General features: G+C 48.0%; 2 protein-coding genes across 7 annotated transcripts in view; both read left to right on the forward strand.

The window, feature by feature from the left end:
- The first annotated feature begins 17,536 nt into the window (after window positions 1–17,536).
- TRAF3IP1 (TRAF3 interacting protein 1) lies at window positions 17,537–58,461 on the forward strand. Of its 5 annotated transcripts, none has more exons than XM_070422519.1 (17): window positions 17,537–17,699; window positions 20,740–20,808; window positions 21,235–21,396; window positions 23,147–23,287; window positions 23,390–23,824; window positions 26,099–26,170; window positions 26,253–26,417; window positions 27,146–27,221; window positions 36,892–36,993; window positions 39,708–39,728; window positions 41,089–41,173; window positions 41,615–41,698; window positions 42,881–42,986; window positions 43,202–43,238; window positions 44,755–44,831; window positions 53,859–54,082; window positions 54,973–58,461. In XM_070422519.1, exons 1-17 carry the CDS (start codon window positions 17,577–17,579, stop codon window positions 55,136–55,138), a joined length of 2,145 nt encoding a protein of 714 aa, XP_070278620.1. In that variant the 5' UTR covers window positions 17,537–17,576; the 3' UTR covers window positions 55,139–58,461. The 5 variants fall into 5 exon arrangements, with proteins under 5 accessions (XP_070278620.1, XP_070278619.1, XP_070278621.1 ...); XM_070422518.1 differs by having other exon boundaries at window positions 17,538–17,699; window positions 42,881–43,004; window positions 54,973–58,455; XM_070422520.1 differs by lacking the exon at window positions 36,892–36,993 and having other exon boundaries at window positions 17,538–17,699; window positions 42,881–43,004; window positions 54,973–58,460.
- Window positions 58,462–69,053: 10,592 nt separating this feature from the next.
- Window positions 69,054–70,503, forward strand: part of ASB1 (ankyrin repeat and SOCS box containing 1) — a 17,034-nt gene continuing 15,584 nt past the window's right edge. Inside the window, exon 1 of one of the 2 annotated variants that reach the window (XM_070422523.1) lies at window positions 69,054–69,179. In XM_070422523.1, the coding sequence (XP_070278624.1) occupies window positions 69,131–69,179 (49 nt within the window). In that variant the 5' untranslated portion in view covers window positions 69,054–69,130. Of the gene's footprint in view, window positions 69,180–69,205; window positions 70,009–70,503 lie in introns of those variants that run through there. The other variant, XM_070422524.1, reaches the window with a different exon arrangement.

The following is a 70,503-nucleotide window of genomic DNA, read 5'->3' on the forward strand; positions in this document are numbered from 1 at the left end:
TCGGGAGATGAAGCTGGAGAGCTAGCTCACCAGATCCTGACAATACTGGGTGGGTTCCCGAAGGGAACTCTTGTGGCCCCGGGGTCCACCCTGCAGGACTAGTCCTCTCCACCCTGTTTGAATCCTTCACCAACAGAATGAGGCCCTGTCCCCACTGTTCCCTCCTGGGGATCACCGGTGGTGTGCTCCAGTCCATGTGTGCTGGGAATGAGGGATCCCAGACAGTCCCAGGCTTGCTGGACTTCAGAGCCCAAGTGTCTGTCACTCATAAATGCTGTTGGGTTCTCCCCATACCCCTCCGTGGGCACGGAGCAGGCCTTATACTTAACCAGTGGGAGGCAGGAGAGAGCCAGCCAACCAACTCCTCGCCTTTTGCCCTCTACTGGGCAGAAGTCCAAGGCCTGGTTTTTCATGCAGCCAGTCCAGAGAGGTCCTAGGGGGCTGGGCATCTGGTTGGTTACATGGTTCATCTCATGGGGCTCATCAGGAGACAGTGGCCAGCACGGAGAGCCTCATCTTGTGTTTTTTTTTTCTTCTTTTTAAAAAATATATTTTATTGATTTTTTACAGAGAGAAAGGGAGAGAGATAGAGAGTTAGAAACATCGATCAGCTGCCTCCTGCACATCTCCTACTGGGGATGTGCCCACAACCCAGGTACATGCCCTTGACCGGAATCGAACCTGGGACCTTTCAGTTCGCAGGCCGACACTCTATCCACTGAGCCAAACCGGTTTCGGCTCATCTTGTGTTTTCTCCCCTTTTCCCTCCCTCTCGCTGCCTGGGATTGCACCTCCTGAGAAAGCGTTAATGCTCATGCCTGTCTCAGGCTGATTTCTAGGGCACCCAGACTAGGACTCAGATGCTGAAATTGGCTCTGGACAGCGGGCCCTCAGGGATTCATTTTGGAATTGAACTGCCCACTTGTCTCAAGGTCATAGGGGGCCCATTGCTAGTGGCAAGTGGGATTGTAGTAACCGGGGTCCAGCCATGGTTTATGTTTGTGCAGCCCTTGAGCTAAGAATGGTTTTTACATTTTTAAAGGGAAAGAGAAGTGAAAAAAGCCAAAGACTATGCTACGGAGTTCACACAAGACCACAAAGCCTAAGTTATTTACTATCTGGCACGTTACAGAAAGAGCTTGCTGACCCCTGGTTGACCCCCTATCATGCGGTGATATAGTTATTATTGAAGTCATCACCGGTGCTCGGTTACGATGGGCCACAGGCAGAGGGCAAGCAGGTGTGGGGCCCCATCGCTGGGGAACAATGGTCATGATCTTATTAATGGAGAAGTGGTGGAGACCTTGAGAAAGGAAAATGAGAGGCTCAGGACAGTTCACTGTCAGCTTCAGGCATTTCCTGCAGGCCTGGGGGCCTCATGGCAGCTCAGAGCATTCACTCTCCGACAGCCCCCGGCAGACTCTCTGAAATCAGGCCTACACTCTGATTTCAGGGCTACAAAGGAGACCAAAGTCACAGCCTTGGCAGGTCCTTTATGTCAAGGTCAGGAGTCACAAGGTCAGGAGGCCATGGATGTGGGCAACCAAGTAGAGGAGCTGAGTATTTCAAAGCCCCGAGCTCTCAGGAGGCTCCTAGGTGGCAGAAGCAATCGCCTCCCCGTTGCCAGAGAACAGATTGTCCTTGCTGAATGCCTCACCTGGGCAGCCAGATGATGCTTGTCCTCTCAAGACCCCCATCCCCCACCCTCAGCACCTCTCTTTAATTCCAGGCCTGTGATGAGGTCAGGTCTCAGCACAAGAGGAGCAGAGAATGTAAGCCCTGCTCAGGCAAGAACCAGCCTGCACACCTAAGGAATTGCAAGCCTGGCCTAATGGGTGCCAGCAGGGCCTGAGGGACGCACCTGATGGGGATCTTTGAAGTGTTGCAGGGAGCAGCTGTAAGGCTAGATTGGGGGCTATGAGAGAATTCATGGTCAAGGGACCCTCAGCTGTGATTTAGGACTCAATGTCTTGGCAAGGACAGCAGGAATTGGTTCTGGTCATTTCTCGAGATGACTCTAGTGGTGTGTTTAGTTAAAGTTTAACAAGCGACCTCTCTGAAGGGGGAAACAATGTGTAGCCCTTACCATTTCTGTGGTGCAAACACTCCCACCGTGAACGATTCATCATTCAGGGCACTTCTGCTCTTGGTGGCTGTAAGGTCTACTGACAGCACAAAGGAGGCTGCTCAAGTTCCTGTCCCCTGAGTGAGGGCCCTGGTAGGACAGCATTGCTCACCCAAGTATTGGTGAAGGTCAATTAGGATTTCAGTGAAGGAGAGGTGGCTCCACGCGTCGCTGTTTCTTTTTTTAAAAATATGTTTTTCTTATTTATTTATTTATTTATTTGAGAGAGAGAGAGAGAGAGAGAGAGAGGAAGAGAGAGAGAGAGAGATTGATGAGACAGAAACATCAATGTCTTTCACTGCCTCCTGTATGCTCCCTTCTGAGGATCAAGCCTACAACTCGGGCATGTGCCCAGACCGGGAATGGATCCGTGACCTCTTGATGCGTGGGTCCACACTCAACCACTGAGCCACACTGGCAGGGCCTTCCCTGTTTCTTCCTCTGGGAATGACCGGTGCCTCCTGGCCCCGCCTCTCACCGTCAGAGCCTGCGGAGCTGGAGTCTGGGCTGACCTTGGCGTTCCTGCCCTGAACCAATTCCAGCCCTCAGGGTCAAAGGCCAGGAGGAGGTAGCAAATGTCCCTGACAGATTGCTCGCAGTGGTGGGGAGGGTGAGCATGGCCAGCAGTGGACGAGCTGGACCCGAACCGTTCTGCCTTTGATATCAAATATTTGCCAGAGAGACCCAGGCTTGCAATTTATGAAAAGAAACTGGACTTACCTTATAGACGAGGGGCATAAATTAATAGTCTATGTTTTTAGGGAAGTGTGTGTGTGTGTGTGTGTGTGTGTGTGTGTGTGACTGTACAAAGAACAACTAAAAAGAATGTCAAAACTTGTAAGAGACAGCAGGAAGGCTGGGGAGGGTTTGGGAGACGGGGGGAAGAGATCAACTGAAGGACTTACTTGTATGCATGCATATAAGCATAACCAATGGACACAAGACACGTGGCGGGGTAGGGGAGGCCAGGAGAAGGTCAAGGGGGGAAAAAAAGGAGACATATGTAATATTCTTTGTAATACTTTAAGCAATAAAACAAAATTTAAAAAAACTTGTAAGATTTTTCTCTGGGTTGTGGAATATGGATGACATTAATATTCTTTATATGTTCTACAGTATTTATTATGTTACATATTTTGTATTTATAAATTATAAATTCTATATAATCTGAACTTACATATTACAATAAATATAAGTATAAAAACATAGTTTTAAATGTTATAATCTAATAAACATAAAATAAAAAATTATTTTTGAATATGATGTTTGGTATCAGTTTAAAATCACTTGCTTTGTGATCTGGGTTACATGAACAGGGGTGGGGAATCAGGACCAGAGCAGTAAAAATCAAAAACACTGAATTCTTCATATTCTTCAAAAATTCTTCTGTATTTTTATTTGATTCCTATTCACGCTCCAGTGTTTGTCTTAATCATTAGATAAATAGGAGTTTCACGCCATTGGAGATTTACTGGGCTTATATTTATGGTCCAAACCTTTACAGAAATTTTAAACAAATAGTTGACAGAACAAAAATCAGATAAAAAACTACAAAAAAGGATGCGACAGACATGGCCAGATGTGACCATGAGGGCAGTACACAAGTGGCTGGAGTAGGAGCTGAGACATCAGATGGGCGAGCACAATGGGTATTGGGGGTAAGGGTCATGCCAGGACACAAATGCCACAGGAAGGCCAAACATAACAATGAGGATGGATATACCTGTGAAGGCAAAAGAGGCAGATCTGGCCACGGGGTGAAGACAAGCAGAGTCTGCCCCTTGGGGCTGTATCTTCTGCGCACAGCCACACAGCACATCTGCGCCGGTGGACGACCCGGGGAGGGGTCACAGAGGGACACACTCCTGTCAGCAGATGGAGTGACTGTTTTCCTCACTTGTCCTCCCCACTCTGTGCGTGGACTTATCTCTCTCTCCTTCTCTCTTCCTCTCTGAAATCAATAAAAATATATATTTTTAAAAACGAAAACCTTCTAAGGAGGTTTGCTTGCAGGCCATCAGCTTTCCCGAGTGGGTTTCAGGCATCGGACACAGAGAACTAGGGTGAGGCCTTTCTTCACCAGCCAGAGCAGAGTAGGTGGGTGAGCCCAGTGAGCCCTGGGCTGGCGGGTGGGCTCATCCCTGCTTCTACTCCACCTCCTGCTCACAGCTCTGGACCCTCACCGCCCAGCCTAGCCCAGCGAGGCTTCAGCAAGCCTCTGGATCACTTTGCAGCCCCTCATCTTCCTCCTCTGACACCCGTGGGCACTGGGTTTGGACGTGAGGCTGCCCTGCTCACACTCTTCATCACCTGTGTTATCAGGGTGAGGACTTGGAGCCCAGAAATAACACGTCAGTCACACTGGGTGGGGCTGATTAGTGAGTGTCCTGGCAATCGCCTGATTTGAAAAGTCTCCACCTGCCCCCAGCTCTCCGTTTCTGCCTGAGCTCGAGACAGGGCACTGTGTCCCCATGCCCCCGACTCTGGTCCCCAGCTCCCATTCTTGCCCGCCTCTCTGTCCTCACCTCAGGACTCCAGAATTCTTCCCAGTCTCAGAACACAGCATTCAACTGCCCCTTGTAGTCATCTTTGGGTGGCATCTAAGCCTGGGACAATGAAGGGAGGCATTTAAAAAAATATTTTATTGATTTTTTACAGAGAGGAATAGAGATTTAGAAACATCAATGAGAGAGAAACATCGATCAACTGCCTCTTGCACACCCCCTACTGGGAATGTGCCCACAACCAAGGTACATGCCCTTGACCAGAATCAAACCTGGGACCCTTCAGTCCACAGGCCAACACTCTATCCACTGAGCCAAACCGGTTAGGGCGAGGGAGGCATTTTTATTTTTAGGGGCTATGTTCTTGTCACCTTAGGCTCTAGGTTTAGGAGCGCTCTCCAAATCCTTTTGGAACTTACTCAAAATAAGAATTATTTCCTCCCTTTTTTCAAGGATGAGCTTCACCTCATTCTGTTGAAGGATATTTGTGTCCCCCCCCCCCCCCGCCCCCGCATCTTTTAAAAAATACATATTTTTTTATTGATTTCAGAGAGGAAGGGAGAGAGATAGAAACATCAAGTGATGAGAGAAAATCATTGATCGGCTGCATCCTGCACGTCCCCAACTGGGGATCGAGCTCACAACGCAGGCATGTGCCTTGACTGGGAATCTAGCCGTGACCTCCTGGTTCATAGGTCTACGCTCAACCACTGAGCCACACCGGCCAGGTTTTCCCTCATATTTTATCTCCACTTCTCCTTCCTCCCCCTCAATATTCAGGTCACCAAGATTTCAGGCCACGTTTCTGTTACTGCAGAGATGAGCTACCCTCTGTGACACTCTTCACCAGCCAAGAAAGGAACTTACTGTAGGCTGCAGGTAGAGCTTCTAAAACTCGTAATCATCCCTCCAAAGACCTGGCCAAGATCGGGAAGAATCATGCCTGTCCCTGTGCTCTGGGCCTCCAGCTGCACGGCTGTGTGTGTGTGTGTGTGTGTGTGTGTGTGTGTATGGTGCCTATCACCGGGGACCCATATTTTCCACTGGTATCAAAAGACTGACCCATTTTCAGTAACCACTTTCTTGCAGTGGGTGAGGCCTTTGTTGGGTTTGTATGGAGGCCTGAACTATGTCTGCAGCTGAGCCCGGCTGTGTCTGAGAGCAGTGGTGGGTGCTTAGCAGGTGGGAAGGAAGCACGGCCATGACTCTCATCTCCTTTCTTTCAGGAGAATTTCCAAGACTCTGGTTACCTCTTACTCAGTCATAATTTACACCTCTGTTTAGACACAAAGTCCACAGCGGACAATGGGAGTATCTTAGGAGCATAACCTGGCTGGTAACTGGGACTCGGAGCCGGCAGTGAAAGCCTGCGTCCAGGTGGTGGTGGGGCCATGGGGGCCCCAGGGTGAGCTCCTGCACATGGCTGAGCCCCTCCCTCTCAGGAGAGCTTCAAGCCAAGCCAGGTGCACTCAGCATGTGTCGAGAGTCTTCTAAGTCCCAGCAAGTTGAACTGTGTTTGGTTTGTTTGTAAAATCTCATTGCACTTACAATAAAAATGATTGCTTAACCTCTGAAAATCCTCTGGTTCTCCTGCACGTGGACCCCAGAGTCCCGGGGCTGGGCCCGGCCTCCTTCAGGGGCTGCATTCACCGGTGCAGCAGGCTTTCTTCTAGATGCTGGCATCGAGCCTACTATTACCTGCCTTAAATTTATAACAATTGTTGGCATAATATGAAATCCAGCTATTTCTATTGAACAAAGAGAATGGACAAGACTAATGTCTAAATTGTTAGCCAGATATTGCCTTTCTTAAGAAACACCTCAGGCCAGGCTTCTGTCTCAGTAAGGGTCTGGAAATGAGTGTGTTCTCCCTCTTTTGGGGCAGTCTAAGGGAAGTGTTCCCGTCAGTCGAGGGCAGGACAGTGCGGTGTGGTTGCTGAGAGCAAGCCTGAGGAGCGACCCCAATCCCAGCTCTGTCATCGCCTAGCCCCAGGACCTGGAACAGTGCTTGAGCCTCCGTGTTCTCCTCTGTAACATCAGGTTATCAGAGGCACCGCCCCAGGGTGTTTTATTATTATTATTTTTAACAAAAAAGTTTAAATTGTGATAAAACACATGACATAAAATTTACCATCTTAACCTTTTTCAAGTGTACAGTTCAGTAGTGTTAAGTACATTCACACTGTTGTGCATCAACTTCTAGAACTCTTTTTATCTGGTGAAAGCGAAAACTTGTGCCCATTGAACGATCCCTCTCCCCTCCCCGCCAGCCTCTGTCTCTATGAATCTGACTACGTTAGGAACGTTATAGAAGTAGAATCATACAGCGTTTGTCCTGTTGTGTTTGGCTTAGTTCACTCAGCACAGTGTCCTCCATGTTCATCCATGTTGTAGTCGATGTGAGAATTCCCTCCCTTTTCAAGGCTGAATAATATTTCATTGCATGGATGAACTACATATTGTTTATCCATTCATCTGCCCATGGATTGCTTGTACCTTTAGGCTGTTGTAAATAATGCTGCTGTGAACATAAGCATACAAACATCTCTTTGATACCCTGCTTTCAATTCTTTTGGGTATATGCCCGAAGTGGAATTGCTTGATCATATAGTAACTCTATTTTCAATTTGTGAGGAACCACCATACTGTTTGCCACAGCAGCGGCACCATTTTACATGCCCACCAGCAGCAATACACAAAAGTTTGAATTTCTCCACATCTTCGCCAACACTTATTTTCCTTTGTTGTTGGTGTTTTTTTTCTTTTTTAGTTTTTTTTTTTTTAAATAGTAGCCACCCTAATGAGTATGATTGTGGCTTTGCATTGCCCTTCCCTAATGATTAATAAATTGAGCATCTTTCCTTGTGCTTGTTGATCATTTCGTTTTCTTCTTTGGAGAAATGTCTGTTCAAGTCCTTTCCCATTTTTGCTTTGCCCATTTGTGTGTTTTTGTTGTTGTTGTCGAGTTGTTTGGGGGTTGTTTGGAGGATGTAACGGCGTCTGGAACACAGGCAGCTAGTGCCCCACGCATGTCAGTTCTTACACTCAGTGACACACGATACAGTCACACCTCAAACACAGCCTAACGAACAAGGGGGGAAAGTGATTTCCAGCAGCCTCTCCTTCTCCACACTCCCCAACAGTCTCCAGGCCTCGAATCTTTCCCTCCACCTCACGGGCATCCCCCAGCCTCACACTTGTACCGTCATAGCCGTAACCCCACACAAGACCCTGCACCTGCTGCAGGCCCCCCGGCTAGGCCCCCTCTGGGCTCTCCTGTCACACAGCTGCACTCGATATCTGGGCCCCAGTGGAACAGCTGACCTCCCCGAACAAAAACAAATGGGAATTTAGCAAATGTGACTAAACTTTAAAAATAACCTTTTAAATAAACTGTGAAGTTGGCTACCTGAATTATGAAATCCAAGCCACTGTTCTACACAGTATACACAGCATACATTTTTTTATAAGATAAAAAATAAAAACAAATCAAAGGATGACCAAGGGTTGGCATCTGCGCAGAGACCTTCAACTCCCGTCTGGCCTGCACTGTTCCTTGCCAGCTACCCCCACTCCGTTCCCTTTCCCTATCAGGTTGATTCCGCCCCCTACCCCCCGAAAAAACAACAACCCTGTTTACTGCCTTCTGAACAAGATGTGGTATTGCCTTCCCTCTGATGCACACACTTTCAAATCAAATCAACATAGTACAAATGAAAATAACACGAGCCAAACAGGAAAATAACATTTATGCTGACTCTCAGTGTTCATCTAAGGCAGTGTTTCTCAACCTTCTGGCCCTTTAAATACAGTTCCTCATGTTGTGACCCAACCATAAAATTATTTTCGTTGCTACTTCATAACTGTGATGTTGCTACTGTTATGAATCGTAATGTAAATATCTGATATGCAGGATGGTCTTAGGCGACCCCTGTGAAAGGGTCGTTCCACTGCCAAAGGGGTCGCGACCCACAGGTTGAGAACCGCTGATCTAAGGCAAAGAAAAGGCTGCTGCTGAAAAAGAAACAGCAAACATTGCTGAGCACTGCTTGACCAGCTGCCCAGTGGGTGTGCTCTGTCCCCACCTTCGGGGTACAGAGAGGGGAGGTGGCCGCTGGCCTGATCAGTGCGGGTCCTTCCGCTCGCCCATCCCCCAGTGACATTGTCTGCCTCCTGCTGCCTGCCTGTATTTTTCTTGCGCTTTCTTATCCTTACTGTTGATTGGTTGCTTTTTGTTTTTGTATTATGTTATCACAAAATCCTAGATCATATCACTTCAAGTTGCTTTCTCATTTGCACTATTTTGCCGGGCAGTCTCTGGGGGTGGCCTCAGGTCAGGCTGCCTGGGCACGGACTGGGAAGTGGAGGTTGTGTGTGGGTGGAGTGGAGTGCTCTGGAAGCAGGCAGGATGGGGCGCCAGGTACCGCTGAGGACTCCAAGGAGCCCTCAGCCCCGGGGCTCTGGGCTGGGCATGGCCCTGCAGGGACCCCCTGAGTCCTGGTGAGGGGCTGGGCCCTTACTTCCTTGGAGCAGTCATTGGAGGCCCACAGCCCTGTGGTGGGATTGGCGGGAGCGCCCCCTGCAGGACTCCCCTCCAACCTCACCGCTGGGGAAGTTTTCATGGTTGTATCATCACAGCACCTGGGGTTCAGTTCTCCCTTTTACACCAATCGTGGGGACTCGGGTCAGCTGGCTAGTGGGTGATTCAGCTCCCCAAATCTCAGGCTAGGTGCTGCTTCCTCAGGCCACTTCTGAGAGCAACTCTCTCCGGTGGGGGTCCCTGAGAGACTGGGTTTGTACCCCCAACTCAATCAGCCCTTCCATGTGGGCTGCTCCAAGAGCAGGGCAGGTAGGCGCCTTTGGATGAGTTGCCCCAGAGAGGAGCTTAGCAGTGACTGACAAGGACCAACACTCCTTGTGAAGTGGGCCTTGGTCCTGAGGGGCACCTGGGTGGTCGGCCACAGCGTCCACTGCAGTGATTAAGACTTCCTCCTTTGGGCCCATTCAGCTGGGGTTCATCGAGTGCTCTGGGGAGACAGCCACGCGGCCTGGCCTTCCTGGAGCTCGAGTTCCAGTGGGAAGAGAGACATTACACAACCAATTACATGACTGCCATTTAAGCGTGCCCGGAGGAAGCCTGACGGGGAGCCGGGGGCATCTGATAGAGGTGTGGGGGTGGCAGGTGGGATAGTTTAGGCGGGAAAACTCAGGTTTAAAATTTTTAAAAATTCTCAGTTATAGCTGCCATACAGCATTATATTAGTTTCACAAGTGCAACACAGTGGTTAGATATTTGTATACCTTATGAAGTGATCACCTGATAAGTCTAGTACCCATCTGGCACCATACATAGCTATTAAATCTTATTAGTACTTTACATCCATGTGACTATTTTGTAACTACCAATTTGTACCTCTTAATCCCTTCACCTTTTTTTAAAAAAATATATATATATATTTTATTTATTTCAGAGAGGAAGGGAGTGGGAGAGAGAGATAGAAACATCAATGAGAGAGAATCACTGATCGGCTACCTCCTGCATACCCCCCACTGGGGATCTAGCTCCCAACCTGGGCATGTGCCCTGCCCGGGAATTGAACTCGTGACCTCCTGGTTCCTGGGTTGATGCTCAACCGGTGAGCCATACTGGCCAGGCAATTCCTTCACCTTTTTCCCTCATCCCTTCAACCCTCCTCCCCTTCTGGCAGAACTCGGTTTTTATATAATTGGAAAGGAAGCTGTGCCTTCAGCTCCTCTCTGAGGAGGATTGGTGTGCTGCAAGCTGGTAAGTGGTGCACACAGAGGGGCTGGGCACAGGGAGCAAGGTGGACTGCTCCCAGGTGAGCTGAAATTCACAGGACTTGGCACCTGTCCACTCTCACCTGCCCGACAGCCCGCCCGCCAACATCTACTCTGGCAGAAAGTCCAAGCCCACAGGTGTGTCCTGTCAGCATTTACTTCTGGGAAGGGCAAACCGCGACTGCCTGTGGACACGGGGGAGCCAGGCGGGAAGGCTTGCTTGGGACGCCAACAGCAGCTGATTGGCATCCTGTATTTGAGAAGCAGCTGCTGTGTCAATAGGATGAAAGCAGGAAGCACCCTCACCCAATTATTCTGTAGCATTTCAGGATGCAGGGCCCTCCGTCAGATCTGGGTGACCCTGGTTTAAGGACACGCTGGCAGAATTGGGCTTTGCCCCAGGTCTTCTGCGGGGAGTTGCTCTGAGCATTTGCCATTCAGAATGGTTCTCAGAAGAGAAGTCCGAGCTATTTAGTGCAAATGCTTCACTTTCCTTGTGAAATAGTTGAGCGTTGAAAAGGCCAGAATTGACCAATGTCACATGCTGGTCACAGGTACCAATAAAGGTCACACTCAATGCCAGCTGCCAGCTGCTAACTCGGGGAGCTGGCCGCAGCACCAGTGAACTTCGTCTTGTCAATGATCCGACAGAGGCAGTCATATATAAGTGCTGTAAATGGGCACCCGGGACATGGTCCCCAGCAGGGCATTACTACCCTGGTTTTTGCAAAGTGGGGGTCTCTTCTGACAACTTAACTTTTAACTTTTGTTTTTGATTTAAAAGTTTTTATTGAGAAATAAATCTAAGAGACAGTGAGGTATAAAAAAGCGGAAGAAATGTCCCATAATCCTAACTCCCAGATACTCTCTGAAATCTTGACACTGTTGGATTTGTTCACACACACAGACACTAACACTCACACACACACACACACACACACACAGACTCACACTCCTACACTCATATGCACTCACATTCACTCATTCAGACACACACACATTCACACACACACACACTCTCTCTCTCACACACACACACACACACACACACACTCACATACACAGACTCACCCCCCCCACATTTACTCATTCAAACATTCACACATACACTCCTGCGCGTGCGCACGCACACACACACGTGCGCACACACTCACTCATATACATATGCAGATATTTAACATCACGGAGATCATTTTGTCTATATCAGTGGTTCTCAACCTTCTGGCCCTTTAAATACAGTTCCTCATGTTGTGACCCAACCATAAAATTATTTTCATTGCTACTTCATAACTGTAATGTTGCTACTGTTATGAATCATAATGTAAATATCAGATATGCAGGATGGTCTTAGGCGACCCCTGTGAAAGGGTCGTTTGACCGCCAAAGCGGTCGCTACCCACAGGTTGAGAACCACTGGTCTATATAATGTTACAGTTTGATTTTTAAAAATTTAAAATTGTGACATAGCAAATCATATGAAGTGCCCTTTGGAAAGAGCAGGGTTGTTTTTTTAAAAATATATACTAGTATCTTTATTGATTTCAGAGAGGAAGGGAAAGGGAGAGAGAGATAGAAACATCAATGATGAGAGAAAATCATTGATTGGCTGCCTCCTGCATGCCCCTCTACTGGGGATTGAGCCCACAACCCGGGCATGTGCCCTTGACTGGAGTCAAACCTGGGACCTTTCAGTCCACAGGCTGACACTTTACCACTGAGCCAAACCAGCTAAGATTAGGAAGAGCACTTTTTACATGAGCATAATCTATTCAACATTCGGCCAGTAGTTATCATGTGCCTATAAGTGTGTGATAACATGGAAGGTAGAGGGGGTTCAGGGGTGAGCAAACCAACCAGGCCTCTGCACTCAGGGAGAGCGGGAGGAGACAGAAAACAGAAGGCAGATGTGAATAAAAATTACCTTAGAGAGGACTTTGGAGGAAAAAAGATATTGGGCTGGAGAGTTCAGACGCGATGTGTCTGATATCCTGAGATATCACATGTGAGCTGAGACCTAACTAATGTCAAGGACCCAGCAAATGAAGATCTGGGGGATGAGTGTTCTTATTCAGCTAAAGGGACCAGCAAGTGCAAAGGTCCTGAGGCAGAATCGATCTTAGCACGTGTAGGGACAGATAGAAGACGCTGACTGCTTTTTCTCTAGGCTCACGTGGAGAGGAGGGGACAAGACCCCCAGGTTTCACAGAAGGGTGTCAGTCACCTCCCCGCTTAGATGATGCCACATACAGGAAGGCACTTGACTGGCCCCACCGACTGATGTTTGCCCTTCTGAGCCTGTCAGGGAGTTCAGCCTTGGATCCAGGGTTGGTCAGGCTGTCTCCAGACTCTGGGCCCCCTTTCCTTACTGGCACCTGCTACCCCAGCCCTTCCCACAGGCTGACCCACATTCTGGGCTCTTCACAGAAGTGGAGCTCTGAGTTGGGTCTCCCCAGGCCTTTGTCTCCAGGAGTGTTTGCCTCCCAGGCAAGGGCAGGTAAGGCCCGGAGGTCTCCTGACTTTGTGGAGCTCTCTCTCCTGGGATGAGTCATGGTCATAGTCCGTAGGTCATCTTCATTCATTCAGAAACTGCTTATTTCAAAAGCACCTCCTGCCAGCCTTTTATGTTTCAAACAAGTTTCTTTGCTGTAATTTTCTACAGTTATTTAACCAATTATCTTTTTTTATGGATGACTCTTTTTTATGTTTTTTTCCCCCCTTTTCCTTTAATCTTTTCATGACTCTGAGGAGCTCAGGAGTAATTCAGGCTACAGTGGCCACCCTCCTCCCCACCAGCTCCCAGAACTAGATGCTCTGGGCTGGCCCCTGGGCGCCCCACCTTCCTGTGGTCCTGCTTCCAGGTCTCTTTGTTGGAGTGGAAAGTCCTTACCTGGATTTCATCAGCCCCGCTTTCTAAGGCACCAGAATGCCCCCCCTACTCCCCACAGTGGAGAGTATGGATTGGCTTAGGGCAGGGGTGGGCAAACTTTTTGACTCGAGGGCCACAATGGGTTCTTAAACTGGACTGGAGGGCCGGAACAAAAGCATGGATGGGGTGTTTGTGTGAACTAATATAAATTCAAAGTAAACATCATTACATAAAAGGGTACGGTCTTTTTTTTTTTTAGTTTTATTCATTTCAAACGGGCCGGTAGTTTGCCCACGGCTGGCTTAGGGCCATGGTCGGCAAACTGCGGCTCGAGAGCCACATGCGGCTCTCTGGCCCCTTGAATGTGGCTCTTCCTAAGCCTTAGGAGTACCCTAATTAAGTTAATAACAATGTACCTATCTATATAGTTTAAGTTTAAAAAATGTGGCTCTCAGAAGAAATTTCAATCGTTGTACTGTTGGTATTTGGCTGTGTTGACTAATGAGTTTGCCGACCACTAGGGGCAGCGTTAAGGTTGTGACCTCCAGGGATGAGTATCCACTCCACAGCTGCCTCCCCCCAGACAGGCCCTCAGTGGAGCCAGGCAGTTCTGCTCCCTTGTCACAGACCCTCTCAGATCCTCTTTCATGGCCTCGAGGTCCCACAGAGAGCAGCAAGACCTGAGCCTCGGGCTTCTGCAGGCCTATAGGGCCCCCTGCTCTCTACAGGCTGTGGGAGAACTGGGATCAGGCTTCCCCTTGTGGGGCCCTGGCTGGGGTCCTTAGTGGAGCCTCAGGGCCAGAGAGCTCTTAATGGCCACATAGACCTCCCCACTGCTCGAGAACAAGCCGGTTGCTGGCCTCAGCTGTTCCTGCAGCCCTGGGCTGTGAACTGTCTGAGAAGGGGCTGGGGTGGCCGTTGAGAAGGCAGGGCACTTGGGGTCAGAGGCCAGGGTCAGGGACCTCCCTGAGTGCGCTGTTCACCCCCTGATCAGGCCACCCCACAGCCAGTGTTCAGAGCTCAGAGGTGGGTGCTCCTCACAGCAGCCTCTGGGCCACAGTGAGCAGATCAGGGAAGATGTCGGGGCCAACACTCCAGCCCTCAGACACATGGCATTCTCTGAGGGGCTCCACACAGCCATCCTGTGAGAATGACACCCACTCCCTCTCCCCCTAACACCTCGTCGTTGTCTCAGAGCTCAAGCACTCCCGAGCTTTGGGCCAGCCTTCCTGACCTAGGGCCCCAACCATGAAGTTGACTGTGCCACTGTGGCCTCACTTTTAAAAGGGAGGTGGGGTTGGGTGATGGGCAGGCCAGGGGAAGGACAGGCACGTATACCCTTCTCCCTGTGAATGGGAAGGGTTTGTTTCAGTGTGGGTGGTAATGTGCAGAAATGACTAGGCAGTTGGGAAACTATTTTCTTTTTCTTTTTGATGAACTGTCTGAGAATCAATGTTTGTTCTTGGGAAATGGGACACATGTGATAAAGATAAGTGTGTGGACAACCAGGGAATAACAGGGATCTAGGAGACCTGGAAGGAGCCTCATTCACCATGTCCATCATCACCCCGGACTGTTCCAAGGGACGAATGCCAAATGTCACAGCTGACTGTCCTGCGGAGGCCTTGTGGTGTGAGTCTGGAGAATTCAGACTGGGAACTGTCTGGCAGGGCTCAGGAATGGAGGTGCTCTGGCCAGCGGTTGGGGAGCAGGGTTACTGAGGGCCATGAATGAGGGAATCTCCCTGAGGGTCAGTTCACGAGTTCTATTTCCCACAGTGAGTGTTGTCAGATTCTTCTCATGGAGTGTCATTCTCTTAGGCTTCTCCCAACCTCTCAGTAAAGTCTCATACAGTCAGCCCACCTGCATGGTGAAATGTGGAAAGAATGAAGTTGTCACTACTGAGGGGAGACATGGCCTGCCTGTTCACCTGGCCTGTCTATGTGACCAAAGCTCACACAGTCCTGGATGCAGTTCGCAGCAGGGAGAGTGATGCTCCCAGGAGCAGTGGACAGCAGTGGACAGTGAAAAGTTGCTTACTAGAGGGTATACAGTTCTTTATGAAACCCCCAGCACCTAGGCAGTGATTCAATAAATGCCTGCATGACACTTATGGGCTATCTTCACCAAATATCTACACTAATAAAAGAGAAACATGCAAATTGGTGTCACTTGGCTACACCCACCAGCCAATCAGAGTGACTATGCAAATCAACCCAACAAAGATGTCAGTTAATTTGCATACGCAGGCACGAAGTGAAGACTGAAGACTGAAGACTGAAGACTGAGGAGGCTTGGCTTCTCCTCTGTGGCCGGACCAAAGGTATGGGTCCCGGATGCCAGAGGAAAATCGGTGCCGGCAGCCAGGGGAAGGAAGGCCTATTGCGCGAATCTTCGTGCAACGGGCTTCTAGTATATATATAAATGTCCAATAAATACATGAAAGATGCTCACAATTGTTAACCCTAGAGACATGCAAATTAAAACCAGAATAAGATACCATTACACACTCACTAGAATGACTAAAGTTAAAAGACTGATATAGCAGGTGTCCGGGGACATGGAGCCACCTGAGATCCCAGATATTGCCTGAGGGGATGAAAAATGGTGCAGCCACTAAGAAAACAGTATGGTAGTAACTTGTAAAACTAAACATATCCTTAGCATACAATCCAGCAACCCATTCCTAGTTATTTAGGCAAGAGAAATGAACACTTATGTTCACACACAGACTTGTATGTAAATGGTCTTAGTAGTGTTATTCATAAATAACAAAAAAAAACCAACCTGAAAGTAACTCAAATGTCCATCAACTAGTGAATGAATAAATAAATTGTACAACAGAATACTACTCAGCCATAAAAAGGAATGACATATTAATATATGTAGCAATGTTGGTGAATCTCAAAAACATTATAAAAAAAGAATTAAACACAAAAAGTTATGTACTGTATGATTCCACTAATATGGAACTCTAGATGAATCAAAATTATGATGAACAGAAACCAGATCAGTGGTTGCCTGTGGCTGGGTTGGGGGAGGAGATGGAGATGAGCAGGTGAGATGTGTAAGTGCAAGAATGTTCTGCATCTTGATTGTGGTGGTGGTAACAATTGTATAGAAGCCTGCACACTTAAAATGGGTGAATTTTATTGTATGTCAATAATAATCAAATTTAAATTTTAAGTAAAAAAACCCCTCCATAAACCTATGGGCAAACTTAAAAAGAATGTCTTGAAGGTGGACAGACACACAATAGAACAAAGATAGGAATGATAGAAGACATCTTTACTCTGTAATCTAGAAATCAGTAGAGTAAAATCTTTAAAGTACTGAAAGAAAAAAAAAAACCACGACCCAGAATTCTAAGGTCAGTGGAACTACCTTTCAAACATGAAGGCGCAATAAAGACTTTCAGACAAACAAAAGGTGAGAGAATTCATTGCCAGGTGATCTGTGGAAATAGTAAAGGAAGGTGTTCAGACAGGAGGAGCATGACACCAGATGGAAATGTTGGTCTTTACAAGGAACAAAGAAGATTAAAAATGGTAAAAAAGGAATGTAAACAAAGGTATCCATTAGAAGAACTACAACCAGACCGCCAAGCTCCCAGGTAGCTAAAAGGGTCTGTCTCTGCACCGAGCTTGTGCATGGTGGATGGAGACCGGTGGCAGAACCACAGACACTTGGCACAACTCCGGGCGTGACTTCGCACTGGTTACTGGGTGTCAATCCTCGCCTAGGAGTGAGGGAGGCTGGCACATACTGTCCCTGCTTTATAGGAACAGAAACGGAGTCTCAGAGAAAACGAGTGACTGTCCTGGCGCAGGAAGCCATGTAACAGACAGGACTGGGCATTTTCTATCCCGTGCGAGCTTAGTCCAGTCTCCTGGGAGTCTGTGAAACAGCCACACAGATCTTGGAGGCTGTGTCGCCGTTCAGCATTCCTCGGCGGTCACCTCTAACCCGGGGCGAGCACCCACTTCCCGGGACCGTTGGGAGGGTCCAGGGAGAGGGCACCGTCGCTGCAGACAGGGGCGAGCCGGCTTCCGCGCGCAGCGGGGCAGGGGCCGTCGCCCGGTGGCGTCCGTTGCTAAGGCCGCGCTGCCCTGGCGACCGAGTGCCGCGGCTCCGCGCACGCGCAGTGGCGGACTCCGGTGCACTGTGGGATGGAAACCAGAGCGGCGCGTCCGGGCTGGAGCGGGCGGTGGCGGCGGGGCCGGGGCAGCGGGGCGGCGGGGCTGAGGCTCGGCTGGCCGGCGGGGGTGCGGGCGGCGCCGCCATGAACGCGGCGGTGGTGAAGCGGACGCAGGAGGCTCTGGGGAGGGTGATCCGGAGGCCGCCGCTGACGGAGAAGCTGCTGAGCAAGCCCCCGTTCCGCTACCTGCACGACATCATCACTGAGGTGGGCGCCAGGCCGGGGTCCAGGCCCTGGCGGGATCGGGGTGGGGGTGGGGGCCTGGGTGTGGGCCGGAGTCTGGGCCCAGGTGCGGGTCCGAGTCCAGGTGCAGGTCCGGGAGGAGGGTCCGCCCGAGTGTGGGCCAGGCTGTGGGCCAGGGTCGAGGTGGGGGATCGTCGGCTGGGGCGGGAATGAGGGCTGGCGTCGGGGTCGGGCCTCGCGTGGCCGTGCGCAGCCCCTGACCGCGGAGCCCCCCTTTGACCTGGCCTTGGGCCGGAGCGGCGACCGCGGGCCCAGTTCAGTGGTGCCTGTGCGCCGGGTGCCTCTCCACTCCTGCGCCGCCCTTGTCACCCATCCCCTTGGGCCACCTCTTCCGGGAGTCCCTGGCCATTTCTTTCCAGCCTGCCCTCTTATATTAGAGCACATCTTACATTCTACCTGCCAGAGCGGTTTCTGTGATTTTTTCTTCAGTGCCAAGCACGTGTAAGGCGCTGAGAAATCCCGGGAGAGGGAAATGACCCTTTTTTATGGTCCCCTCTACCGCCTAGTTTTCCTCCACAGGGCCCTGCACAGGTTCTCTGCATATTGTATGTTTGATAAATACCCATGGGTGAATTTTTTGAAGGTGGTTGTAGGGGAGAAGCTATAAAAGAGCACTTTAGTATTTGCTGATCAGTGGCACAGCCTGCCTCGGTTGAGAGTGGTGGTAACTTTTCCCTAGTGGAAGGAAGGTGAATTCCTGAGCCATGGAGACGGTAACTTGTTGACATGTTCCTGGTGAGCTGCCCCGGGTGCAGTACACAGAAGGTGCACACAAGCATTCAGTTACCTAGACTGTCAAGACTCCTGGTAACTCCTGTGAAGACATCCATCTCCATGGAGCACCTGGGACGGGCGTTGAACTCCGTCCCGAGTGCTCTGTGCAGTTAGGACACAGCGTGAACTTGCAGACTTCTAGAAGCCCCTCATCTCCCCCCTTGCTGGTTCTCAAATGTCATTTATCACTCTTTCCAGCAGGTTGGGCGTCTTACTCTTCCACAAACGTTGCTTTACTCATTTCTGCTGTCTTATAATATGTTTATAGTATGTGTCTCTGTGTTAAAAAGCCCTAATTGTGCTTAAAACTCTCTGGAATCCAACCCACATTCAAAGGGCTGTCTGGCCTCTTCCTCCTCCTGCAGCCCTGGACGATGTGTGGGGAAGGGACACAGCCATGTGTTTCATCTCCTCCAACTTGTGAAGCAGGCAGGTAGCGTCTTCTAACCCAGGAATTGTACAAGTCAGTCCCCAGGATGGGAGCCTGGCCGACTGTAGCCTCACACTTTATCTTCGGTGTTAGTCCTGTCTGCCCACTGAAACGGAGAGTCAGGAAGGGAGGTGGGGGACATGCGTCCTCCCCTGGGTCTTGGCGTGTCGTTGGGCAGACGCATTGGAAAGCATTTTCAGATAACAGGTGCAGAGCCTTGTATGAAAATTCTTTACTGCCCCTGAGTATTCTAGTTAAGTCATCCTCTTAGTATCTTAGCTACAGCTAAACTAACTTTGCCTCTTTCATAAATCGAATAATTGATCCTGTGATGTTAATGTCTCTTGTCACTTAAAATTATTGCTCACAATTTTAACTGCCAGCTAACTGGGAAAACCTCAAAAGAGACAAAAGTTTCCAGGAATACGAAGTACAGGGTACTCTTTTTTTCTTTTTTTAATATATTTTTATTGATTTCAGAGAAGAAGGGAGAGGGACAGAGAAAGAGAGAAACATCAATGATGAGAAAGAATCATTGATCATTGATCAGCTGCCTCCTGCACACCCCCTACTGGGGATAGAGCCTGCACCTGGGCATATGCTCTTGACCAGAATCAAACCCTGAACCCTTTAGTCCGCAGGCCGACACTCTATCCACTGATCCAAACTGGCTAGGGCCAGGATACTCTTAATGTTCTACCTGTTTTCTCAGGAAAAATAATGGCACAGCTCTTACATAGTTTGATGAGGAATAAACGCTTAATCAGAAGCTGGCTGTAGCTGGGTCTCAGAGAAGCAGTTGATTTTAGCATGGGACTGTTCTGTTTTATTTTGTTTTGTTTTTAAACATGTCTTCCAGTAATAAATATGCTTTATATCCACCTGAAATGCACACAGATAGATATATTTATACTTACTATATAAAAACATAGTCTGATTTTTTTTTTGTTTCATTAAAATAATGCTATTGCTATCCATTGTGTTGATTTTATAGTAACTGACCACATTTTGAGAAAAGCTGGTCTTGGAGAACCCAGGGTCCTGGCTGTGTGTGGGGATGAGGAGGACCAGAAAAGCTCGTGTTCGGGGTCATGGGGAGGTGCCGGTTGACTGAGGGAGAGGACAGAGGTGATGCGGCACGGAGCACCCTCTGTCCCAGGAAGTGAGGGACACAGTGAAGGAGAAAGACCTTCCACCTCGTTTCAGAAACCCAGGCTGAGAAGTTCCTCTTCTTTCTGGAATCCATTCTTTCCACTGGGTCTGAGTGGCCCTTGTAAGATGTTGTCTCCTGCTTTTGAACCTCCCAGGGCCTCCTTGTGGTCCTTAGGCTAAGTCCCTATTCCTGAATGGCTTCAGAGGCCGTCGGGGTCAGGCCCCTGCCTGACTCTGGCCCCAGGCTGCGATTTTCTTGGTCTGGACCTTTCCAGGGCTGTTCACTTAGACTGGCACGTGCTTCCTCAACACCCCCTCCCCCAACTCTTCTCCTGTGTGCCTCTGGTCTCAGTTTAGATCTGACTGACGTCTTCTGGGAGGTATTCCCTGACACCCTCACCCCTCCGGAGTTGGGATGGGTACTGTTCCCCTCTTCCCTTACCACCCCATAAGACTCTCTGCTGTTTACCTGTTCCCACAGCTAGGCTGGTTTTGCCTGGTCAAGGCCTCACACATGATAGACATGTGTTTGTGGGGTGAGTACGTGAATTAGATCTTGGGTGCAGACAGATTCGGGGTTCAGTGAATGAGGCTGATGAAGAGGCTGCCCTGTGGGGTGCTGATCATGCTTTACTTTATCTTTTGAAGGTGATTCGGATGACTGGCTTCATGAAGGGCCTGTACACGGAGGCCGAGATGAAGTCAGATAATGTGAAGGTAGGTTTGAGGGGGGGCCTTAATGAATGGTTTTTTTTTTCCCCTCGCCTTAATGAATGGTTTTTTTTTTTTTTTATAAGCTGTGTACCTTGGTATGTGTCATTTATATGCTGATTATGGTTGGATAATCTATGAATTGCTGTGTACTCTTTTTCATTTCATTTTATCATTTTTGGCAACTGTATTCATGCTAATTTTATTCACTGAGAGATGGGATTAGTGTTGCAAAGGTTAGTGCTAGCACATCAACTAATATTAAAAGCTTTATTGAATTTTTTTGTTTTGTTATAGAGGGTCAGTATTTTTAAATTGACATCTAAAAATAGCTTTTTATGCAAACAGGAACTGTGCCTACCGAACATACTAAAGGTAACACAAACCATTTGAAGTATTTTATTATTTGTATTTTAAATGAAAATCTTTCAGGATAAAGATGCAAAAATTAGCTTCCTTCAGAAGGCCATAGACGTGGTTGCGATGGTCTCGGGAGAGCCATTGTCGGCGAAGCCAGCCCGGATCGTGGCAGGGCACGAGCCCGAGAGAACAAACGAGCTGCTCCAGAGAATTGGGAAGTGCTGCCTCAGCAAGGTAATGCTGCAGCCGGGCCCTTAAAACTCACCAGCACGAGAGCAGCGGTTACAGAAGGAGTTTTGGGTGATGTGTGTTGGACGCTGCACTTTGAATCTGATCCCACCTAATCTGGAACCTCGGAGTTACATGGGAGTAACTTAAAACTGTGTAATGAAGCAGAGACCCAAGTTCCACAGGCTTTCAGTGTAAAATTGGGACTCACAGGCACTCGGCTCCTGGGGCTGGTGGCCTGAGGCTGTGTACCCAGGCTTCCCGGCCTTGTCCTCCTCCTTTTGGGGCCCCTTTCAGGGCAGGTGACTGTTTCCAACTGGGGCCCAGATAGATGGAGGAACTCCTTTTCTTACTTGGGGCTCATGGAACGACCCAGTTCTCTGCTTGCCTTCCCAGCCTCTGGTGTCGCTTCCTTCCCTCCTTTCTTCCCTATTTCCCCTCCCCTCTCCTGGTTGTTGTTTGCAGAGCTGTGCTGTCTTCAGAGAAACCCTGTTTCAGTTGTGCAGGGACTGGAATTGTTACTTCCTGAGGTCCTTACTATGGCCTGGAAGCGTGGCCTCTGGTTAGGTGCAACCTGGTCCTGTTTGCTGAGAAGATGGAGAAGGTCATCCCTTCTTTGTGGGAGCTGGGTAGCCCCCCAGGGGAGTGGGGTCGGACCTTTATGAAGGGCTAGCTAATAAAGCCCTTTGTGTACCTGGTGGGTTATGGGTTGGGGGCCAACCTTCATTGTTGCTGATAGCAGCAGTGGTGGCTCCTAGGAGGCCTCAGGAGAGCCTCTCTGGTCTGTGTCCAACTCACAGGCTTGGAGATGCAGAAGCTGAATTTGCCAGTGCGGGTGGTGGGGAGAGAGAATGTTTCTGTCCCCAATCCCCACCCCACATCCTTCATGTTGCTCCTCTTTCTAGAAAGCAAATCTGACTCCTGTCTTCCCTGCTGAATCCTTTGAGGCTTCCTGTTGCCTGGGTGTGTGTGCGTGTGCGCATAGACAGCTCTGTGCTGTGGCTCATAAGGCCCAGAGAGACCTGCTGCTATTCCCCGTCCTCCAGTTCTCTCTTGTCTACTGCACCTGTGCCTGCCCTGAGGTCTCCTGCCCTGGTTGTTCTCCTGCCTCCCAGTTTCATCTGGCAGCAAAGTGGGACCCCTAGCCTTTCCTCCTCCCAGGCTGGCTTGTGTTCCCATAGCACACACATAAGCACAGCCGTTTAACCATTGCATTTAGCCATGTCTCCCAGAACATCCCCTAGTATGCAGTATATCCTCCCGTACAGCGGTGGCCAACCTTTCCGACCTCACGGACCAGCGGTTGGCAACAGCTGCTCCAGTATATCCTCGGCCCCGGGTCTAGTGCCTCCCTGTGGAGAGAGTGCGGGAGTGTGAGGTGTGCCCAGGCTCTGGCTGGTGGGTGGGGTGCTGCAGAGGGATTCTCTCATTTCCTTCCTTCAGGCCTTTAATGCTGAGTGTCTGTGACCCTGTAGGGACTGGGAGGCGTTCATGGAGTTGTCCTTGAACAGTGTGTCCACACTTCAAGCTCGATTCATTGAGCTCGGGTGGGTTCTGCTGTCCACACTGCAGTGCTGCTAGTGTACTGCCAGCAGGTGGCGTACTTTGTGGCGACAGCACTTCCTCTTCATGTCTTATCCTTTGAATCTCACTGATAGACGAGGAATCTGTAAGGAGCTGCCTTTGAATTCATGTTTGTTACGTGTGCTAATCCCAATTTCATCCACATTTCATTTCCTCCCGTTGGGACAACAAGCTGTCCAGCGATGATGCGGTGAAGAGAGTGCTAGCTGGAGAGAAGGACGTGAAGGGAAGGGCCTCACTGACGTCGAAACCTCAAGAACCGGACAACAGGAATGTGAGGGAAGAGGAGCCCAGGGTTCCTAAAGATGAAGAGGTGATTCCGAGATGACATATTGGAGCATGAGACAGTGAGTCTTTTTGTAGGTCAGGCAATGACATCTGTAAATGAGCTTGTTATTTGACTTATTTTCTTCAGGGCAGAAGAAATTCTGAAATAAATGAGAGAAGTACAAGCAGAGATCGCAAACAAAAAGAAGAATTGAGAGAAGAAAGCAAACAGAGGGAAAAAGAAAGGGACAAGGAGAAGACCAAGGAGAATGACCGTGATCGACATAAAGACTCTGAGAGAGACAAGGGCCGCGAAGGGGAGAGAGAGAGGACCAGGACCAGGGCCAGGCCTGACAGGGACAGAGACAGAGGCAACAGGGACCGGGACAAGGATGTGGACCGTGCGCGAGAGAGGAAAAACGAGGGAGGGAAAGAAAAGGAGCGGTGGAAAGACAGGGAGAAGGAGCGCGAGCGAGACAAGGGCAGGGACAGGGATAGGGACAGGCGGAGGGTGAAAAACGGGGAGCATGCCCGGGACCCCGTCAAGGAGAAGAGCCGAGAGCATGATAAACCGGAGAAGAAGGTAAAGTCCTCTTTGAAAATGTGAGCCTCTAACTTAGAGTTTGCGGTGTTCTCTAAAATGACCTTTATCTTCATTAGAATGTGACTAGGAAACTGATTTTTCATCACCAATTTAAAATTAAGAGAGTCTTGGATTCTCAGTAGAAACTGGGAGAGATGCCAGTTTTTTGCCAGGTGATTTCAGATTTGCTCTGTGCTGTGAGTGGTGTTTGGGTGTTTTTCTGAAGTCTGTGGAGCCTCCGGTACCCAGCGTTGTGATTAGTGTCCACAGGCTGGCTCAGTGGTGTGTGGGCCCAGGAGCCTGGTTGTGGCTGCATTCATTAAGGATTATGGCTACTTCCTGAGTCTTGTAGGTATTAGTGGGTAAGTGCAGTAAGTCCTTGGTTTCTGTATTTCTTGTTTAGTTAAATGTTCAGATAAATTTAGGATTGACCAGAAAATTAGTTTGGTTTCAGTGTTTTCTGAATGTATAAGTTGCTTTGGGTTCCCTATGGATGGTATGGGTGTCCCGTCAGGCTAGTGTTCCAGCTGTCTGTTTCCTGGGGGCATCATGTGGTTCTAGAGTGTTCTGGGAAGAAGGTCGTGGGGGTCTTCTGGCCTCCAGCTGCTAGAAAGGAGGGACCCAAGGTCTAGAAAGGTTCAAGGTCAGTTCAAGGTGGTGAGGGGCGAGGCCTGAGCTGTGCTGCCTCCAGGGACAGCCTTCTGGTTTTGTAGCATGGTGCCTCAGGGTGCTGCACACGGGGCCCAGGGGTAGATGGGCCTGGCTCTGCGGGAGGCCTGGGCACTGCACATAGGTTTGGTTAGTAATTGAGTTGTGATCTACTGGGAGCCTTGGGGTCCCCACGGGCCCTGGAGTAATATAACCTATGGCAGGTGTCAAATGAAAACCAGGGTCACCGCAAGAGTCTGAGAAATGCGAAGACATTCCCCATGTTCTCTCACGCATCGATGTTCTTTCTCTCTCTCTCTCTCTCTCTCTCTCTCTCTCTCTCTCTCTCTCTCTCCTCCTCCCTCCCTCCCTTCCATTCCCTCCCCCTCCCTCCCTCTCTCCCTGCCTGTCTCTGAGATCAATTAAAAAAGAGAATGTTTAAAAAAAAAAGACATCCCCCATGTCTTGCTCTTTCCAGAGGTCTCAGAAGTTTGTCCCCAACCTGCTTTTTCTGAGGCGCTGGCACAGTCTGTGAGCCAGGCAGCGAAGTGAATGGCCAGTGTTCCCTCCTGTTCTGTTCACTACACCTGCTGGTGCTGTGACGAGGTTTTGATGGAGAGACAATTCTAAAGAGCGGTTTTGCGGGTGGATATGTGGCACCTATTGGAGCCAAGTAAGAGCAGTGGTTTTGTGTAAATGTATGTGAGACCGGGGAGAAGGCGCTGTTCCTGCTTGGAGCTGGGCCGCCAGAGAGAGACAGACAGACACCAGTCCTGACTTCTGTATGTAACCGGTGGCTTGGGAGGTGGGAGTTGCCTCCCTTGGACTTCTGTCCAGCTTAGATGGCGTTCTCAGCCTCCCTCCGGGGTTTGTGAGGAAAAGGTGAAATGGTGGGTGCGAAGTGCTCTGAGAAGTCACAGTGACATGTGTGGGGGTGAAGGACCCAGGCCATCTGTGGGCGTGACACCCTGTCACCTCTGAGGAGACAGCTGGGTGCACCTGGGCTGGGGGTGCCCCGAGCAGGGTCATTATGGCCAGTGCCGTCTGTCCCATCAGGACTAAGTGATGAGGACATTTAGTCGTCGAAATGTTGACCAGGCATAATGCCCTCTGTCTTCACAGAGGAACCCCAGTGATTGTATCTCCTCTCCCAGTATGAGATGTGTCTTCCAGGGAATTTGATTCAAGGTGCGAGGTGGTTTTCACAGTTTTCCTGCAATTTATCTAAAGAGGGCTTTCCTGGCGCACAATCTGGAGCCTCCCTTTGAGAGTGTCTGGCTCTCAGAGCCGGGGAGGGAGCGAGCCACTCTCCCCACTGCCGGGCCCTGTGTCTCACTAGGATGTGCCCGAGAGGTTTGGCCTGGCGCCAGGAGACACTGTCCTGCAGTTTCCCCGAGAGGCACTGCCTCTGAGCGTGCTTCCCCTGTTCTGCCCGTGTGGGAGTGGTCTGGATGGTCTTTTGGGATCCAAGCAGCTAACAGCCACAGCGGTCCGATCTGCAGTGGGACACGGGGAATGGTTATCTCACTGTTGTCAGCAAGAAGCATCTTGCATTTGGATGTCATTTTAGATGTAGTGAATTTGAATAATTCTAGAATTTGAAGAAAAACACTTTTTTTTTTATAGTCATCAAGCTCCGGGGAGATGTCTAAAAAGTTGTCCGATGGATCTTTTAAAGACTCCAAAGCTGAAACAGAGGTAAGCTTTTAAAAATAACTTTAAGAGACGCAAAGCTGTGGCTGTGTGGAAATAGTAACTGCTGTGCCGGGGCCTCTCCTAGCCACAAGACGGGAGGAGCGCGCAGCGCGGGCTGCAGGCCGGAGGGCCCTGTTCAGCTTGTCGTAGGAGCGATGATTTGAGTGGCTTACTGCCTGGACACACAGCTGGGGAGTGCAATCCTCCGGTCTCCTGTGTGGACCCCTGGGCTTCCTTAAAGCTTCATTTGGCAAGTGCTATGTATGGTGTACAAAGGGACAAGGTAGTCATTCGGGAGAGGGGAGGTGGCACTTTGGATGAGTCTGGGAGAGGACTAGTCACCAGGCAGACAGGGAGACAGAGGCCAGGCTCTGCGGGGCTGTGTGGGACCCGCAGCGTCTCCAGTGGCAGGGGGTGGTTGAGGCTGGGCCCTTTCCTCTCCATGTGGGCCATCCTAGAGGTTAGACTTCCCAGCTCTCACAATCTAACTTGCTTTCAGAGAGGGCCCCCAGGCAGCTGCAGGAAAGAGGGACGAGGGGTGGGACTGAGGTTGGGAGGCCAGTTAGGAGGTCAGTTAGGAGGCCGACGTGGCTGGTTGAGGGAGGTGGCAAGGCAGGAACTGCCAGTGGTGGGAGGGATGGGATGAGCTGTTTTCTCTGATCTGGGCTCACAGTTGTCTACGGATGCGTGATCAAGTGTGTAGCCGTAGCGGTTGAATAAGGTATGGTTGGCAAGTTGCTGGCCTGCTCAGGGCTGTAGAGAAGACAGGATTCTAAATCTAGAGCGAGAGCGGGTTCAGCCCCCCTCTGACTCCTCAGGCCTGGCGTGCTTTAAATGCACCTAGTTGGTGTCAGTCCCTCTAAAGAGTATGGATGGCCTTGTTCTGCGTCCTGTTCTTCCTCGAGCGGAGCTGGGATCATAAATCTGCTCGTGGATCTCTGGGTGATGCATCAATTAATTTTTTTCATTCTCTTTAAGACGGAGGTTTCCAGTAGAGCACCCAGGTCAATGGCAACAAAGACTTCAAAACGGCGATCTAAAACCTCATTGGAAGGTACAGCAAACTGTATCATATGAGTGCCTAAGCATGTGGAGAGTCATTTCTTTGCCTTAATCACAGTATCTATGGGAAAACACTCCTGTGGCTTGAAAGCAGATCTGCCATTGGGGGGATGAACAAAGACTGGGAAAGTGATGAAGATATATATGTGGCTCTTACACACATACATGAGCTCATGACACCGGGGCAGAGAGCACCTCCTTACTGGAGATCACACCTAGAAGATGTGATCCAATTTTAATTCTCTGGAAATATGTACCAGTCATCCATGTTTCAGCGACTCTTATCTTTGTGTGATTGGCTGCATTTAATCCTGATGCAGGAGGGGCAGCAATAGCCTCCTGTTCTCAGGCAGATGGTCCCTATGCATTTAAAACAGCAGAAGTTATCACTGGGAAGCTGCAGGGAACAGGCCTGGCCTGGGTTTGCCGAAGGATAGACTCATATGACAGAAATAACTAAGTGGGGAGAGAGCGAGCCAGTGCAGGGAAGTGCTGTTGAAGGTTTTCAGTTCAGTATAAAGTTACTTTTCCTAAATTGTGGAAGTTAAAGAAGTGAAGCAAGGATGTCATCTTTGAAATTTTTCACTTAGAAATTAAGCTTGAGTGTTTTGTTTTGAGTTTTTTGGACATGGAATCGTCCATCCCCTCTTTAACCATAACATGTAATACTTTAATGAACATCTGTGTGGGATGGGTTCCCAGAAGTGTAAGCGCTGGCACGAAGGTTTTAGCTACGGGTACCTGCTGTACCCTCTGCCCCACTCCTGCTCCAGGGCTTCAAAGGCTCGCTGGCTCCCTGGACTTCCTAGTGAAACTGTATACGCTGTGGGTCAGTGATTCTCATCGACTTCTTCATTTGTCTGTTCTTCCCTTTTCCTGATTCCTTATTACTCTCCTTAGAGCCTCGGTCTTAATTTGCATAACTTCCCTGTACATGAGGGACATCTGCCAATTTTTTTAAAAGTGTTTGTTTTTTTACATTTTAAAAAGTTTATTTCTAGCCAAAACCGGTTTGGCTCAGTGGATGGAGCGTCGGCCTGCGGACTGAAGGGTCCTGGGTTCGATTCCGGTCAAGGGCATGTACCTTGGTTGCGGGCATATCCCCAGTGGGAGATGTGCAGGAGACAGCTGATCGATGTTTCTCTCTCATCGATGTTTCTGACTCTCTATCTCTCTCCCTTCTTCTCTGTAAAAAATAAATAAAATATATTAAAAAAAAAGTTTATTTCTATTAATTATGTTTGATTTCTGACTTGCCCAAGTGTTTAATTTGTTTGCATTGGAAGCTGCCAGTCTTTTTTTTTTTTTTTGTCCAGAGATTTGAGAGATGAAGACTTTGTATTTTGTCATACATTATTATCATTAATTGTTTTAGCTATTTCTTACTTTAATTCATGGTGGAAGGTGAGGCTTCAGAGTCTTTTTTTTTTTTTTTTTTCTTTCAGAATAACTCAGCAGTGTTCCAGGATCACTTACTAGTGATTTTCCTTCCCTCGTGCTCTCTGGTCTCCCTACACGCCTTTTTAAACTTCCACTGTTTTCTGTTTTACTACTGGTTTCCTATCATTGTTCTTTAAAACAGCTTTCAGCCCTTTTGTCTACTCTTCCAGATGTATTTTTAAATCACTTGATGAGTCAAAGAATCCCACGACCCAGAAACAAAACTACCTTAACTTCCCTGGATTTAGTTGGATTTGTGTTAAACTCAGGGTTCATTATGTGGGGAAGACTGGATACCTCTAATTTGGAGTTATGTAGGTGTCTCCTTCCTCCCAAGATGTGTGTGCATGTGTGTCTGTGAGTCAAGGTTTATTTGATCGTTAGTTTTGTTTTTAGTTTTTTGGAAGTGGAATCTCCCTTCCCCTCATCATTTTTAGTGATTATTGTTAGAATGTAGATGCTTTATTGATTGTTGCAGTTGTATCCTAAATCAAGCCTTGTCATAGTTCTTCTGTTGACTTGTTGGGTTTCTGAGCTGACAGTCATATTGAGTGCTTTTCTTTTCTGCGTCTGAGTTCATGGGCGAGCTTACACTGTAGAGTTCCTTTAGCAGCGGTTCTCAACCTGTGGGTCACGACCCCTTTGGGGGTCGAACAACCCTTTCACAGGGGTTGCCTAAGACCATTGGAAAACACATATTGTTTTTGTGATTAATCACTATGCTTTAATTATGTTCAATTTGTAACAATGAAAATACATCCTGCATATCAGATATTTACGATTCATAACAGTACCAAAATTACAGTTATGAAGTAGCAACGAAAATAATTTTATGGTTCGGGGTCATCACAACATGAGGAACTGTATTAAAGGGTTGGGCATTAGGAAGGTTGAGAACCACTGCTTTAGAGGTTCTTTAACACATTCAGCTGTCAGAGGTTTGCAGCTTTGTGGAATTACTGAGCTGTCAACAAATTGGTGGACTCTCTTCTTTCTTGCCTGCTAGCCGGGGCACTGACCTCATGTGGATCCTCACGCAGCAAAGCGGGCACTCCCCCCTGACACTGACTTGTTGGCATGGGAGCATCGGGAAAAGGGCATGAGGCCCAGGAACTCTGTTCAGCTCGAAGGATAAGCCTGTATGTACTGGGGTGTGAGGTGTTATGCTGTTGGACACATAGAATCGTAAAGCCATTCTAGAACCCATATAGAATCCAGAAAACATTCTGCATGAGAAGATAACTTTTACCTGTTCTTAAATAGTACATTATAGCACAACTAGTCACTTGGAGTTGGTGAGTGCATTTAAATTTCATTTGATAACTGCAGCATTACAAATTCAGTTTCGTACATATTTTCATTGTGTAATTTCATGTTAGGAAGAAGGGGCTTAGAACAAGTGAACCTAGTCTTTCCTCTGAGAAAGAACGTACCCTCTTGCAGGAAAGCTAAGAAGGAGCATGGGAAACCTGGGCTGCCCCGCCCGACGGAGGCCATGCAGGATGTTCGAGAGCCGGCCCCTTAGCCACCTGTCCTCTGCTTCCTATTATTATTGACCAGGTAGAGCTCGGTGGGTGGTCAGCAAAGGTTCCACCTGGGGCCTGGGCTCTAGACACCGCCTGTGGAGCAGGGCAGGACACATGTGCCCCTCGCCAGAGCTGCAGGGCTGCGAGGATTTCCTGCCATGAGTCCGTCCCAGGCTGAGTGTGTGCATTGGAGCCTTTGTTTCTTCATTCTGCAAATGTCTGTGGACCGTGATCGAGAGGGAGAAGACAGGGAGCCGGGAGAACACAGCATGCATACATTCATGTTAGTTAGCCAGGAGCCTTGGAGGGAAGTGAAGCTCGGAGGAGTGGGTAAGGTTGGGCGGTGTGCAGGCAGGGAGGGCCTCTGGGGAGGGGACATCTGGACAGAGCTGGCTGGGGTGAAGGAGGACGTGTAGGTGTCCAGGAACGGGCAGAAGCTCTGAGCTGGGCACAGGCTTGCCTGTTTGAGTGACAGGAAGCAGGTCCTGAGGCTGGAGCCGAGAGAGGATGTGATGGGAGGAGGGGCTCACTAGTGGGCGGCCTGAGTTGCGGGGCCACATTGCAGAGTTCCTAGGGATGAGGAGGATAGGGACATGATTTGACTTCTGTTTTAGAAGCACCTCCTTTTAAAACTGTAGAGGATTGACCACGGAGGCAGGGGAGCAGTCAGGTGGCAGCAGCATCCAGGTGAGGGACCTTGCTGTGGGACCCAAGTGTCACTGGTGAGAACAGACTGGGGGTGGGGTGCAGGTGCATGTGCCGAGGGGTTGGATGGCGTTCGTTAGAAAGGAGAGGAATCAGAGGTAAGGTCCATTTGGGGAGGGTCTGGGCATTACGGAAGTGGGAAGGCTTTGGAAGAAGTTGGGTGGGGAACGGTGGCATGGCAGGCATTTTGTTTCAGAGACGCCTGTGACACAACCAGATCGGGGTGTTGAGACAGTAGTCAGGTGTATAGGGACAGAGTTGGAGAACCTGAAGGTGAAAACGAAGAGTTGGGAATTTGTAGCAGGCAGTTTGTCTTTCTCACTCGGGCCATCTTGTGATCGTCAATCTGGGAGGGTCTGGAGGTAAAGTGCTCTGGGCCACCCAGCTGCACAGGCCCTGAGAGCAGGAGGCAGCTCTGGCAGGGGACACGGAAGTTGGAGGAAAGTTTGGAGAGTGGGTGCCCTGAAAGCCAAGGGGAGGCACTTCAGGAGAGGGTGTCTTGTTGAATGCTTTTTAGAGGGGCGTCCCGTGGAGGCCGAGACTGTTAGTGACCGTGGCATTGGCCCCTATGAGTGCCGGCCGAAGCAATCAACTCAAAGGCCTTGGCAACACCATGCTCTCTCATTAACTACTTTATGTCAGGAGGGAGGAGGGTCATGTTTCAGCTGACATTTTAGGCCCCATAGTGTCTGGATTAAATAATGAACCAGATCAGGAAACTACAGATTCAGAAATAGATAAGAAAAATAAACTCTTTAGTTTAAATTTCTAACCACTTTGGTATGAAATAGTTATATCTTAATGTAGGTATAAATTATTTTTATTCTAACCACTTTGATGTTCATTGTAATGTCCTGAAGGTCAGAAATGAGTTGATATTCTGTTTACTTTAACTTGCTATGTTAGATGATAAAGATGGAAACAGTTTTTCCATGCCCTTTTTTGTACAACTTATTTTTTTATGGTTGTTAATCCTCACCTGAGGATATTTTTCCCATTGATTTTTTTAAAAAATTTTTTTATTGATTTCCAAGAGGAAGGGAAAAGGAGGGAGAAATAGAAACATCAGTGATGAGAGGGAATCATTGATTGGCTGCTTCCTGCATGCCCCCTACTAGGGATCGAGCCTACAACTTGGGCCCTGACCGGGAATTGAACCGTGATCTCCTGGTTCATAGGTAGAAGCTGAACCACTGAGCCATGCCAGCAGGGCTTTCATTGATTTTTTAGAGTGGAAGAGAGGGAAGGAAGGGGAGAAAGAGAGAAAGAGAGAGAAAGGAACATTGATGCAAGAGACACATCAATTGGTTGTCTCCCACATGTGCCCCGAACAAGGCCTGGGATTGAACCTGCAACCCAGGTACGTGCCCTTGACCAAGAATTGAACCTGAGACCCTTTGGTGCACAGGCCGATACTCTAACCACTGAGAAACACTGGCCAGGGCAGTACAACTTATTTTTGCATCTAAACCAGTGATTTACAATGTGGGGCACATGCCTCACGGGGGCAGTTTGATTTTTTAAGGGGGGGGGGGGCAATTCTAGACTAAGATATTAACAGTGAATTTTTTGCATTTCTTATGGTTCTAGGGGCCTCATATACAGTATATAAATATATAATGTGACATATTTATGCATTTTAGTTCTCTATTGTATGTTTTGAATATTTGCTATTTTTTCATATCACTTCATATTATTATTATTATTTTTAACAATTTCTTAGTGATTTCTTCCTCAGTACTTCAACTGTCCTTTCCTTTTATTTTTCTCTTTCATGGATGCCATGTTCTTTGGAAGCTTGTTTGGACCAAGTTAATGGCCTTTAGGCTTCCCCCATGTGAATAGGAGTTCACTTTTTGAATAATAAGAATTATATGTCATAGGTAGGGCGGGTAATCTGGATTTTAAAGATGCTTAGATGGGGCAGAGCAAAAAAAACGTTGGGAACCACTGATCTAAACCAAAATGCTGTCTTCGTCTTGCAGTTGGGATTTTACAAAATGCTGTGGGTGTTAGAGAAATCATCTTCCAGTTTTCCATCCTTCTCCACTCTGTTCTAGGAAATGCCCACAGGGAAGGCTGGGAAGTGCTTGCTGTGGGCACGTGGGGAGCTGTTCTGTGGCTTGCCTTTCTTTTTCTGTTTGAGGTCGGCAGTGTGACATGGGCACGCAGCCTCGCCTGCTGATAAGGAGCAATTAGATGTATGAATTTGAAATTCAAATGGGATGATCTTAATTAAATGCCAGTAATTGTAGCCTTCTGTGATGTTAAACTAAATTCTTCAGAAAATACTAGAATTCTTTAGTGTCATCGAAGGGAAAAAAGAGTGTAAATCTGACTGTAGGGAAAAATAAAAATTTTTAGGCTGAACTTACCTTATATCTCTGATTTTTAAAATGTTGTACCTGTGGCTAGAAGAATGATAGGCATGTCTTTCCTACCATGTGTTCCCCCCTAAGATAGGAACCACATTTCTGAAAGTCGTGTGTCTGCAGCCCTGCTCCAGCGGGGTCCCCAGGCCCTGCGTGAGGTGGCCTTGCTGTCTGTTCCAAGTGGGTCAGCTCTGTGTTTTATCTGGGTCTCCAGCACTGCGGGACGACTGAGTAAAGGGCACTGACTGAGCTGGAGCAGGATGACTCCTTACAATGAAACGCTCTCACAAAGGGCCCACGTGCTGCAGTGCAGTCGCTTCTTGGGGTGGTGCATTTATGTCATCTTTGCGGGAGCTTCTCTCAGCTGTAGGCAGGGTCCAGGCGGGAGCTCCCAGGCAGTCCCGGGGCCAAAGGAGAGGGGTGGGGCATGGAGTGGCCGGTGTAGTCCCAGGCCTTGGGAAGAATTCCACCCCCCAACCCCTGAAAGCCCATGGGTTCTCCTTTCATTGGCACATGGGTCAAAGTGAATGAGATGATGTCCCCAAGGTGGCTGGCCTGTCTCCGGCATGCCATGCCACTCTGCTTCTTACACACACGTTAGTTTACTGAGAGCCCTTGGTGCCCATGTGCCAACCCACCGAGGCCCTGGCTGGCCTGTGCCCAATGCCAGATGGCTGGCTTTGTGTTGTCAGGGATAGCAGGAGAGTTCATGTTTTTGTTGTTGTCATTTGCTTTTTCAGGTGATTGAAGAATTCTACAAGGAATTTATCCATTTAATTTTTAAAGTATGAACTATTTCTCCCTCTCCTTGAGATTGTGGTGCAAGCTGCCTGCTAAGCCTGTTCTCTTTACTGTGGTTTGACAGTCCCAGCCTTCCCGGAACAGGAAGCCATCCATATCTTTACTTTGCTTGAGTCCCTCATTTAATTTTGTTTTATTGTTTAAATTTTCTTATTGTGAAAGATACAGAAGTAGAGAGATTAGAATGATTAAGACCCATGTATCTCTCACCTAGATCCAGTGGTGATGACATTTGGTCATATTTGCTTCATTAATAGCTGTGTAACTTTATTTATTTTTAATTCTTTATTGCTGAAAGTATTACATATGTCTCCCTTACTCCCCCATTGACTTCCTCCAGCCCGCGCCCCCCAACCCCGGCCCAGGTTCTCCCCCCATGCATATATGCATAGCCTCATTTGTGTCCATGGGTTATGCATATATGCATATAAGGTCCTTGGTTGGTCCCCCCCCCCCCCCCATCCTCCACCTTTCCTCCACCTTTCCTCCAAGATTCCACACTCTGTTCCATGCTTCCATGTTTCTAGATCCACTCTGTTCATCAGTTAATTTTGTTACTTAGATTCTACATATGAGTAAGATCATGTGATACTTTTCTTTCTCTGACTGACTTATTTCACTTAGCATGATACTCTGCAGGTCCCTGCATGCTATCTCAAAGGATAAGAGATTCTTCTTTTTTACTGCTGCATAGTATTCCACAGTATAAATGTACCACAGCTTTTTTAGCCACTCATCTACTGATGGGCACTTGGGCTGTTTCCAGATCTTACATAGCTATGTATTTTTATGAAATATTTCACAGTATATTGAAAACATCCTAACAGTTTACCTCTACATATTTCCCTTTAAATATCTCAGCATGTAGCTCAAAAAATAAAAAATAAAAAAGACATACTCCTACACAGCACAAAATTATTGTTGCACCTAACAAAATTCTCTTGCTATCTGACCCCGATATACCTAAAAACCCAGGCTGTATTCTGATTGTGTCAAAAAAGTTCTTTTGTTTTTAAAAACCAGGATCCAGTTAAGATTAATACACTATATTTGATTATAATTTTTGCCTCTTTACTTTGAATTTGGAATAACCCTCCTCCCTGCTCTTGTATCCCAGCACATTTTTGGAGAGAATAGGTTGTTTGCCTTGTAGAATGTTCACTTTCTGGATTTGTCTGGTTGTTTCTTTGTGGTGTCGTTTAACGTATGACACCCCTTTACTCCCCACCGTCCCATATTTCTGTTGGACCTGAAGGCCTGCTTGGATGGGGCAGAGCGTTTTGCTTCCCCTTCACCCCGATGCAGGTGCACTGTGCTCTTTACCTTGTTTCCCGTTGGAGTGCACCGGGATCTCGTTGGACTCTGACAGCTGCAGGCTGCGGCTCAGGAAGGGCAGCAGAACATGAGAGGTCTTGATGCCTGGTCCACACCTGACCTGCGAGGTTCCTTGGTTCCTGGTAGTGTAGACAACAGATGGCGCTAGTGCGCCTTTTTTCTTTCCAGTTTATAGTAATTTTAATGAGTGTATTATTTCTTTGAGTGTTATTTGGCAAACTGGTTAACCTTTTCTCTGTGATTAAGAATTAGTTGTATAATTAGTAAATATATAGCCTGTTTCTCGGTTCTATTTGTGTGAATTTGAAGCTTACTCAAGAAAATAACCAGAAGTTTAAAAAGATAAAATTGTGCAAAGTGTCACTAGTCTCCTTGAACTACAGAATAAAGATAGTACATTTGTAACTTACTTACTGTGCTAGTGGGTTTTGTAGAGTATAGAAAATATTTGACACTTTCAAATAAAATGTAACTTAAAAGTATTGGGGTGTTTTCTTCTAAAATTGATAATCTATAGCTGCCAAGCTGATGCTTATGTTTGTCTAGAACTTAATATTTCATATTGCTTCCTTGTCTGCCCTCTATATGGTATCATAAGTAATTAACCACTTGAATCAGATTGTCTGTCTGCATCATTTTAAAGATTTTTTAAAAAGCACCTTAGAAGATTATGTCATCTATTTATGTACTTCTGTTACATAAAATAAAGCAGTTCTTTGATAGTCAATGGCAGGTTGATATAAACTATTTCTTTGAATACTTTTGAGAAATTATAAGTTGTGTTTCAGGAAAGGGAACATTTTTCTATTTTATTTTTGTCTCCCAATATTATTTTCTTCTTAGACAGTGGGGTCCTTCAGTGATAGGTCACTTTCAAGCCCAGGGTCCTGCCACAATTCAAATCTGCCCCTCCTGTACCTCCTTGCCCCTCCCCCCTTTTTTTAAAATAGGAAAAACATTTCCCAGATATTGGATATATTTCTTTTTCTAATTTTATCAACATTGGCACATTAGTCATTAATTGGTAGGCAGGTATTTGGGATCATTTAAGATACCTAGGCCTGTACACCATGCCAAAAATATTTTTCTTTTCCTCCTGCTTTCCTGAGATTACTGCCTATTTGCAGCTTCTCAACTCCCAGGCCTGGCGGTAGTGGGAGACGCTTCTAGAAATGGAGGAGGGGGCCAGGCCCCCACCTGGGCTGAGTGGGCCTCACCCTGCTCACAGGCTGCACCCTTCCTTCCCTCTGGACCCCAGAGCCACACTTGGGGACCTTTTTTTTAATTTTGAATTTTTATGAGTTTATTTGAGCCAAAATGAGAACATATGCCTGGGAGCAAGATCTCGAATGCTCCCCCTGAGGATCGCCTTTGGTGCGTCCACTATACACTGCGGGTCACCTAGTGGTCAGTAGCTCTGTGATAAAGCCACCAGCCCGCAGTGCACAGTCTTAACTACCCGTTTCAAACTGTTTCATATCAGGACCGACAGAAGCTAATACTAACCCAGCTAGCGTTTCAGATGGTAACTCACCTAGTCTGTGGCGGGACAACCCCGAGCCAGAACCAGCAGTGAAGCAGAAAGGTAAGAACGGCTTTTTCACTCCTTTCCTGGGGCACTGAGTCCCCCGACCCGGTGCTGCCTGTGGGCATCTCCCTTCTTGGGGTCCTGTCAGAGCTGTGGCCCACATGGGGTCGGCCCTGTCCTTACCTTCATACGCCAGGCCTGGACATGGCCATGACTCCCTTTCTCCGCTACATAAATGAGAGCAGAATATTCTAGTCGTTGCTGGATAGACCGGCTTGTCCCGTGTCCTGGGAGTTTTTCCGGAGGGAGGTAAAGTGGCAGATCCTGGAGCGTAGGAATGACCCTGAAGCCAGCCTCAGCCACTGCTGGGCGCTTCCCACAGGCCGAGCACACTCCACTGATTTCATGTTCAAAGACGACTTTCATCAGCTCACAACACTCTCATGACCATGGTTTTCTGTCTGTAATGTTCTTTCAGTGTCTTAAGTTGCACCTGGTTAGTCTTTGCTTTTGGCATAGTTTTCTGAGCATTTTAAAAAACGTTGTGATGAAATGCACATTCTGCATTTGTCTTCTAAGGCCTGGAGTTTCTAACAGGCTGGTGGGGTGCCAGGGCCTCCTCGAGTGTCGTGCCCCAGAAGCAGGGCTGTGCGGGCCGGTTGCTGGGTGGCCTGGGGCTGCTGGGACTGGTGTGGCCTGGGGGGACGAGGGGGGACGGGAGGGAGGCTGACATTTGTCCGTTTGCTCAAACAGAAAACACCTGTTGGAGGCCTAGTGTGTGAGTGTGCACAGAGCGGACTGAGGACAGCGGTGTCAGGCTCTGGACAGTGAGTGTGTTAGTGTGCACAAAGCGGACTGAGGACAGCGGTGTCAGGCCCCGGGCAGTGAGTGTGTGAGTGTGCACAAAGCGGACTGAGGACCTTGGTGTCAGGCCCCGGGCAGTGAGTGTATGAGTGTGCACAAAGTGGACTGAGGACCGCGGTGTCAGGCTCTGGGCAGTGAGTGTGTTAGTGTGCACAGAACGGACTGAGGACCACGGTGTCAGGCCCCGGGCAGTGAGTGTGTGAGTGTGCACAGAGCGGACTGAGGACAGCAGTGTCAGGCTCTGGGCAGTGAGTGTGTTAGTGTGCACAAAGCGGACTGAGGACAGCGGTGTCAGGCCCCGGGCAGTGAGTGTGTGAGTGTGCACAGAGCGGACTGAGGACAGCAGTGACAGGCCCCGGGCAGTGAGTGTGTGAGTGTGCACAAAGCGGACTGAGGACAGCGGTGTCAGGCCCCGGGCAGTGAGTGTGTGAGTGTGCACAAAGCGGACTGAGGACAGCGGTGTGCACCAGAGCTGGAAGGGACTTGGCCACTGGGTTGGGGACAGCCTGTGGGTAGGAGGAGGACACAGGCCGCCCACCAGGAACCTCAAAGCACAGAGGGCCATTGGGGGACAGGAGCATCGGGACGTGCTCCCACTAGGAGTCGTGGCCATATGGGAGTTTAGCAGCAGGAAGCCATGATGCTTTCAGGAGTGGCTTAGTCACACCGCGTCATGGGACTGAAATTGCCATGTGCCCGTTCTCACACCTTGGTGTCATCCAGAGCAGCGGTTCTCAACCTGTGGGTCGCGACCCCTTTGGGGGTCTAACGACCCTTTCACGGGGGTCACCTAAGACCATCGGAAAACACATATATAATTACATATTGTTTTTGTGATTTATCTATATGCTTTAATTTTGGTCAATTTGTAACAATGAAAATGCATCCTGCATATCAGATGTTTACATTATGATTCATAACAGTAGCAAAATTACAGTTATGAAGTAGCAACGAAAATAATTTTATGGTTGGGGGTCACCACAACATGAGGAACTGTATTAAAGGGTCGTGGCATTAGGAAGGTTGAGAACCACTGGTCTAGAGCCACATTCTCCAGGCCCCTCTTAACCGCCCCTCAAGTTCCTCGGGCTCCACTGGTCACCAGGCCTGTCCTCTGCTCTCACTCTGTGGGGTCCTGTGGGGCCTCCCGGTTCCCGCTGCCCCTGGGGCGCTGTTGCTGTGGCTCTGTGTGGTGGTCCATAGTCAGTGGAGAGTCAAGTCCTCCTGCGGGTGGACAGAGCAGGGGGCCGAGAGTGCTCTTCACCCTGCCTTGGCCTGTGGGTCCTCCTAGTGACCCAGGGGCGTGCAGTTTCGGCTCTTCTGCGCATGTGTCCGTGCATTCTCAGAGTAACACAAAAAAGGACCATCCACCTGTGGGTTGAACCCACCCACCCGACAACCCTATAGTGCTTCTCTCAGCTACCTGTGCCCTGAGCAACACTTGAAGGAAAAGGACCCCGGTGACAAGTGCCAAGGTTGCTCCTGTGGAGCTTGAGAAAGTTTCTTCTAATTTAGGAGCAGGTGGAAAAGTCCTGACTGACCAGTTATGGGAGGCTGGTTGCTTGGTCTCACCCGAGTCCTAACCGTGGCCAGCGGTCCTTCGAGGAACGGCCTAGACCCGTACATTTGGAGCCAGTCAGTGTTTGTCCTGTGACACACTTTCATACCAGTTTCCTGTTATAACATGTTATGAGTCACAGTTTTCTTTGTTCTTTGTTTTTCTACCTTTGAAAACAAAATAGAGATAGTGACTAGAAAAGAAGTTTTGAAGAAATGACCATTTTCCCCCCAATAAAACCCAAATTGTTTATTATGTATTTTTCCCTAATACTGTTCTGCTTCTTTTGTATACCGAGGTTTACTAACACAAAAATGAATTTCTGATGTGTTCTTTTTATTTTTTTCAGGTGATTCCCCTAGTGTTTCAGGTAAGGAATGGCGCTGAGTGAGTGCTCGGTATGAATTGTGTGTACACATGTGTGCAGATGCAGACATGCTCTCAGATTTATGTCTTACAGGTGTGTCAGTAAAACACGTCTCCACTATCCCAATTTAAGACTTAATCTGCATGTTTTATGTGTCAAAAATACATTTCAGGCCCTAGCCTGTTTGGCTCAGTGAGTAGAGCGTCGGCCTTTAGACTGAAGGGTCCCAGGTTTGATTCCAGTCAAGGGCACATGCCTGGATTGCGGGCTTGATCCCCAGTAGGGGGCGTACAGGAGGCAGCCAATCAATGATTCTCTCTCATCACTGATGTTTCTATCTCTCCCTCTCCCTTCCTCTCTGAAATCAATAAAAATATATTAAAAAAAACATTTCAAAGGATTTCTTTCCAAAGTATAAAGTATATTTTCAATATTCAAATTCTGATGGATTTTCACTTTTACTTTAAATAGTGGAGTAAATGTAATTGTCTTAATAGTTTGGACTTGCTATTTACAGATTAAATCATTTTATCAACGTGAAGACAATTTTGTTCAGATTATAAATATAATATGGCATACTCAAAGTAGAAAATTTTTAAAATGAAGAAAATGAAAAGCACTGGGAATTCCACTGCTCACAACTTAAATGAAGACCTTCTAGAACCCCATGTATGGACATGCAGTTATTAGATGTATCGCTGTACTCTGCTGGTTACATGTTAAAATGACGGCACTGTTTACACTAAAAGGTCTCGCATGTGGCGGTGCCGTATTTACCAGATTGCCTGTTGTTAGTCACTAGTGGTGACGGGAGCCTCCTGGCACATGTGTTATTTAACGTGTCCATTTCTTTATTCTTTTTTTAAAAATATATTTTATTAGTTTTTTACAGAGAGGAAGGGAGAGGGACAGAGAGTCAGAAACATCGATGAGAGAGAAACATCGATCAGCTGCCTCCTGCACACCCCCCACTGGGGATGTGCCAGCAACCAAGGTACATGCCCTTGACCGGAATCGAACCCGGGACCCTTCAGTCCGCAGGCCGACGCTCTATCCACTGAGCCAAACCGGTTAGGGCGACGTGTCCATTTCTTTAGGTTGTATTTTCTTTAAGTTAAAGTGCTGAATTGATTGATCTACCTTTTTAGTTTTGTTTCTGGAGGAGTTGAGCCAGGGTTGGAGGGAGCCCATTTCCCTGGTCTTCACCAGAGTTAGATGCCAAGTGTCTGTTTTATCTTCATCAGGATGATGGATGAGAAAGCTCATTTATATTTGCAATTACTTGGTTACTGTCTTCTCCAGTATGTATCCGTTGTTTCTGTTCCTTCCTTTGCAAACTGCTGACTGGGTGCCGTCCCCTCAGAAGGAGAAGTGGGACCCATCGGCCAGGAGAAGTCAGAGGTGCCCGAGAACCCTGAGGTCCCCCCCGAGCTCCCGTCCGGTGCCAGGTCTGTGCTCCCCCCACTCGGAGCTGACTCGCTCCTCTCTGTATCTCCTGCAGTTCATGTAATGCTTGAGCTTAGTTCTGAGGAAACATTTGTACTAAGAAGCAAAAACCGTGTATTTTATTTAGTCTTCCTGTACCTGGGTGACAACTAACTACACACAGAACATTTTAGAGATTTAGGGGAATGCATACTTATGGCTAAATTATGTCATGTTTTCATTACTGATAGTTATTTTTGTACCTTAAAATTAATGAAAATATAAGATTAAAAGATGGGTCCTTTTAGGTTAATGGCATTTCTTAATATCCTGAGCGTATGTGCAGACTAGGAGGCAGATGGTGGCTGGAAGGCAGTGCTGAGCTGACCTGGGTTTTCTGTTGTCTACTTTGAAATGTGGGAGTGTTTATACCCCTGATTTGGTGTTCCACTGTCTGGGTTTAGAAGAATTCCTCGTCCTGGGAGTGCCAGGCCAGCGCCTCCCCGAGTGAAACGACAAGACAGCGCGGAGGTGTTAACAGCGGACAGGTGAGGCGCGCTCTAACAGGAGGGACAGGGGCTTCTCCCGGTGTGTGGGGCCTCGGGATCGATGGGAATCGGGCACATGCTGCAGGGGAAGGGTGTACTGGATGGTGCTGGGAAAACTTGCTATTGAGAAAAAGAAAATCAGGTTAGACCCTCACCTGAAACCACACATGGCCTCATTTGTCAGATGGGTGAGAGAGAACACAGGCACTCCCACAGTTAAACCTTCACAATATGTGGGGAGGACGTTCGGGTGCACTTCTCTGACCTCTGGGTAGAGGGTTTTCTAAGCATAAACACAATGAGGGAAAAATAGGAAAAAAGATTTAAAGGTTTAATTGCACAGAAATAAAAAACAGAGGTTATGAGCAAATCATAAACAATATAAAGGCCAGCGCCAGGTAGGGCTTTTGTCAGTTTACAACCTGCCAGTGGATGCAGTAGGATCCGTAAGGAACAGAAGTCAACAGGCTGGGTCGGGTGTTTCAGATAGAGCAGGAAGTCGGACTTGGAAACGGCAGGTGTAGGCATTTACTCAGGTTTTGTGGCAAAGAGACAAAGAGAAGCAAAGGAAGGGCAGTAGGGAGTGGGAAGGAAGGCAGGGCCGAGGGAAGTTACTGGTTCTTGTTTGGAAGACGAGAGAATGAGCACATTTTTGGGTGACAGGATGATCCTGTGGGGGCGGATTTGGTGATGTGGGAGAAGCAGGCTGGGGGTGTTGGAACAGAATCCCTGAGTGGGCAAGGGGGCGTGGAGAGTTAATATGTGGGTGAGATTCTGGGAGGTAAGTTCTCTCTGCTGCTCGGTTTTCCTCATTCACCAGGAGTCTGGGGAGGAGGAGCAGGAGGTCAGAGGAGGGAGGAGGGCAAGCAGGTCTCCAGGAGAGGGGGCTGTACAGAGGTCCTCATCCAGGGGTCACCCCACCCCCGGGGATGTTGGGGCCATGTCTGGAGTGGTGACATGACTGGGGAGGAGGCAGAGGGAAAGTTCTTGGCATCCAGTTGGGGGTTTGGGGCCAGGGCTGCTGCTAAACATCCTACAGTGGACAGGCAGCCCCCCACCGAGAGCGACAGGCCCCTGTGCTGAGCTGCTCTCACATAACCTCGCACTCAGTTCCAGATGCACGGGGTGGATGAAAACATCATCGACAAGATTTCTAATTTAATCTTATTTCTTTGTATTCAGGACAGGAAGTGGTCAAACCGTCTCCAATGTGATTGTCGATGTGCAGAACTCTGAGAACGAAGAGGACGACCAGTTTGTGGTGGAGGCTGCGCCCCCTCTTTCTGAGGTGTCAGAACTCGAAGTGGTTAGTGCCCTGGCCTGGGGGTTTGGTAATGACACTTTCACTCCAGCGTTCAGATTTATGCAGACAGAACTTCCCTCTAATATTTCAGTTAGTTTTCTACCCTAATTTCGCCATTCCTCTGATGAGATCCATGAAGGTAGGATTTTGAGAATTCAGCAAACCCAAATCTCCTTTCTTCTCCTTCCTTTCCTGCTCAGGTACACGCAGTGGAACTGGAGGAAGATGAGAAGCACGGTGAGTGCTGGTTGGTGTGGGCTGGAAGGGTCAGACGCAGGAGTCCGACCAGCAGTAGATAGGGCTCCATGGGCACGGGTCCCTCCGAGGTTGGTGCTTTTTATTGTGGGAGATGATGGATGCTGCTCCCATCCTGGGGGACCCAGGGGGACCCCGACCCTGGAGGTCAGGTGTGAGCTGTTTCGTAGGTGACTCCTTTTCTTATCCGTGTGGTTACATTTGGAATTGCATGACCTCCCAGGTCACTCCCAGGTGGACAGTTCTGCAATGTGATCTGCTTTATTTCATACACCTATGAAAGCAGAGAATAGGCTAGTGACCCCTTGTCCCCATCACACAGCTCCCACAGTGAGGCTGATCTTGTTTTATTTCAGCCTCCACCCCCCAACCCCACTCCCTAGGCCCTTTGCAAGTCCCAGGGCATCATTTCTTCGGAAACACACTGTACGTAGCTCTAAAAGATAAGGGCTCTTTTAAAAAATATAGCCATAAATTCATTGCCATATGTACAAAAAAATTACTTAGTATCATCCATGCCTCTTTTTCCAGTTTTGTGTGTTTTTTCAGTTTGGCAGTCCAGATAAGGTCCTTGCATTACAGTTGATCTGACTGAAGTCTCCCTTAACTCGGGGCCCTCCCACCATTTACCTCATGATGTATTTATTGAAGCCAGTTGTCTGAATTTCTCATGCCGAGGTGCTGCTTATTATACCCTCTATTATGCCTTTTTCCACATTCTTGTAACTTAGTTCTAGAGCAGTGGTTCTCAACCTTGGCTGCACATTAGAATCACCTGGGAATCTTTTTAAAATCCTGATTTCTGGGCCTCATCCTCCGGAAATTCTGTTTCTCTGTTATGGGGTGGGACCACAACATTAGTAACAAAGAAACAGAATTTCCGGAGGATGAGGCCCAGAAATCAGGATTTTAAAAAGATTCCCAGGTGATTCTAATGTGCAGCCAAGGTTGAGAACCACTGTTCTAGAGAGTTTATCAGGTTCGGGTTTTTTAAAATTTTAAATATGTTTTTATTGATTTGAGAGAGAGAGAAAGGGAGAGGGGGAGAGAGAGAAACATCGATGTGAGAGAGCAACACCCATCGGCTGCCTCCTGTACACCACCTACTGGGGACTGAGCCTGCAAGTGGGGCATGTGCCCTGACCAGGAATCAAACCTTCAATGCTCAACCACTGAGCCATGCTGCTGGGCTCTACATTTCTTCTTAATCTTTGGAAACAGAAGAGAAAATCTATTTTATTTCTAAAGATTATTTTTCCCTTTCAAGGAGCTGATTTCTTTGAAACAATCTGAAGCTGTAGAGTTAGTTTCCACCACCAGTTGTTGTATCAGTCTGGTGCGGGCTATCTTTATCAAATAAAGGTTATTGAAGCTGTTTTGAGTGTAGAAGGAGAAGAATAAGGACTTGGGTGTTCTTGCCAACCCTCTGCCCAATCAGAGTAGAGTAGCTTCAAAGGGCAGAGAACAACTGGAGCACAAAGCTGCTGCTTCTCAACAGGAGGACTCGTCAAAAAAATTCTGGAGACAAAGAAGGATTATGAGAAGCTGCAGCTGTCCCCCAAACCTGGAGAGAAGGTAATGGAATGTCTTGTAAATATCAGCATGTTAAGTGTCTGTTTCATACATTTACTTGAAAAAACTGGAAGCACCGTTCGAACATGGTTACACAGTAATGTCTGTTTATATGTAGAAAAGCGCCCCCTCCCTCAGTGGGGAGGGAAGACTCTGCGGCTCTTGCAGTGGCTGTCACTCCCCCGGACCTGGGTCAGTTCTGCCCTGGGTGGGCAGCAGTCCCACTTGGGGGCTCAGGAGTCAAGGGCCAGGGCCTGCTCTGCTCTGACTCCATGGCTCTCCCCTTCCTGCCTCGTCCATCCCTTCGTTGTGTGAAGTCAGGAGCAGGCCGCCTGGCGCTGGCTGATCGAGAGGTTTCCCTCTCCTTGGGCTTTTGCTTTGACTGGTTTGATTCACTGGAGCCTGCTGGGAACGTGACCTCTGACCCTTGATGCTTTTGTGATCACATGACCACCTTCTTCCCCAACATGTTCTCTTCCCCAAAACTGTACCTGTCCCATCTTCTGGAGAGAGGCACAGCTTCCCCTTCACAGGAATCGAGTGGGCTTAGCCCCGTCCCCCTTTTTCTCCACTTAAGAGGAGAGTGCTTGGGGCTTGGACCCCGTACCCCACTGCTGCTGACTGGGCAGGGCCCTGGGCCCCTTATTTGCACATCAGGGGAGCCGGCTTCCCCCTTGAATGTACCAGACCCTGAGGGGGTGTCACTGGGCCCTAGGTTTTAGGGGGGTCACCAGCCACTCCAGGGGCAGGGACCATTTCCTCATTTTCTGAAAGCACTTTAATGATTCCCCTCCTCCCAAACCCCAGGGAATGGAAGGGGGACGCCGCCAGCCAAAACATTTCTCCCTTTCCAGCCCTCATCTCTTCTAGCCTCTGTCCTTTCCTGTTGGAGGGAGGGAGCATGGAGCTCTGGCCTCCACACCCCCTTGCTTGCATCTGTATATAGTGTGAGCAGCAAGTAGCCCTGTTCCCTCCCTGTCCCTACCCCTCCTCAATGTAGTGGCCTTGGATATCCCGTTTGTTAATAAAGACTATTCAACCAGCTCCCACTAAAAAAAAAAAAAAAAAAAAAAAAAAAAAGCAAACCGGCTCGAGAGCCACATGCGGCTCTTTGGCCCCTTGAGTGTGGCTCTTCCTAAGCCTTAGGAGTACCCTAATTAAGTTAATAACAATGTACCTACCTATATAGTTTAAGTTTAAAAAATTTGGCTCTCAAAAGAAATTTCAGTTGTTGTACTGTTGATATTTGGCTCTGTTGACTAATAAGTTTGCCGACCACTGGGTTAGGGGAACTTTCAAGTCTGGCTCCTGGTATCGGGCCTCCCAGCAGTCTTTCTCAGTGTGTGATGAGGCTTTGTTGGGACCCACAGCCTCCTGCCTGCCACTGCCCCTTAGGCATGTGACCCTGGGGTGAACACCTGCAGGCCAGGCAGTGTGCCGCAGATGTCATGTCTAGGTTTCTGTTACATTCACTTAAAAAAATAACAATAAATATTTATTGTGTGTTTTTTACAGAAAACAATTTCTTGTTTGTATCAGCAGCCACAATTCCCATGTTTTACACATACTCACACACACGATTTAATGGTTGTTTTAGATAATTCTCCTTAAAATGACCTGGTTTGTCGTGGAGATGTGGCCTGAAATAGCCTACGAGAACCATGCAGTGAGAATACCACCAGGGGGAGCCTTTAGATAAGTGGTTCTCAACCTTGGCTGCACATTAGAATCGCCTGGGAAGCTTTTTAAAATCCTGATTTCTGGGCCTCATCTTCCGGAAATTCTGTTTCTTTGTTACTAATGTTGTGGCCCCACCCCATAACAAAGAAACAGAATTTCCGGAGGATGAGGCCCAGAAATCAGGATTTTAAAAAGATTCCCAGGTGATTCTATTGTGCAGCCAAGGTTGAGAACCACTGCCATAGATGCTCATAGGAGAAATGTGCTGCCCGAGGCTTCACGTGAGAGCACTGTTTGCTCCACTGAAGGAGGCCGACCTGCTGGCCTGCTGTGTGTGGCTGTGGAATTTCAGCCTCTCAGAGTCCTTTCCACAGGCCAGGCATTGTCCTGCCATTCCTCGCTGTGTCCCCAGCCCAGTGGAGGGGCCTGCCTCCAGGCTGGGACTGGAGTGGTCAGCCTTCGTAACTTGTTGTGGTTCTACTTCGAGTTTCTTCTGTGGCTAAGGATCCTGCCGTCCGGTTGCTGGTTCCTGCTCTTCTCACTCAGTGCTGTTGAAGTCCCGAGGTGGCTGGCTGCCCTCCTCTCACACTGGTCCTTTCTGTCCCTTTTACCAATCAGCTTCCTTAGTGGGTAATTCTGTTTTCCTGTTTCCTTTTTAGTTTCTTTTGGTAATTAGTATTTGAATCAGGATCAAGTTGAACTGCGAGTGAAGGAAAGATCCGGAACAGTAGTGGCTTACATGAGGTAGAAAGTGCTTTAGCGCATGCGCCAGAGCCTGGAGTGGCAGTGACCGAGACGCCTTCCACCTCTTTCCTCCTGACCTCCATGCCTCAGGGCACCTCCTGGGCCCAGATGGCTGCCCAGTTCCAGCCTTCAGGACTGCATTCCAGCCAGAAGGAAGGAGGAAAAGGGAGGTAGGAGAAGGGCACACCCCTTCTCTCTCAGGCTATTGATTGGGAGTTGTGTACACCACTTCCACTTACATTATGTTGGCCACATTTTTGTCACTGAGGGAACCATGAAGTGACATTTTTATTGCCGGCATCAGTTTGCTTGGCTAACCATCAAGGGTTCCATTAACACAGACTAAAACTTGCCAGGTTTCCTCACTGCCTGGCACACTCAGAAATGATAATATTTGCAAGGCACATGGGTCAGTGGAGGAGGCTGCCTGCCTGGCTGGGGCTGAGGATTTCTGGAACTAGCACGTCTACCACATGTGGCTGCTCTCAGTGGCAGGAAGCTTCTCAGAGGTCAGAAACAGGGTTGACCAGCAGTCTCTCCACGGCGCTTCTCCAGGAAGTTGTTCGTTTCATTCATGTTTTCCAAAGTCATGGCAAGAACATGTTTGAAGTATACTTTATGATTTAAAAATATATCATAGTTGCAGTTTTCCTTTCCTTCTGGAAATGTCATCTTTTTTTTTTCCCCTTGAGGAGACTTTTGTAAAACTACTGAAGTAGGCACTCCCTAGCAAAGAATTAACTTTGGTTTTGTAGATACTCACTTTTGTGTTGTTTTCATTTCAGTGATTTCTGCTCTTTTTTCTTTTAATTTCTTTTTTAAAAAAATATATTTTTATTGATTTCAAAGAGGAAGGGAGAGGGAGAGAGAGATAGAAACATCAGTGATGAGAGAGAATCATTGATCGGCTGCCTTCTGCACGCCCCCTACTGGGGATAGAGCTCACAACCCGGGCATGTGCCCATGACCAGAATCGAAGCCGGGACCCTTCAGTCCGCAGGCCAACGCTCTATCCACTGAGCCAAACCAGCTAAGGCCCTTTTAATTTCTTTACGCATTTATTTTTTCTAGCCTCTTGTGTAAAACTTAGCTCATTTATTTTTAGTTTTTGTCATTTTAAAAATTAATATATTCACGACTATACATTTCTCTTTAAGCATGCTTTAACCTTGAATTTTAAATTTCTTAAATAACAAATTAATATTAAATTTTCTTAAATTTTAATATGAAGTCCTTTGTTGTTATTTCTTTTAGACATGTAGACTACTTAGGAGTCTGTTCTTTAGCTTTCAAATATAAGACTTTTTAAAAAGTCTTTTTTTTAAAGTCTTTTTTCTTTTTAAATATTCACCCAAGGACATATTCATTGATTTTTTTAGAGGTTAAAGTGGCGGGGAGAGAGAAACACTGATTGGTTGCCTCCTGTACATGCCCTGACCAGGGCTGGGCATCAAACCTGCAATCCGGGCATGTGCCCTGACTGGGAATCGAACCTGAGACCTTTTGGTGTATGGGACGATGCTCCAGTTAACTGAGCCACATGACCAGAGCTGAAAAGTCTTTTTATTGACAGTACCTAACATAATTGCTCATTCAGAGAACATGGTCTACGTGATATTGATTATTTGGAAGTGAGCCTTTCTTCTTGGCCTGGCTGTGATCGGTGTTTGTAAAAGCTTAGAGTGCTTGCACAGTTCTACCTTCTACACTTTGGGGCTGGGCTTCAGTACACCCTGGGACTTCCTGGGGAGGTAATTGTAATGTACTCAGTGCCCGTGGGCTGTAGTTGCCTGTTATTATTGATTTATACAAAGTAATCATAATATTACTTGCATATCTGCTATCTCTAAAAATTCAAATACTAGTCCTGGGTGGTGTACTCAGTGGTTAGAGCATTGTCCCATATACTGAAGGGTCTCGGTTTTGATTCCAGTCAAGGGCATGTACCCGGATTGCAGGTTCAATCCCCAGCCCCAGTAGGGGTGCATGTCAGAGGCAACCAATCGATGTATCTCTCTGACATAGATGTTTTTCTCTCTCTCCTCCCCTTCCCTACCACTCTCTCTAAAAGTGATTGGAAAAATATCCTCGGGTAAGGATTAACAACAACACAACAAATTCAAATACTAGGTGTTTTCTCTGCTTTTCACATATGAGTTAGAGTGTGCCCTTAGTCTTAGTACTTTTTACTTTTTTTGGAGGGAGCCTTTTTTTTTTCAATGCTAAGGAAATACATATTTGTAATCTGGGCATCTCTCCAGCCTGTCTTTGAAGTTTTGTTGGAAGAAAAGCCATTTCTTAGTGTACTAATGGATTGAATAATATATTATAAAATAAATATGTGAATCAGACTGCTTTGAGCATTTTTTTCATTATCCTGACTTATTTGTTCCCTTTTCAAGAGGAAATATTAAACTTTGCTAATAGTAAGATATTAGTTCATGCCAACATTTTTTTCTTCAGATTTATGAAGTTTTTGAAAAACAACCAGAAAAGCACTTTTATTAGTGTTAGTTATACTTTAAAAATACTTGTGTTTTAAACTTTGTAAATGAAGATGCTTCGGAATAATAACCAGTGATTTCAAAGGTGGTTAACTCACTTTTGGGGATGGTGTGAAGATTGTACTCTTCTGATTTTTCAGTCTTTTTTTCATGTTATATCTATTCTAATTGAATGTAAATTTCATACTTTCTTTTTTTTTTTTAAAGGTTTTTTTGGTTGTTGTTGTTAATCCTCATCTGAGGATATTGCTTTTCAGGAGAGTGGAAGGGAGGGGGGAGGAGAAGGAGAGAGAGAAACATGGATGTGAGAGAGAGACATTGACTAGTTGCCTCCCCTGTGCACCCTGAGAGGAGTGAACCCACAACCCAGGTAAGTGACGGGGATCTAACCTGGGACCCTTTAGTCCCAAGGCCAACAACACTCTATCCACTGAGACAAACCGGCTAGGGCAAAGTATGTTCAGTTTGATTGACTTTGACAGCCTAAGTCTGTAGGTGTAGATTCAGTTACTAAGTGGTGTAGACCTGGTATTTAAATATATTAACTGACACATTAAGGAATGTGTGAGGAGTTGACGTCACATTAGCCACAGGATGAAAATCAGTGGATAGAACTGGAATTCAGGTTGGGTTTAGTCAGACTGAGTGTAACGTGGGTGAAGCTTGGGAAAGTGCAGGTGGTCGGGAAAGCAGTCGTTGGGAAAACAGCAGGGACTCGGTCCCATGTTACAGAAGCTGGAGCTGCCTGGTGACCGTGGGCCCAGCAACGGAAGACTAGCCCTCAGTAGTTTGAAGAGGTCTGCAGACAAGGTCCTTCAAACTACTGAGGACTCGTCTTCGTTAGGAGGCGTAACGGACATTTCCCACCAGGCTTCTAGGGTCAGGGCACAGTGAGGAGAGGCCATGGGGAGGAGGGGCCATGGCCTCGGTGAGCCCCACAGAATCTGCTGGGTGGAGCTTTTAGCCCCTGCAGTGCAGCCGTCCTGACTGCAGGCCCTGGCAGTGGGGGCCCGGCTCAGCTCTCTAGCTCTGGTTTTCTGCCACAACTTGGAAATTTGTAGTTTGGACAGTAATACAGATTTCCAAGAGTAGTGTGATAGGAATGAAGTTAAAACAGCGTCTGACCTAGATTAGTGTGACATTAAACATAAAGCATGCTATTTTAGAGGCACTGTGGTACTTCCATGAAAGCAAGAAGCTTAACCTGCTGCGAGTCGGCACTCAGCGCTGTTATGTTCTGGGTACAAAGGGAACGCACAGTATTGGAAGGGCAGAGGGTGGCCCTGTGCTGACCCTCGTCACAGGTGGCACTGGGACACTTGAAAAGTGGCAGATCCATGCTGAGGCGCCTCAAGGGTGAAATACACAGCTGATTTCAAAGACAGAAGGAAAGAAGGACATAAAATCCTGTTAGTAATTTTTATACTAACTATATGTTGAAACAATATTTTGGATATATTGAGTTAAATAAATTTTTTGAAATTAATTTCACCCACTTATTTTTATTTATTTTATTTTATTTTATTTATTTTTAAATCTTTATTGTTTAGATTACATTTGTTCCTCTTTTTTTCCCCCCCATAACTCCCCTCCTCCCAGTTCCCGCCCCACCCTCCGCCCTCACTCCTCACCCACTGTCCTCATCCATAGGTGCACGATTTTTGTCCAGTCTCTGCCCGCATCTCCCATTCCCCTTTCCCCCCCAAGAATAGTCTGTCCATTCCCTTTCTATGTCCCTGATTCATTATAATCACCAGTTCATTCTGTACATCAGATTATTTATTCACTTGATTCTTAGATTCACTTGTTGATAGATGCATGTTTGTTGTTCACTATTTGTATCTTTACCTTTTTCTTCTTCTTCCTCTTCTTAAAGGATACCTTTCAGCATTTCGTATAATACTGGTTTAGTGGTGATGAACTCCTTTAGCTTTTCCTTATCTGTGAAGCTTTTTATCTGACCTTCAATTCTGAATGATAGCTTTGCTGGATAAAGTAATCTTGGTTGTAGGTTCTTGCTATTCATCACTTTGAATATTTCTTGCCACTCCCTTCTGGCCTGCAAAGTTTCTGTTGAGAAATCAGCTGACAGTCGTATGGGTATTCCCTTGTAGGTAACTGAGTTTCTTTCTCTTGCTGCTTTTAAGATTCTCTCTTTGTCTTTTGCTCTTGGCATTTTAATTATGATGTGTCTTGGTGTGGTCCTCTTTGGATTCCTTTTGTTTGGGGTTCTCTGCGCTTCCTGGACCTGTAAGTCCATTTCTTTCACCAGGTGGGGGAAGTTTTCTGTCATTATTTCTTCAAATAGGTTTTCAATATCTTGCTCTCTCTCATCTTCTGGTACCCCTATAATTCTGATGTTGGTACGTTTGAAGCTGTCCCAGAGGCTCCTTACACTATCTTCGTATTTTTGGGTTCTTTTTTCATTTTGCTTTTCTGGTTGGGTGTTTCTCGCTTCTTCGCATTTTAAATCTTTGACTTGATTCTTGCCCTCCTCTGGTCTGCTGTTGGGAGTCTGTATAATATTCTTTATTTCAGTCAGTGTATGCTTACTTTCTAGATGGTCCTTTATCACAACATCAAGGGTCTCATTAGATTTCCTGTACATCTCATCAAGTTTATTGACAGACTCTAGAAGCCTCTTGAGAGACCTCAAAAGTGTGGTTCTGAACTCAATATCCTCCCTTGATAGTTTTGTCCTGTTTCTTTGTCTCCGAATTTTTTACACTTTCTTGGTACACCCCCTAGTAGTCTTTGTGCGCAGTCTTGTTGTAGTTAAGCCCTGATTGTTGTATTTAATACTAGAGGGATTTGACCACCAGGCTGACCGGCTGTGAGAATCAGCTGTGTGGAAAACTTCTGTCCTCTGGGGAGGTGCTAATCTAGCCTTTGCCTGAGGCGATCCAGCAAATGGCTCTGCACAGGGCTTGGGTGGGGCGGGATCAACAGGGCGGGTGGAGGGAGCAGTTATGGCTGCTCTCAGTCCCGGTCCTAGAGGCTCTGCTTCTCAGAACCCCAGCCGCCACTGCAAACCTCGGCGAGAAGGCTGCCCTCAGATTCCAACTGATGCCAGACAATCCCACTTCTCCCATCTGAGTCTGAGTCCCTAGAGACTCGCCCGGATCTGGAGCCCAGAGTCTGAGACTCCCTCCTGATTGAAAACGACAACCGGGCCCTCAGCCACCAGCCCGCTTTGTGCGCACCTTGGTACCTTTATATTTTCCACACTGCGCCTCTTCTGAGCTTCGGTATGCTGTTCTCTTTCCTTCTAGTTGAAGAGTCTCTCCTCAGCCAGCTTTCCTGTGGTTCTGGGTGATGTCTGTTCCGTCTTTTAGTTGTATTTTTGAAGTGGTTGTTTGCGGCAGCAGTCTCCGGTATTTACCTATGCCGCCATCTTGGTTATTCCCCACCCACTTATTTTTAAACGAAACTCTTGGAAAATGTTAAATTGTCTATGTGGTCCACATATTTCTATTGGGCAGCATTGGCGTGGATGAAATGAATTAAGCTGAGCATTAAAACCAGTTAAGCAAGTAGAATTGAACATAACTCTCACTACAGAATTTAATGCAAAAGCCCTAAACCAGTTTTCAAAAAATTAGAGTATAGAAAAATAATAATAGATAGTAGGGTATAGGGTCAAGGGAGTTAAAACCGTGTCACTTTATCATTTGTTAACGCTGCACCCATGTTTCCTGTGCTTTTCTGTGAGTGTGGGAAAGTTAACACGTGCTTTATGAAGGAGTTTGATGCTGGAATATTTCTGGGTGAACAGCACACTCTATAGTCCATGTCTGCTCTTCTGCTGTAACTTGAACACAGGCGTTCTCAGTATATGAAAACAAGGAACTTTAAAAAAATCCTCACCTGAGGATATGTTTTCTAAGTTTAGAGAGAGGAAGGGGGAGAAGGAGGATGGAAGGGGGAAAGGGGGCGGCGGGAGAGAAACTTGCATGGGTTGCCTCCCTTACACATCCCCACGGGGGATGGAACCCACAACCTAGGTATGAGCCCTGACCTGGCATTGAACCGGCAACCCACTCCCGTGCCCTCCTGCCATAAGACTGAGGATGTTTCTTTCCTCTTCTCCCGCTGATGGTAGGAGAAGTCCCTTGCCTTGGAGTCAGCGTGGAAGAAGGAGAAGGACATCGTTTCCAAGGAGATAGAGAAGCTCCGCCTGTCCATCCAGACGCTGTGCAAGAGTGCGCTGCCCCTGGGCAAAATCATGGACTACCTCCAGGAGGACGCGGACGCCATGCAGAACGAGCTGCAGCTGTGGCATCAGGAGAACCAGCAGCATGCCGAGGCCCTGCAGAAGGAGCAGAGGTCAGGGGCGGGGTCCGGGTGGAGGGGGTGTGGGGCGGTGTCAGGACTCCCCCAAGTCTGCAGGCCTCTGGGCGCCCCTATCATCTTGGTTCCTCATTCCCATCAGGGTGTGCATTTTTTTTTGTAGCAGTTAGAAGAGATTTGCAGTTAATGTTCATACACAAAACAGATTTAGGCATTAAAAGATAGAGGAAACTTTGCAATTTGGATACCATATTTTTCATGTGTTTTATCAAAATTCCCCAAATTTTATCTGTTTGCAGTTCAAAAGTATTTTATTTTTTTACTCTAAAAGAACTGCTAGTGAACCCATTTTGAAATTGCTACTATAAAAGAAATGTAATAGTCATTAAAAAGATTATTTTAGAACAATGTTTGATATTCGGTATTTATAATCAGTGAATCTAGGATGCATGTAACTGTATCAACTGTTGTGTTTTTGTCCTGGCCAGCGTGTTCAGTGGTTAGAGCGTCAGCCCATTCACTGAAGAGTCTTGGGTTTGATTCCCCATCAAGGGCATATACCTAGGTTGCAGGTTCGATCCCGACCTGGTGGGGGCGTGTGAGGGAGGCATCAATGTTTCTCTCTCTCCTTACCTCCCTCCCGGTCACGCTCTAAAAAAATCAGTGGAAAAAAGGAAGAAATACTAGCCTCCTTTGTATAAATTTCATGTTTGACTTCACTTTTGGCTGTGGCGGGATGTGAAAATGAGTGGATCTTCCCCAGGCATGAGGTTTCTGTCCCTTCATGTCATTATCATGTACACTTAGATTTTTACCCTTTTTCTTTGGATGAGATAAGCACTTTTGTAGTCTTTCAGTGTTTTAATTAAGAAGCAAATCTAAAATGAGATGGGATACTTATGAGCTGCTGGTTTTGTTCCCGTCAGTATCACGGACAGTGCCGTGGAACCCTTGAAGGTGGAGCTGGCGGAGCTGGAGCAGCTGATTAAGGACCAGCAGGACAAGATCTGTGCCGTGAAGGCCAACATCCTGAAGAACGAGGAGAAAATTCAGAAAATGGTGTACAGTATCAATCTGAGTTCAAGAAGGTGAAAGCTAAAAAATTTCAAAGATTTGAAGTCATCCTCAGTTTGAAAATAAAAAGGCAGATAGAACATTATTTCTCTTTAACTCTCAATTTGCAAAAAAAAGAACAATTTATACTGTTATCCAGCTAATTTTCAGAGCTTTCAAAACTGTAGGCACATTCAGTGTATAAAAGACCATGTTTTCTACCTTCCTCGGGCTAGGCTGCTCGCTAGTTATAAACAGCTCTTCCAGACACCGGTGGGAATTTCTTTGCAGGCATGTTCTGTCCGCAGCAGCCTGTGGAGGTTAGTTCTGCACTGACGTTCTCTGGCAGGAGTGCTGTTGGCATACCAAGGTGAACAATGGTCATAGATTTCAGTTTCAGGTTTGGTGAGGACTTCTGCAAGTCAGACACTGGATGAAGGATACTATGCTTTTTGAGGCACTTTATAAATAGAATGTGGCCTGAACACGAATGGATTATATTTTTAATCCATTTGCACTTGAAAAGGGTTAAAAGGGTGTATTTTTATAAGGATGCAGGTGAACTCTTTAAACCTCTTCATAATTGTATATAATTCTTTATGTAACTTTCTTATTGGTTCCTGTTATCTTTTGCTTGTGTTTCTAACCTGTAAAGTTCCTACATTTAAGAAGGTGATTTCAGTGTGGCCGTCATGACATTGTCTGGACATGAGTTTGTCCCGGCCATCCTCACTTTCTTTGGCGTCAGCCCTGTGCTTCCCCAGGTGGGCGCTTGTGTGGCCCGGCAGGACGTCTTCCCTTCGGACGGGCCTGTGCACCTGTGCACCGAGAGATGGATAGTTTAGGGGAATCTGAGGAAGGAAGACTTAAAAGGAGGCACAATTTACCAATTTTTTTATAAGACCTTTTTATGGGGGGAGGAAATTATTTTTTAAAGCCAAATTTTTTAAAATATGGTTTATATTTAGTTTTTCATTTACATACAATACCGTACATGTCTTCAAGTTTGTATATAAAGGGTTTCACCATTCAGAGATGTACTTACTGGTCCTGATACTTTTATTTCTAGATGCTGTATTTATTATGTAAACCAAGGAGTGCTGGTTAAGTGTTGGAATTGCCTGAGGAAGTTTTGTTTCTCTGAGGGCTAACGCAAATGGCACAGCTTGGATTTTTCTTAGTGTGATTTCCAAAATAAATCTTTTACTAAGGTAGTTATATGATTTTCTAAGCTGAGTAAGTTCAAGATCAGATTACCAAGATCTGCCATTTAGAAACACTGGTCTTTTTCTCCTTTCTAAAGTGCACCGTAAAGTTCTGTTTGATCTAATTATACTAAACAGTTTATTGGAGGCGGGGAGGCATTCTAGCTAACTAGTCCTTCATATACGTACAATCTGTTTTCTACTAAATTGAATGACTTAGCCACAATCCCAAATGGCCCTGTTTTGCTTCAAGATAAGATGTCTGCCCTCTATGAATTTGTATATATGACTAGAATTTTTGTTGCAAAAAATTACATACATTGTATGTGGGTAAAATTTTGTATGAAGTAGTCTTTCAAATTGTACCATAAAATTTATTTTTTCTTTTATACATAAATCATTAAAAATAATCGTATTTTTTCTATAAATATATGGGTTGTGCAATTCAGTTCATACCTGGAAGAAGTTTACAAGCATTTGGATTTTTTAAATTTTTGAATGTCCTTTTTTTCTTTGAAGAAAGTTCAGGGAAATGTCCCTTTTCATTCATATTGTGACATTTGCTTCTTTTCTGTATAAATTGAAGTTTTATAAGACAAGCATTTATCAAATTTTAAGATCATTCATGAAGCTTTAGAAAGTCTGATTATAACTGTGTCTTATAGATGAGTTAAATCCTGGTGTTGCTTATTATTTTGATAAACTACACAATTGGGATTATTAAATGTTTTCTCTACTTTGGTTTATAAGTTTTCAGGACATACTGGAGCCATACTTCATAATTTTAGTTCTAAAGTTTAGCTGAGTCCAGCCGGTGTGGTTCAATGGTTGAGTGTCAACCTATGAACCAGGAGGTCATGGTTTGATTCCTGGTCAGGGCACATGACTGGGTTGTGGGCTCAATCTCCAGTAGTGGATGTGCAGGAGGCAGCCAATCAGTGATTCTCTGTCATCATTGATATTTCTATCTCTCTCTCCCTCTCCTTTCCTCTCTGAAATCAATAAAAAAATATATATTGAAAAACTATTAAGTGTCAGGGCCCAGGGCACTTTAGGAGCCCATGAAAGTGTATAAATTCTTAGAAGACAAAAGTGAACTTTTAAGTCAAAGCAAATATTTTAATATGTGATATTTTTGCCTTTCTATCAATGCAGTTATAAACATTTTAATCTTTTCTATGGAGGAAGGGCCCATGGAGGCTCAAGTGTCCTGGGCTATTGTGCAGCCTGAGTTGGTCACTGGGACTCACACCTATTGGTCCCCTGTGGCTAGACCCACCGCGAAGGTGACCTCCTTCTGCTCTCCACCTGGGACCTGGGGAGCAGAGCAGCACCCGCATTCTTCCGGCGGGTTTTCCATTTCCAGGGATTAAGGCTCTGAAGGAAGGCGTCTTTGGGGCAGTTTCAATACAAACACGGATGCATTTAAAAATAGAACTTTCAAATAAAAACTCCTAAACCAGGGATTTGAAGCATTAAGCTTATTTGGATAATTGCAAAATCAAAACTTGGAGTCAGCATGTGGACTTGGCACTCTTGGCCTGCAGCGCCCCAGCTGAGAGCAGGCCCGGCTCCCCCCAGAGCCCTCTTGTCGCCTGTAAAACTGCACACCCATGTCGCTATTTCCCCTCCTGCCACACCTGCCAAAACAACCATTTGTGGGATTAAAATAAAAGTCTTGGACTCCTCACCAATGAACAAGGTCACAATTTATAAAGAGCCAAGTAGTCCCCGGGTGAGTTGGACTGTGTTAAGGGGTCCCCTCACTTCCTCCCCGCCCCCGCCCCCAAAAGGATGAGCCTGGCAGAACCCAGCCTGTGGGGCGCTTCATGTCCACACTTGGCCACCACCTGCCAACCCCCAGACCCTGCCCTAGACACGGGCTCACTGGGGCCTGCACTCTTGGTCTCCTGCTGCAGGTGACTATTAAACTTCCAGGAAGTTTTCAAGCCATTATGTTAAAACAAGAATAGTAGCCTGGCCGGTGTTGCTCAGTGGTTGAGTGTCAACCTATGAACCAGGAGGTCACGGTTCAATTCCTGGTCAGGGCACATGCCTGGGTTGTGGGCTTGATCGCCAGTAGGGGGTGTGCAGGAGGCAGCCGATCAGTGATTCTCATCATTGAGGTTTCTCTCTCCCTCTCCCTTCCTCTCTGAAATCAATAAAAACATATTTAAAAAAATAAAATAAGAGTAGTAGATACTGAAAACTCATCACTTAATTTCTTTTATTACATTTACTGTTCCCTGCGCCCTTGAGGCTGCCTGTGCCTTGTACCCGTAGGACGGAAATACTTTGTGCCACAGCCCAGCTCTTCCTGACTCAGGCTCAGTGCAGTCACTTCTGGCCAAGGTGGGAGGAGTCGCACTGTGGAAATGGGCAGATGCCATAGGGTGAAAGGTAATGATGCACATTAACCAAAAAGTGTGTTTTATCTGCAGCCGTTCATTATGAACAGCACAAAAAGTGGAGGCCGTTCCTTCCAGTGTTCAAAAACTATCATTCAGTCCAGCAAGGACGTCACCTGTGTCACTGCCGAGCAAGTGACATCCTCGCAGCTCCCGCTTTTCTCTTGTTAAAGTAAGTGAAGGTCAGAACTACACTTGTTTCTCACCTGCAACCGTAGTTTGGCTATGGATTCACCAGTTCAGCAAAAATCAGCAAAAGCCTATGAGAACCAATCATCTACATGGAAGTTACAAAAGAGAGCACTTTATATTTTATTATATGGAAATTGTGGGCTACACATCTTTATCTCACTAATTTTTTAAAAATATGTGTTATGTCATTGTTAACATTTATAATTCACCTCCCCCAGACCAGGGGAGGAGGTGGTCTCTGGTTTGGTCCTCTAGGTTCTGACTGGGAGCTAGTGCTCTCTTAGTGTCCTAGGCAGAGGGGCCCCTGGAGAAATCAGCTCTCCTCCCACGCCAGGGTAGGCCCTGGAGATCCCCTCTTATAACGGGGGTCTGTCCTCCCTTCTAAGATCATCTGTTTCCTTAACAGCTCCTTCCAGTTGTGTTCCCCGAGTCCCCCGCCACGGTAACGGCCAGTGTGCTGGATCTGGGAGCAGGTGGAGGGGCCGCTGGGACGGAGCTAGGGAGGGAGGCTGATTGCTTTCCAAGTGACTACACCTGTCGTCCTTCCCCACAAAATAGCCACTTGAGGTTCCAACAGACATGCTTAAGGGCTTTAGATATGGTCTCCTACCCCTCAATTTATGCACATACAACACACACATAAGCACACATATGTACACTGTTCTCAAACCATTACTTGAATAGCAGCATGCTAGTTCACTGATATCTTATTTTGGTTCAGTTGCAAGTACTTTCTCATTCCATAATGGTTTCTTCATTGCCAAATACCTGTCTCATTCCCCATTCCTCTCCTCTCAGTGGCCTAGCACACTGTCAGTTCCATAAAAGGTCCATCTAATTTTTTTTTTTACCATTTATCATTTTTTTTTGGATTTAAACAACATTTTGCATGCCATTTCCCCCACCCCCTTTTTATTGTGATAAAATACACATAACATTTACCATTTTAACCATCTTTCAGTATGTAGTTTAGTTGGTATTAAGTACATTCACATTGTTGTGCAACCATCACCACCATCCCCAGAACGTTTCCATTTTCCCAAACAGAGACTCTTCTCCATTAAACAGTAACTCCCCATTCCCTCCTCCAGCCCCTGGCCACCCTATTCTTTCTGTCCCCAGAATGTGGCTACTGTGGGTCCCCCGTATGTGTGGACTCGTGGTATTTGTCCTTATGTGACGGGCTTACTTTGCTCAGCACAATGTCTTCGAGGTTCATCCTTGTGTAGAAGGTGTCAGAATTCATTTTCTTTTCAAGGCTGAGTCGTAGTCCATGTGTGTCTGAACCACGTTTATCCATTCGCCCATTGATGAACACTGACTGCTCTCACCCCTTGGCCATTGTGAATAATGCTGCTGTGAACAGGGTGAACACATATCTGTTTGTGTACTTGCTTTCCATTCTTTTGGTTATGTACCCAGAGTTGGAATTGGTAGTTCTCTGTGTAATTTTTTTGAGGATCTGCTGGGCTGTTTTCCACAGTGGCTGGACCATTTTCTATTCCCTCCAGTTGAGGACAAGGGGCCATTTCCCTACATTTTTTGCCACACTTGATATTTTTGTTTCTCATATTTTAAAAATCCATCCTTTCAAATTATTAGGCACAATGTGATATCTGTGTGTGATCATGCTGTCGTGTCTGTGGATTGCTTGTCCAAATCCATGTCCTAATAGACATTTTTTATGGGATTCATCACTTACTGACAGGGCTTTCAAGTCTCCCACCCACTCTGACGGTTAATTGATTTCTCCTTGACATATTTTGTCATCTTTTGCCTTTAAATCTATCTGAATTCTTATATTTTAATTGTGTCTTGTAAACATTTGGTTGTTGTTACGGAGGATTTATTCCCGTTGGGTTTATTATACCATCTCATTAAAATGAGATCTCTAGCCCTGACCGGTTTGGCTCAGTGGATAGAGCGTTGGCCTAGGGACTAAAGGGTCCCAGGTTTGATTCCAGTCAAGGGCATGTACCTTGGTTGCGGGCACATCCCCAGTGGGGGGTGTGCAGGAGGCAGCTGATCGATGTTTCTCTCTCATCGACGTTTCTAACTCTCTATCCCTCTCCCTTCCTCTCTGTAAAAAAATCAATAAAATATATTTTTAAAAAAATAAAATGAGCTCTCTATTTCCCCCTCTGTTTTTTTTTTTTTTTTCAGACTCACTTTTTTGGGGCCTAGTTTTGGAAATAGGAAAATTTTTATCCTGTCTTTTTTATTCACTTTGTTTAGATCTGTCTGGTTTGGAGATAACGCTTTATATGGTGGTTATTCTGGTGGTTACCTCAGCAACTCTCATATTGACAGTTTACAAAGTCTGATATGTATCCAATTTTTCAACTTTCTTTCAACAATACAAGGACAACCCCAACTTATATGCTTTATGATCTGGTCTTTTAGTTTTGTCCTGTTTCTTAGCTCACGAATGAAAGGTTTTACTGTTGTTCAGGCAGCCAAGGTTTGTCCAAATTGACCCATATAGTTAGCCATTTCTGTTATTCCTTCTTGTATCTCAGCCCTACCTGGGATCCATCTTTCTTTCTAAAATTGACCCTGGAGAATTTACATTCCGGAACGGGCCGGGCCGATGTGCAGGCGTGAAATCACCTGCACACTCACCAAGTGCCTGGATGGCGGTCAGTGGGGACGACTTGCCCTCACACCACCCTGTCTGTTAGCAGGAGGGGCTGCAGGCCCAGCCACCCTGGTCCCAGGCCACCACAGCGCCATCTCCAAGCTGTTGGCAGTCTCTGGGGGTGGCTGTCTTTGTAAGAGGTGTGTGGGAAACTGGATTAAACTGAACAGACTTCCTACAGGAAACACAATCGCGCTGCTGCTAACGTCGCTTTTATGGACGTTTCCCCAAGAAATATTTCTCTCTGGAAAAATAAATTCACAGGATACAGTTAAACCACTTGGTGTGTATGTTGGCCTGGGCGCCTCGTAAGTGCTTCAGCAAGCAGGCCACCAAATAAAGAAATGAAGGCTGGCTTTGTTCACGTCCAGCAACAATGATCGTTATTACCTGTGGCCCAGGGCGTTCTGTTACATGTAGGCTCAGAAGCAGCCTTTCCTCGGGCCCCTGGGCCTGACCCCTGTGTGACCGCAGCGTCGGGGAACAGCACTGGGGGTGGCACTTCATCCCCTGGATAAAGGCAACTGTCTCAACTTCATTCCATGGTTGAATGGCATGTGTTTTCTGTCTAATGACCCTTGAAAAAATAAAATAAATTTATCTGGTCTTCAAACATCAGAAAAGTTAATTTCTGAAAAAAAAAAAAAGGTTTCCAAATCAATGTGCTTTTTAAAATATACACATATATTTTTACTGATTTCAGAGAGGAAGGGCGAGGGATAGAAACATCAATGATGAGAGAGAACCATTGATTGGCTGCCTCCTGCACGCCCCCCACTAGGGATTGAGCCCGAAACCCAGACATGTGCCCTGACCAGGAATCAAACCGTAACCTCCTGGTTCATAGGTCAACACTCAACCCCTAAGCCACCCTGGCAATGTGCTTATATATTTTTTTAATTATTGATCTATTTTAGAGAGAAAGATACAGAAAGAAAGAAACATTTATTCGCTGTTGCAATATATTCTTTGGGCCCAAGGAAAGGCTGCTTCTGAACCCATAGGGTAACAGAATGCCCTGGGCTATAGGTAACAAAGATCATTGTTACTAGACCTGAAGGCAGACCCGCAACCTCGGTGCATCGGGATGATGCTTCAGCCAACTGAGCTACTCGGCCAGGGTTAGCAAAGCAATGTGCTTTTGAGCAGCGAGGCTCAGAGGAGCTACATGGCTGTGCTGTCTTCTTTTACCTTCTTCCTGTTCATTTTTTGCCTTTTCTTTTGGGGAACTTCTCCTTCACTCCAGTGCCCTGGTGGAGGCCCCAGGGATGGGGCTTCACTGGTCCCAGCGAGGGGCACAGGACCACAGCAGGGAAATCTGAGTATTTCCTGTGAGTGACATGTGATGTGGGTGAGAGATGGTGTGTCCTGCGGTTGCTGAGCTAGGAGTTTGAAGGTCTGTGGTGATGCCACACAGAGGTAACTGTTACAGTGCATGCTGCATGAAGAAGAAAGCAAGGCTGCAGATGACTGAGACCTAGGGCCAGACTTTGAGCTCCTGGATCCAGCCATGCCTGAAGACCATCCCATCCTGGACATCTCTGTTCTATAGATGTCTTAGCAGGTGTGATGGTTCAATTTTATCTCAGCTTGGCTAGGTCATGGTGCTCAGTTATTTGGTCAAATATTATTCTAGATGTTGCTGTGAAGCTACTTTGTAAATGGGATTAACATCATAATCAGATGACTTTAAATTTAGGCTATTTCCCTTAACAATCTGGGTGGCCCTTATCCAGTCAGTCAAAGGGTTTAAGGGCATAAACAGGTAACCCTGAGAAAAGGAATTCTGCCTCAGGACTGCAGAGAAGACACCCTGTTGAAGTTTCCAGCTTGCTAGCCTGCCCTACAGATTTCAAGATGATAATGTCAGCTCTTGTTGAGTTTCCAGCCTGGATTTCAGAATGCTAGCCTTCACAGTCACGTGAGCCAATTCCTCAAAATAAATCTCTTTAATTAACTTATGTCCATTGTTTTAGACATAATGCTATTGTATACCTAATGGACTACAGTATAGTGTGACTATAACATTTATATGTACTGGGAAACAAAAAAAAATCATGTGACTCGCATTATTGTGATATTTGCTTTATTGCTGTGGTCTGGAACCAAGCCTGCAATGTCTCCAGGGTCTGCCTGCACATACCTTCATTTTAAAAACGTTATTGTTGCCCTGGCCAGTGTGGTTCAGTTGGTTGAGTGTCCTCCCAGGCACAGGGAAGCTGCCGACTCAGCTTGCAGGCTCGATCCCCAGTAGGGGGCGTGCAGGAGACATCCAATCAATGTTTCATCATCCATGTTTCTCTCTCCTCTAAAATCAATAAAAACATATTAAAAAAACTTTATTGTTAAAAAAAATGCTAACCAATATCTGAGACTTCAGCGAGTGTTAATCTTTGTGCTGGTGGAGGGTCTTGCCTTGATGTTGCTGAAAATGCAGTATCTCCGAAGCACACTAAAGTGAAACACAATAAAGTGAGGTCTGTGTACAGCCTCCGAGTCCAGGCTTCAAGCAAGGGCTGCTGGGCCAGAGGAACCTGGCCACAGCCACCTGACTGGCCAGAGCTCCGTCCCCAGAATGTGAACTGGGAGGTTTAGGGTAGAGGTGGATGTCTGAGCTGATGGTCAGAGGGTCAGGCTGGAGTCTTTGACTTGGTGGGACCAATGGCCAGTCGCAGGGGCCAGGAAGGCCAAGTGCAGGGAGGGGCAGGCGATGCACAGGGACAGGCAGAGGAGGTGTGGTGAGCTGAGAGACACAAACAGAAAGACAGGGTGCTAAAGAGACAGAGAAAGTCAAGTTCAGGGAAACAGTGAGAGACAAAGATAGAGACAGGGCGAGACAGGGAGAGATCTACAGAGAAAGAGAGAGGAGAGAGAGAGAGAGAGAGAGAGAGAGAGAGAATAGCTGAGACCCTTAATCCCTTAATTACATCTGCAAAACCCCTTTTCCAAAATGAGGTGCCAGAGGTGAAGAAGTGGACTTATCTGTTTGAGGACTCTCATTCACCCCCTTCCCTGCCTGGATGAGATGGCTGTGGAGTGACTTTATCCATTTGTTCAATAATCAGCCCCGGGGGCTCAGGTGAGAGAATCAGGATTTCCGTGTGCCCAGAGGCAGCTTTCCAGGAACGCCACGTCTGCCGGGGTTGATAGGCTAGGACCGCCCGTGGCAGTGAGTCAGCGTGAGAGGCACCTACTGGAGAGGAGATGGGTGGAGTCTGGCATTGGGCCAGGCACCCAGCTGCTGGGGAGGGACTGGGGGAGGCATCTGGCGAGCTGGCCATCCCAGGGCGGGGTGCTGTAGACCCTGGGCTCCAGAGGGAGTGTTGGGCACTGCAGGGGTGGGGAGGCTGGAGGAGCATGCTTTTCTTTAACTGTCTGGAACCCCCTCAGTTCAGGGCCAACTGAGGTATTTGGTTATCCTGGAGTGGGGAGTCACCCTCTAAGAACCTGCCACTTCTGCTGCGAGGCAGGGGTTCAGGCCTCCCTGCTCTGATTCTGAATACCCCTTCCCCTCCACCATCCTCCCCCACAGCCATTGCGCACAGTAGGTGTTCACCTGGTCTCATACCTGTGGAAAACTCAGACACCTGTGGGGACACACACAGAGGGCACCTGCATGCCAAGGCTGTCCTCAGTGGCCCAGCAGATCCGTAGGCTCAGGGGTCCAGGGTGTAGGAGGCTTTGATCCCTGCTTCTCCCCCAGTGAGGGCAGCGAATGAGGTGAATGGGAGGAGGAGTGTGGGAGGAGGTGGGCCTGGCTCCGGTTTAGCTTCTTGCTGCCCTACTCAGCAAAGGGACACCGTCCTGGGCACTAGCGACCATGGCACTGCTGCCCATGCTGCTCCGAGGCTCTCACACCGGAAGTGCATGGCACCTTCTGTGGGATTCTGTGTCTTCTCCACAGCCCTGTAGGCAGGTGTTCTATTTCCATCTAAGGACAGGAGACAGGCCTGCAAGAGCTGCTCCTTGTCCAGGTCCCTCAGCCAGAAGGATGTGGCCTCAGGGCTCCTGACTGCTCCTTTCTAGGGCAGACACCTCTGCGGATACCGGCTCCCCACCGGAGGCTCTGAGGGAGGCAGGTCTGCAGAGCAGGGCTGGTCAGAATGTTTCCAGGGCAAAGCCTAGAGTGCAGGCTGCCCTGATTTGTGGTCTCCCCTGGGTAAACCTGAAGAATGCCTCTGCTCCCTCCTCGGGGGGCAAGGGCAGAAGAGGAGGAGAACGGGGGGGGGGGGGGGGGGGGACGACGACAGACGGACAAAAGTGATCTCCAAAAGAGGAGGGAGGCCCGAGGGAGTAGCCGCCCCAATGCAGGCCCAAGGGGGGTGGACCAGGAGAGCTGCTAGTCTCCTGCCCTGCAGGGTGGCATCTGGTCCCCATTCCCAGAGCTGGGCTGTGGGGGTCCAGCTGCCAGCAGCACCAGCTCCCCACACCCTGGGGCGGGGTCCTCCCCACAGGCAGCAGTGAGGCTCAGGCTTCCGGCCGCCCTGCACACCTGCGGTGTTTGCAGAAGAGGCCCCGGCTCTGCAGCGGGGAGGGTACCAGGTGGGACTAGTGACTGGCTAATATGAGGAGTCCCAGCTCCTTCCCAGACCTCCTGAGCCAGAAAACCATTGTTGGGCATTTTTGCTATAAAAATTATGTTTAATGAGCACCGCTGTAGCTAAATCTCTCACACGCCTTAAAATAAATGCTTAGAAGAGGAATTTCTTTTTTTTTTTTTTTCTTGTTAATCCTCACCAGAGGATATTTTTCCCATTGATTTTTAGAGAGAGAGGGATGGAGGGAGGGAGGGGGAGAGAGAGAGAGAGAGAGAGATATGTGAGACAGACACATCAACTGGTTGCCTCTTGCACATGCCCCGACCGAGGTCAGGGCCTGGAGACCAAACCTGTGACCCAGGTGCGTGCTTTTGACCAGGTATTGAACCTGAGACCCTTTGGTGCAAGGCCAACACTCTAACTATTGAGTACACTGGCCAGGGTAGAATTTCTAATTAAGGATTAGAAACATTTCAAAAAATATATATTTTTGGAGAGGAAGAGATAGAAACATCCATGATGAGAGATTCATCAATTGGCTGCCTCCTGCAAGCCCCCCACTGGGGATTGAGCCCAAAACCTGGGCATGTGCCCTGACCAGGAATCAAACCGTGACCTCCTGGTTCATAGGTCAACACTCAACCACTGAGCCACACTGGCTGGACAAGGATTAGGAACATTTTATGCCAAGCTATGCCCCAGAAACATTGGGCTAGATTTCAAGGAGGAGTCATTCTGGGATGCTGGGCATTTTATTTTGGGGACATAGATGAGTGGGCTACTACGGAGAGGCCTGAGCTGTCAGATAGCAAGAGGGTTCAGGGTGTGTGTGATTATCGGGTGGGAGGAAGTGGGGAGGCAAATGCAAGGGTGCTGCTGGGACTTGGAGGGGGCAGGGACAGCTCCCAGTTTGCCTGAAGTGGCACTCTCCCAGGGTGCCCACGACTGTGATGGCATGGCCACATTCCTGCTGACGGCAGGTCATGTGATCTGAATGAGTTTCATCCACAGCAATCACTGTGCAGCCCTTTGTTGGTAGGCGTTTGGGGCTTAAAGGACCCAGAGGAAGTGGGACCCTGGATAGAAGGTGAGGCTTGAGGAGAAGGGGTTTGAGCCCTGTCTCCGCCACTGTGTGTTTTGTGCATGGCAGGGAGCCCCTGACCTCAGGTCCTGAACAGTGGGGTGAGGGTGAGTGCTACAGCCAGGACCTGCTGGTGTTGAGAACACTGCCCTGAGCCAGCGGGCATTTCGGAAGAGGGGGGGACCCACTGGAGCTTCAGGTCCTTCTACAAGAGATAGGGCTCCTAGGGCAACATCAGAGCCAGGCCCAGGCATGTCACCTCTGGTCAGGCCACTGAACCCCTAGGTGCAAAGGTGCTGACGACAGGGCAACCCCACTGCAGGTGAAATCACCTGGAAGCCTCAAAATCTCTCTGTCCAGGCCACACCCAGACCAATTGCATGGGGATCTCAGGTGTGGGGTGAGTGGGACCATGCATGCTTCCTTTCTTGTATTGTGGTAATATATACATGAAAAACATTACCATCTCAACCTTTTAAAAGGTATATTCACGTTGTAGTGCAACCAATCTCCAGAACTTTATTCTCTTCCCACCCTGAAACTGTCCATTAAACTCCTCATTTCCCCTCCCCGGCCCCTGCCCCAGGCACCCACCCTCTACTTTGTCTCTATGAATCTGACTAGGAACCGTATATAAGTGGAATCATACAGTGCGTGTCCTTTTGGTGACTGGCTTATTTCACTCAGTATGATGTCCTCCAGGTTCATCCATGTCGAAGCCTGTGTCAGAATGTCCTTCCGTTTCAAGACTAATACCCCATTGCACGGGCAGACCACACTTTATCCACTCATCCCCTGATGATGCTCGGGTTGTTTCCAGGCTCCGTGTTTTGAAAACTCCCATGTGCTTGTGTGTGCAGTTCTGTTCCCTGCAGGGCAGCACCATGGGCGTCACTCTGGCCCTAGTGCCAAGGGTGCTCTCTGCTGTTATCAAGTCCAAACAGTGCTGCCTCCGACAAACACCAGGAGGGCCTGCCAAGTTTGCAGCAGGGGGCCAGTCCCAGCAAGGGACACCAGCTCTCATCTTTGCGGCTCCCCTGACTCCAGCCTGGTCCTGTTATCACAACACAAGAAGGGCCAGCGGCTCACATGCACAGTGTTGGGGCGGGGGCGGGGGTGGGGGGCTGCGGCCTCACACTCATCAGTTCCCCGCTGTACCGCCCACTTCACCTCTCAAACCTGTCCACGCGCGCCCTCCCGGCATCCACGGAGGCCCTCCTGCTCCTTCCGCAGAAGCCTTCTCTCTAACCGGCGGGGAGCACGGAAGGAGCCAGGGGGACCCACGCTAAAGCACCGACTCAATGCACATGACTTGACAGCAGCTCGTGGAAGGAATTTGGGGGGAACAGTCATCGAATACCACGTTAACATAAGCCCAGCGCTGCGGGAACCCTCCAGCAAAGCCTGCTGCGGAACTGAGCCGGGAGGACCGCGTCTTCGCATCCGCGCGCTCCGGGACTGCCCCGAGCCCACGGCTGAGCGGGCGGGGGACATAGTGGGGCGGGGCCGCTGCTGCCTGGGGCAGGCCTCCCCCGCACCCGCGCTCCCGGGGACCGCCCACCCGCGAGGCTAAGGTGGGGCTCGAACCGGCCTCCGGACCCACCCGAGGCCCCGCCCACCCCCGCCAGGCTGATGGCCACGCCCTTCCCGCGGGGGCGGGGACGGGCGCGACCAATCGCAGCTCCCAGGGACTCGCGAGCTCGGCCCCGCCCCCGGCGAGCGTGTTTTCCCAGACTCCTCTGCGTGGCGTGCGGGGAAAGCGCAGGCTCGCCCTCCGGTCGGGTAGCGAGGCGGGACGCGGAGGCCCCGGGAGCCCGTGCGGGCAGGGCGCGGTCGTCGGAAGTCGTTACCCGGACGCGACCTACCTGCCCGCGGCGCCGGAAGTGGTCGCAGTCGCGCTGGTTCCGGTCGGCGGGGCGCGCTGGGGCCGGGGAGGCGGGCGGCGGACGGGCCGAAGGTCGGCGTGCCCATGGCGGAGGGCGGCGGCCCCGACGGGCGGGCCGGGCCCGGGCCCGCAGGTAACGTGCGAGCAGCGGGGTGAGGGCAGGCCCCGGCGACCCCTCGCTCCTCGCCTCGCGGGAGCAGCCCCCGCGCCGGACGTCCTTTCCCAGGGAACTTGCATCTTGAACTGCCTGCCCGTTAGGACCCATCTGTGAGCATAGTGGCCGCTGCCAGCTCGGAGGGCACCTGCCAGGGCATACCCAGAGCCGGCCCCTCGCGGCAGGTGCCTCTTCTCGGTGCTGCCACCCACGCCTAGCGGCACCGCCGTCGCAGCGCGCTTTCGGTGACAGCTCGCCCAGGGCCCTCGTCCCTCCAGCAGAGCAGGCAGCCCTGTCCCACTGCGGTTCAGGCAGCTGGGAAGACACGCCCACCACGCACAGTAGCCATCCGACTTAGGGCCTCTCCCCGACATGCGTGTTCTTTCCGTGCAGATGGGAATGGGCAGCAGGGGCAGTGAATCGGCCGCAGGTGCTCAGGACCGCTTCCCTCTTAACCTGTGGGGTCCCCTCCTCGCCTGTTGTCTGAATTCGCCCCGTGTACCAGCTGCTGTTGTGTGCACTGGACTTTCCATGCTCACCTGTGTCCTTGGAGAGAGACCCCCTCCAAAGGGCTTATTAGTCCTTAGTAGTAAACAAGAGCCTTCCTACTGTGACTCATAAGCGTGCCTTGATTTAAGATACAGTGCTGACTGGGAGACCAGAGCAAGCAGCTCTTTGCATTCCTCCCTTCCCGCCTCCCTCCCGCAAACATTCATTGAGGGCCCGGTATTGGCTGGACCTCGCTGGAGCTGGGACACCCCCATGAACAAGAACAAGTCAGACAAGACCCCTTCTGCCCTGGGCTTTGGTGGGTATTGGCTTTGGCCCCGGGGACACCAAGACCTTAGGGCCTGGGATGTCATTTCATGTGAGAGTGAGGGATGGAATGAGAGGTGTTCAGTTGGGAAGAGAGGAGGACTGACAGCTGCTCCCCAGTGGAGAGAGGGGTCTTGTGGAAGAAAGGTTGGCGCTGTCCTTACCTACAGGGGCTTGTATACAGAAGGCACTCAAAAGGGCTTTGACTTGAATGTAAGAAGCATCTTCAGCCCTGGAAAAAGCCTGCCTGCGGAGGGGGTGCTGTACAGCTGTGCTTGGGCCCACACTGGTTCGGTGGGGACGCAGATGCAGGCAGCCTGTGGTCTTCATCTTGCCTCCTGCCCGGCTGTGTACTTGTTTTCAAGTCTTGTTTTACTTAGGATCTTCTATATTAAGTAGGTTTGGCTCACCATCTCCCATCTCACAATGTTTTTAAAATTCTTGTTCTTGTCAGGTTTGGTGTCAGGAGTGTGCTACTTTTATTAAG

The sequence above is a fragment of the Myotis yumanensis genome, unplaced genomic scaffold (genome assembly GCF_028538775.1).
Source record: "Myotis yumanensis isolate MYYU_CA2020_CCGP unplaced genomic scaffold, mMyoYum1.0.hap1 SCAF_8, whole genome shotgun sequence".
NCBI lineage: Eukaryota > Metazoa > Chordata > Mammalia > Chiroptera > Vespertilionidae > Myotis > Myotis yumanensis.

What these genes read in the sequence shown, in the direction of transcription:
- TRAF3IP1 (XM_070422518.1), top strand. Translation starts at nt 17,577, where the DNA reads ATGAACGCGGCGGTGGTGAAGCGGACGCAGGAGGCTCTGGGGAGGGTG. An exon ending in GAGCTCCCGTCCGGTGCCAG is followed by an intron (nt 41,174 to 41,614) that starts GTCTGTGCTCCC and finishes GTCTGGGTTTAG; the next exon opens with AAGAATTCCTCGTCCTGGGA. An exon ending in AGGTGTCAGAACTCGAAGTG is followed by an intron (nt 43,005 to 43,201) that starts GTTAGTGCCCTG and finishes TTTCCTGCTCAG; the next exon opens with GTACACGCAGTGGAACTGGA.